The sequence below is a fragment of the Pan paniscus genome, chromosome 4 (genome assembly GCF_029289425.2).
Source record: "Pan paniscus chromosome 4, NHGRI_mPanPan1-v2.0_pri, whole genome shotgun sequence".
In the NCBI taxonomy this organism is placed as follows: Eukaryota; Metazoa; Chordata; class Mammalia; order Primates; family Hominidae; genus Pan; species Pan paniscus.
This window is the reverse complement of record NC_073253.2, coordinates 84,333,180-84,405,268: the sequence shown is the minus strand read 5'-3', so window position 1 is coordinate 84,405,268 and position 72,089 is coordinate 84,333,180. Positions and strand designations below refer to the sequence as shown.

Genomic DNA, 72,089 nt, shown 5'->3' with positions numbered 1-72,089 from the left:
AGCATCCACTCGGAATCCAGCACAATGGTGACTGAGCCCTTTGTGCTCTCTGCTTCCAAGAGTCACATTTCTGTCCTGTGAATCTCGTCTAGAATTCTTGGACTCCTTCCTCTTGGTGAGTTTTTTGTTTGTTTGTTTGTTTGTTTGTTTTTACTATATTCTGGATCTAATTTGGTTATAAGCCACCTTTAATGAAAGACCCTGCATCCCTTTTGGGGCTATAAGTCTTTTCTGGCAAGCCCTTTCTGATAAGCATTCTTTTAGCGAGTACTCTGGTTTCTACAGAATTTATATTTAGTCTGTGAGGACTTCGTATCATTTCTTGCATAATCATTTTTTGGTTCTTGTGATCACAACAAATATTTAGTTTGATCTGCATGCTTGGCTTAAAAGTTTAGGGAACAGTCTGATTTTGGTTTCATTTAGGTTTCATTACATGTCTATAAAAAAATCTGGATCTTTTATAATTTTTACTCTTTTTGTTTCCGAACATCTTCTGGAACAAGAATAAACATTTTAAATGATGAGTATGCTATGGCTAATAAAAGTCAATAGAAAAACAGTGACCATCTAAAACACTGGATCAAATTCCTGATATTTCCTAACAGAATTTATTTATTTATTTTTTGTTCTTGGGATACTAATGAAAAATAGAATAGGATTCTGAAATTCTGAAGACATTCAACAATAAACTTCCTTCAGGGATTCCAGCCACTATATTATGACCCATTCTTATGTACAGTCTTTAAGTGATTTATCAATTACTCAGAAAAAGTGAGTTCAATGATCATTTTTTGAACTCTCTAAGAAAACTGCAACTACCTATCATATTAAAATGTTGAGCCTTGTAAGTTGTTTGTCTCTCTGTTTTTTTTTTCTTTGCCAACTTTCAATTCACTGACTTTTCTGCAATTATCAAGATAAACTCACTGCTTTTAACATTCTAGTCAAGATTTTTAAAATAGTCTTAAAGGAGTTTCAAATTAATGGCTTTACAAATTATAACAGCTCCATGACAATGAGCAACATAGCCTTCAAAAACTGAGTCATTTCTTTTAATGTAAATTTGGGCTTACCTACCTAACAATCACTTACGGTGATGCAACAGTTAAATTTATATAAAACAATCTAAAAAGAGTAACAAGCTAGATAACTGTTTATAGAAAAGTTAAACTCTCAGATTAAATGGGACAAAATCTGGACTCAGAGTAATAATATATATCTGTCTAGTGTATAAATTGCTTTGTTTGCCATGCAGGGGCCAGAAAAAGCAAATTTAAAAAAAATGGCTAAAATGCTTCCCCACGCATACTAGTCAACCAAACGAGACAAATAAAGGAAAGCTTAGTTACTAACTCAAAGCTGCTTGAAACATTTATTTTCCTTATACAGTTCACCAAGACCTAACTAAAATCTAAACATTTAAAAATTTAATGCTGAACTCATTCGAAAATGAAAAAAGGGTAAAAAAAAAAAAAGATTTTGTTTAAAAAAAACAAACAAACTGATATACCCAAAAATTTGGTCCACAGCCTTCATAAAATTATCTGTTGGGACAAACAAATTTGATCTATGTGAATAGGTCCTAGTTTATCAAAACATAATTTGGATCTAGGTGTCCTTTTATAAACTAGTTAGTTTGCATTTCTACAGTTTACTGTCTCATGACAAAAATTCTAAAATGAAATCCATAAGATCTTTCTGTGTATGTGTGTGTGTGTGTCTGTGTGTGTGCATACTTACATGTGTTTTCCTATGTAGGCATATTATACTATACACTGTGTCTATATGATGAAATCTGAAGTAGTTGGCCAGAAATCCCTTACAGGATTCTATTCTCATTGGTGTAGATAAAAGAGCTTTCATAAAATTTTAAAAAAATTATAGTAATTAACCCAAATGTCTTTTAGTTCTCATGACTTAAATAAATGCTTAATATGGAAGCTAATTTTAAATGTATTGTAAAAATAAAAATGTCTTCAGAATTGGCAGCATACATTTTTGCCTGGGTTTACTGTTCAGTAGAATTCTATTTGTCTCTGCTAGATGTTTTAAGGTCATAGAACTCTAAATACAGCCTAAAAGAATGATCTTTGTTCGTTCAAATATTTGATACGTAATACTAATTTGATATTGTTGGTTTCATAAAAACAATTGTATTTTCAGAATTATTGACAAAGTATCATGTATTTACTTTAAGGTTTTTATTCAGGTGAAGAGTCACAGGATATAAAAATGATTAACAGGGAAATAACTTGCAGTGATAACTAGCTTTGTCTAATATCTCAGTTTTCATATGTGGTTAAGGTATAATTATAAAAAATAAATATATTGGGTAAATATAAATGGAATAAACATTTATAAATAAACATCATGTAATTAAAAATCTTAAAATTACGTTATATGAAATTAAGTAGTAGATATTTATAAAATGCATGGGTCATTTCTAGATAAGTTAAAATACTTAAAATGAATTACTGAAAATAATTATAAGTTTGTTCTTGGTTTCTTAAATTTTAAGAACCAGTAAGTAGAAGACAGAGATATGAATAAATAAGTATACATACAGAGATGTATTTTTAGTACAAAAAGTTAAAAAGAGAAGAGAATAATTTTTCAAAAATATAAGAAAAACTACTTTTATTGTTCTAAAGTCATGAATGGTTATTTAGGAAAGAGGAAATATAAGACAAAACTAAAGGTCAAAGCATGTTGTGGAAGGTTCTTAGTAAGTTGTGGAAGATTTTTGAAGCATAAATATATGGAAGAAATTTTGTGCATTATCAAGTTGGCTATAATTAGAAGGGAATTATTTCTGTCTTTCTAAATACTGAGCATTAATATTAAGCATGCACTAATACAAAGCTAACATTTTATTGCCCTTTGTTAGAATAACAAGGTTGTTTTGAAGTATTGATCTACTCTTAGTAAAATTTGAAAGAGGTTTTTATTCAATTTGAAAACCTGTTGATTTAAAATTTCAACCATCTTCTCCATTGTAGCTTATTTCTTTTTTCCTGTTTTATAGTATCCATTTAAATTCCCTAATTCTGACCAGCCGTGTTTGCTCACACTTGTAATCCCAGCATATTGGGAGTCTGAGGTGGGTGGAACATTTGAGGTCAGGAGTTTGAGACCAGCCTGGCCAACATGGTGAAACACCGCCTCTACTAAAAACACCCCCCAAAAATGAGCTGGGTGAGGTCGTGGTATGTAGTCCTAACTACTCGGGAGACTGAGGCAGGAGAATTGCTTAAACCAGGGAGGTGGAGGTTCCAGTGAACCAAGATGGTGACACTGCACTCCAGCCTGGGTGACAGAGTGAGACTGCATCTTAAAAATAAATTAATTAATTAAATAAATAAATAATAAAATAAAATAAATCCCCTAATTCTAGGTTAAATTATCTTTTTTATGTAGTGTGGCAATTCTGTTTCTCAAGGTAGAGGTTTCCTCTTGAAGCTTTTCAGATCTGCATCTTAGAAGTTCAACTTTTGCTGTATCTCACTGCATGTCATTTGCAGTCATATATCATTGCTTTCTGCTTTTTCTCTTTCTCCCCTAGAAAAGGTACATTATATTGCTTGACTAAGGTGATAACTTTCTCTGTTAACTTTTTCATCAGCTCTTGTAACATTTTTCTTCTGGTTCTAATTCTACTGTTATGGCTTGACACTGTATGTTCTATCTTGAAGGTTTAGAAAAACAATGTTTTTCTCCAATATAACTCAGTTCTGTACACATAGCTTTCACTGATGTGTCCGAATTGTTTCATGTAACCAGGATATTTTCCATGCTTTCTGTCCATAGTAAGAGCCATGTATTCCCCTGCTCAAGGCACTAGTAAATTTGTTTACATTCCTCTATAATATGGTGTGCAATCATAAAGTTGAACACACACTTCCTTTTTCTGGTTAAATTCAAGTACCTTTTCATCAGGATTAGGTTATCTAAATGAGTTTCCTCTAAGGAGAATCAATCATACTGCAATTAGGTTTTGGTTTGATTTTTAAAAAACGTTTTTTGGCAACTGGCCTGGGAAATACAGATTTTGTAATTCCCTGTGCTTGATCTTGTCTTTATTCAGGTCTTTATTTTATTACTTAAGAAAGCTGAGCTTTGAAAAAGTTAAGATTGTTGTTGTTGTTGTTGTTCATCCATGTAACTTTCTGTATTTACTTCTTATTCTGGTTAAGTGAATGACTCTTATTTTACAATAACTTGTTTGATCAAGTGTTTCTAAATGTTTGGTATCTTTGTTTGGTTGCCCAGTATCAAAATTTTAAGACTTTTTTTTTAACCTCAAGTTAACTTTGGGATATGTTAAAAGGCCCCAGTACTTCTCAAATGTTTACAAAAAAGAGATATTGAACTATATCGGATTTATCTGAAATATTGAGTTACATGTAAAGACTTGTCAAATGATAAAAGATGCTAGATCTTCTTTGAATTACATTTATGGATACATTATTGATATTAATATTCCAAAAATGTATAAAATATTTAAAAAATCTAATATGTCATGATAATTTGGGTTATGTGGCATCACACAAAATTAACCACATTTCCTTGTCAGATTTCAGTTTTTGTTATTTATAGTTATTGTTTTGAATTATCTAAATGATTCTGCCATTAAATTCATGGAAAACTCTATAATAGTACTCTTGAATACAGATTTCTAAAAACTTTACAACCAATAGACTAAAGAAAAATGTTCCAGAATATTAATGAAGAAATTGATGAACTTGTGAAACTGCAAATCCATATCAACCAAAACAAAAATTAACTACATCAGTGTTGTGGGAAGTCAGGGACCCCCTAACAGAGGGACCGGCTGATGCCATGGCAGAAGAACATAAATTGTGAAGATTTCATGGACATTTACTAGTTCCCCAAATTAATACTTTTATAATTTCTTACACCTGTCTTTACTGCAATCTCTGAACATAAATTGTGAAGATTTCATGGACATTTATCACTTCCCCAATCAATACTCTTGTGATTTCCTATGCCCGTCTTTAATCTCTTAATCCTGTCATCTTCGTAAGCTGAGGATATATGTCGCCTCAGGACCCTATGATGGTTGTGTTAACTGCACAAATTGTTTGTAGAGCATGTGTGTTTGAACAATACGAAATCTGGGCACCTTAAGAACAGGATAACAGCAATTTTCAGGGAACAAGGGAGATAACCTTAAAGTCTGGCTGCCTTAAAGTCTGTCCTGCCTGTGGGCAGGGCAGGACAGAGCCATATTTCTCTTATTACCAAAAATGGGTAAGAGAAATATCGCTGAATTCTTTCCCCAGCAAGGAATATTAATAATTAACAGCCCTGGGAAAAGAATGCATTCCCAGGCCTCTAAAATGGCCACCCTGGGAGTGTCTGCATTATGAAACATGCCCTAGTATCTTGCAGGGCTCCCAGGCTTGCTAGGATTAGGAAATTCCAGACTGGTGAATTCTAGTCAGACTGGTTCTCTGCTCTTGAACCCTGACAATGCGTGCACAGCAGGACAGGGAAGTTCATTAGTGATTCTAGTTTTGCCCTGACCTTCTGCCTTGTGATCTTTTGTCGCCCTTGAAGCATGTCATCTCTGTGACCCAAACCCTATTCATACACACCCTCCCCTTTGAAAATTGCTGATAAAAACTTGCTGGTTTTACAGCTCAGGGGGCATTACGGAACCTGCCAACATGTGAGGTCTCGCCCGGACACCCAGCTTTAAAATTTCTCTCTTTTGTACTCTTTCCCTTTATTTCTCAGACCGGCCGACACTTAGGGAAATAGAAAAGAACCTATGTGAAATAACGTTGAATTATCGGGGGCGGATTCCCCTGATACATCAGATTAAATCACTGCTAAAGATAATGTTTTTGTGACTTTTATTTGAAACATACCTGTTCTTTAATCTTTTGTTTTCCAGATTTAAAGAAACTTTCTCTTTCAAATTATGTGGAGTTTACAGTATATCTTTATGAACAAAAATGGGAGCATTTACTTGTTCTCCCTACTTGATCCTTGCAAAATGTAGAAACTATTCATGAGTATTCTTATTTTCTATGGCAATATTGTTATTTGCAGAAGTTCAATCACAATACGCTCTCTTTATAACAGGATACAAATGGAAACATTGGTTATATCACCAAGACTTTGATTAGAACGTTGTATTTGGGAATATGCATAGACTGCCTAGCTTCAAGGGTTCTGAGCCTCACAGTGAGTGAATAGAAAATTGTGACCTCTTGGAAGTCCCAGGAACCTCAAGATATTAGGTACTGCAGATGAAATTCTAAAATCTTTCTTGATTTGGCTTTTTAGTCTTAAAAAATGTTTAAATCTGAGATTACAATGTGTTCAAATCACTATTCTTTCAGGCCAAATTTGATAACCCTAAAATTTTACAAACAAATTTGTTAGATTATCTTAGGTAAATAATGGGCAAGATTATAGAGAGAAAAAGTTGTCTTTCTAAAGAAAAAACTATATCTATTATTAGATTCTAGCTCTGTTCATTGTTTTTGAGGTCTTATTATCTACCTATAGAATGGACTACACCCTGAAGTCTTCTAGATTTCTTCAATCCAACTATTTATCATGTAATGACTAAGAACAGGGACTGTTCTGGTTCTCAAAGCCCTGTAAGCTGAAACTAAATATATTTTAAGGAACAAGTCTCATGTCTTATGCATGGGTCACACAACTATTTCACCAAACTACCTGATACCATAACCAGAGATATTTAAACTATACACCAGGATGAGAAGTTGATAGCTTCATGCTGTGCATGGCTCTTTCTGTGACATTGGAGCAGGACTCCACATTATAATGAGACTCTTACTTTCCTTAAGGCTACCTTTTTCAATTGTCTGGATAATGGTAGAGTTGAAATTTCACAATTAGTATCTTCTGCTGGTAACCTGACAGAACCTGACCTAAAAGATCCTTTAGTCTACCACCTAGAAGGTAACTTTGAAAACACCCATAATACAACTGTCACTTACTATCTGCTTTAATTCAACCCAGTCATGGGATACTAGATTTAAAATTTGCTCAATATTATGATGTAGTTTAGATTTTTGTTTTCTCCAAATCTCATGTTAAAATATTATCCCCAGTGTGGGAGGTGGGGCCTGGTAGAGGTGTTTTGGTCATGGAGGTGGATCCTTTATAAATGGCTTGCTGCTGTCTTCCTGATTGAGAGGAAATTCTCGCAAGATCTGGTTATTTAAAAGTTTGTGGAACCTGCCCCCTCTCTCTCATGCTCCTGGTTTCACAATGTGATGTGCCTGCTCTCACTTCACCTTCTACCTTGAGTAAAAGTTCACTGAGTCCTCCTCAGAAACAAAGCAGATGTCAGAACCATGCTTGTTCAGTCTGCAAAACCGTGAGCCAATTAAACCCGCTTTCTTTATAAATTACCTAGCCTTAGGTACATCTTTACAGCAAAACAAAAATGGCCTAAAAATTATCTATTAACTAACTAACTAAATAAATATCTGGCCAGACTCGGTGGCTCATGTCTGTAATTCCAGCACTTTTGGAGGCCAATGCTGGAGGATCCCTCTAGCCTAGGAGTTTGAAACCAGCCCTGTCTCTATTATTATTATTTTTTTAAATTAGCTGGGCATAGTGGCATGTCTGTGGTCTCAGCAACTCAGGAGGCTGAACTGGGAGAACTGCTTGATCCCAGGAGGTTGAGGCTGCAGTGAGAGCTGTGATTACACCACTGTATTTTCAGCCTTGGAGTACAGACTTGTCTCAAAAAAAAAAAAAAAGTCTGTGCTATTGCTAATATTTCATGCTGTACCTAAATAAATTCCTCATGGAAAGTTGAGACCCATATACACAAAATAAGAAAGTAGGGCACATGGTTAAAATAGATGCCACCTAATTGCTTATTCTCATTTGATTTATTGAATTTGTTGCCTTTAAGCGTAGGTTCATAGCTCAAACCCATTAGGCAAAGTGGAACTATGTTCTCATTATCAATTTCACTTCATATTTTTTCTTTTTAATTTTAAATGTTGTAACTGTTATTTGTTAAATGTATGCATAAACTACAACTCCTAACTGAATAATGCTGGCCCAGCATTTTAAGGTAATAGACAAACAAAATTGAAGTTAACACTGAACTTTAAGTAGACTTAGCCTGAGAGCCACTATTTCTGAATCTCCCTTGTAACTCAAATGTGGCAAAAAAGGTTTTGACACAGGCTGCTAGTTGCCAACTGCATCCTCCAGTGTGGGGCTAGAGCAACAACCTGGGACAGGTTCATCCCAGTACCAAGGGACATCAAACATAACTACAGAATGACTGATCAGTGGTGCTTTCAGAGAAAGACCCTGACCAAAACTGTGAAATATGAATGTTGTCAGAATAAAAATGGAATCATTAGTGCTAAAAAATGCTGATAAATAAAGCCAGATAAGGCCATGAAGGGAAGGTTCCCATGCACAAATATCTGGTAACAAGAACTATCACAAAAGACGACAACAAATTCAACTTTTCACAAAAGCCACCATAAACTTAACTAAAAATATACTTACGTGAGGACATTTTCCTAGCAACTTTCTGTCCAATCTCAGACTGTTGCCAATTTGTTATTGATCCTTGTAGCCAAGGATAATTATCTCAAGAAAATAATTATCCTCATTTTTCCTTTAAAAACCTTTGTTGTCCTTTGCCTCCCTGTATATGCACAGTTTATCATGGCATGTATATTCCCATTGCAATGTCAATTCCCAAATAAATATCATTTTCTTTTAGAGTCTCCCTCTTTGTTTTATAGGTCGACACATGCATACATAATACATATTTGATTCACTATATTGACACATTCAATGGAAAAAAACCAATTACATGAGAAGTTGCTGAATAAGTAATTTGAGAAAATTATTTATTTTATAAATATTTATAAAGCAAACAAAACAGCAAAATATGAAAAAGACAAGATAAGCATGCTACTATATGCTACTATATATTAAAATAAAAAAGCATTTATAAAAAATGCTGAAAATGGCCAGGCTTGGTGGCTCATGCCTATAATCCTAGAAATTTGGGAGGCCATGGTGGGTGGATCACCTGAGGTCAGGAGTTCAAGATCAGCCTGGCCAACATGGTGAAACCACGTCTCTACTCAAAATACAAAAAAATTAGCCGGATGTGGTGCCACACGCCTATAATCTCAGCTACTCGGGAGACTGAGACAGGAGAGTCACTTGAAACCAGGAGGCGGAGGCTGCAGTGAGTCAAGATGGCGCCATTGCACTCCAGCCTGAGCAAGACAGAGCGAGACACCCTCTCAAAACAAAATAAAAAAAAAATGGTGAAAATGTCAAAGATATCACTATTACTAAATCAATTCATTTTATTACCTACTTTAGTCAGCGAAACAGGAAGCCGAAAATTCCCCAAACAGGTCTTCCTTTTCAGTTTTTACTGCGTACAGTCAAGCCTTCAACAACAGTTAGAGAAATTATTTTGTTACTTCCCTGTGGAAACCAATCCAGTTTTGTTCTCAATTTTCTTAGAGAAAGACCCAAACATGCTACAATGGCCTACAAGTAATTACATGTTCTGGCTCTCTTTTTCTCCTGGATATATTTACTCTCTGTTCCAACTACACTGACCCTGTAGCTTAAGGCACATGCCCATTTTAAGATATTTGCAGTGGAGTTGCTTTGGCCTGGACACAGAACCTCTAAAGTGGCACTTCACCGGGTGCGGTGGGTCACGCCTGTAATCCTAGCACTTTGGGAGGCCGAGGCAGGTAGATCACAAGGTCAAGAGTTCGAGACCAGCCTGAACAACAAGGTGAAACCCCTTCTTTGCTAAAATTACAAAAATTAGGCCGGGCGCGGTGGCTCACGCCTGTAATCCCAGCACTTTGGGAGGCCGAGGCGGGCGGATCACGAGGTCAGGAGATCGAGACCATCCTGGCTAACACGGTGAAACCCCGTCTCTACTAAAAATACAAAAAATTAGCCGGGCGTGGTAGCGGGCGCCTGTAGTCCCAGCTACTCGGGAGGCTGAGGCAGGAGAATGGCGTGAACCCGGGAGGCGGAGCTTGCAGTGAGCCGAGATCGCGCCACTGCACTCCAGCCTGGGCGACAGAGCGAGACTCCGTCTCAAAAAAAAAAAAAAAAAAAAAAAAAAAAATTACAAAAATTAGCCGGGCATGGTGGCGTGTGTCTGTAATCCCACCTACTTGGGAGGCTGAGGCCGAAGAATCGCTTGAACCCGGGAGGCAGAGGTTTCAGTGAGCTGAGATCACATCACTGCACTTCAGCCTGGGCAACAGAGTGAGACTCCATCTCAAAAAAAAAAAAAAAAATGCACCTCTACTCATTTCAGTAATTGCTAGGTATCAATCTGCAGTGAGGTCTACCCCTGCAGCCCTTGTAATTTGTAACTCCCTCTCCATCATCTCCCACACTCTGATACCCTCCACCTCACTTTACTTATGCTTTCCCCAAAGTACTTATTACATAACATTCGAAGTAATTTACCTAGTTATTATGTGTATTGCTAAGGTGACCATTCAATATGTTAACTGAACCAGTAAAATTTGAGGAATGAAAGAGGTTGCTATGCACAGTATCTCATGACAAGAGGCATACATTGGAGTTATCACAGGCAAGCGGGGCTATGGTTATTCACTCTATGGCTTATACTTTTTTCCAATGACATAGGTTCCATGAAGGCAAAGATCTGTTTAATGATGTAATTCAGGTGGCTAGAATAGTACCTGCTAAAATAATATTTGTCCAGTAAAGAAATAGCTGTTAATCTTTTTATAGCCATAAAAAATCATCTTTCTTCCCCCAAATACTTTGTGATTATAAAACTAATCAGATATTCTTGATCTGTTAACTAGGTAGCAGATGGAATTCCTAAAAATTCTATTCATGTAACATGAATTCCCTGTTGTTCAGCAAGCAAGAATTATTTCTAAGGTGTACATGTACATTAAGATGGCTTTGTATAGGATTCTCTTGAATGTAAAGTTTTATATTTTGACACAATGCCAGAGGTGTTTTTGTTTTTTTCAAATGTAATATATTTTCTTCAAATATTAAACTTTGTTTCCCTCTCTTTTGAAAATTAGGTGGAATTTTGCAAAATGAAATGAAGCAGGTGTCAGCAACTAAAACACACACAGGCTGGCAGGGCTGGCAGATGCAAAACAATTAGACCAACAAAAGCATTTGGAGCCTTTACATTCTTGCCAGTCTGATGCCTTAGCACAATCTGCAAAGTGCTGTGAGGATTGTCCTTATGTTTATTCATCGAATAAGAAATATTTGCAAATTTCCTTTTCCCCTTTGGATATAAAGTTCTGTAAAATATGATAAAGTAAAAGGAACATTTGAATGGCAGAATCTGCATACCTATTTTCATTACAGGCAATAGGAGTATTTGTGATTTTTTATCATTCAAGCACTGTACAAACATATATTTCAAAATTTACTAATAGATATTTTGCAAGAAAATAGCCAATAGAAAACTTGAGTAATTAGTTTTATTTTTAAACGTAATTATTTAAAATAACTATTATTTTAATGACTTAAATCTGACTTCAGAACCATGGGAGAAAAAATTCAACACAATTTTATAAAATTCACATAGCTAAATTGAACCACCATTGGATATTAGTTTTTTTAAATAATAAACATTGGTTCTTTATACTCTTAAATAGAATTTTTTATAGTGAACTTCCCTTTTAAGAAACCAGGTTAGTTATTGTATGAATAATTTTGGCAATATACATTTCTTTCCAGTTACTGTGCAAATGTAGGCTGTTTAGGACACATGAGATAGTAATTGTACCTGCAGATTATATTCATCTGTCTTCTGTTTCTGAAATTCTGATTCTTGTTGCCTGAAGCTCATGAAACAAATTCTGTTATTACCTCCATTCTAGATTAGACAATAAATACACACATCCGTATATGTTACACATTGCATACCATGTCTTGTGTATATATAAATATATCAAATATGCACAGATATCAAGATATACACACGCAACACACAGATGAACACATACTAGATATATAAATTTCAATTGCCAATGTTGGTTTAAAAATGAGCAGTCAACTACAGTAAATCTTCTTCATCACTATTTAGAATAAGGGCCACGTGATGCTTCTTCTAGTTGTATAAAGGCAGCTAGTACAATCCTAACAATATTGCTCTACAGTTGCACGCATGAGTCTGAGAATCCACTCACAAGAGGACATTTCTAAATTAATTTGTTAGCTGACAGCCTGAACTAAAATAGTTGCTAACATTGTTACTGGAAAGTAGTTGAAGTCACTCAGGAATCACATGTACAAAAAACTGAAGACTTTTTTTTTTTTGTAGACAGATAACACAAACATTTCTGGACATGCTATCCTCATGTCACCCTCAGATGTTAAAAGGAGATTGCACACTTGTCTAGTGATATCTATGTCTTTGTAAACTCATAGAAAATCACCCTGCACAGATTTATATTCACCACAACTTTGTCCCAAATAATGAAAAACCAGTCACAAGCAAACAAAAAGTTTTCAGTAAAACTGGAATTGTAACATCCACGCCACCAGAGAAGTCAGTTGAGTGTAATACAGGAAGGCTTTGTTTTGTTGCCAGGCAGATTAGAGATTAAATCTTGTTATCGCTAGGGGCTAGCTAGGTCAGCTTACTTATCCTCTCTAAGCCTTGGTGCTGCCGCCTCTAAAAGTGGAATAATTCATGGTTTATCTGCATGTGCTGAATATTAAATGATATAAAGTATTTAAAGTTGTTCTCAGCTTATCCCACACTCAGTGTACGCCGTATGTTACCATGATCTTCTAAGGTTAAATATTATGATTTTGTCTTTTCTATTTAAGTGATCTGAATTTTATTTTATTTGAGATATTCTAGAAGTATTTTAATCTTTGTTTGGGTGGTTACTGGAAAAATCACATATATAAGACATAAGTCACTAAACTTTTCCCCCTTAGTGTCATTAATAATAGAAACAAAGAGGGGTGGAATGCAGCTAGGATTTTAATATTAGTGATACTTTTTGCAAATCATTGTGTTTACAACTACTGCTATGAGCACTTAATCTTCCCCAGTCAATTTAGCCTCATCTGAGTAGTCACTTTTTTCTGTTCTTCACAGATATATATTTACCATCAAGCACTTTGTTAGTTACTGTTATAAGCCATTAATATCACTAAAATAAAAAGAGATGAGAAAATACACTTAGTGGGTGACATCCATTGTTTTATCTAATGATAACATTCACCTAATCTTAGTTTTCTTATTTATTTCAAGCATATTTTAAACACTTTCAAGTGCACGCATTTTTAGTTGTGTCCTAAGGTAATTTTGTTAAGACCCTGACTACTCTCTTTGATATATGACAAATATCTACTTACAGGGATGGCAAGTTTTCATCTATTTCTTAAAATTCACTTATCAGGCAATTTTCAAACTTTTCTAAAAGGAAGCTCCAAGCAATTAATTAATTTGCTTGTTTGATTATACTTTTCATTGCATTGCTCCCAGCTAAGAATTTTCTCTTTGGAGTTGCAAAAACAATTTGGCCATATTCATTCACAATTTGCATTGTTGGCTTCAAAATATTCCTCTGAGTGATATTTCCATTTAGTTAATGCTCAGGATTTTCTCTCATAAGAAACAACAGAATGCAGACTCTTTTGAAACTTCAGAGAAATAAAATCCATATTTTAAGTGAGCAGCCACATAAATTCCACTCTTTTTACTTTGGTTAATGAATAAATTGCAGTTGTGATAGTCTACTTGGAAGCAGGAGTATATTCTTTCAACTCCTACTTCTAGTTACTATGAATTTTTTCCTATTTTTCCTGATTACAATATCATGCATTAACTATCCTTTAATGTCTGATTCTTATCCTACTTTTTAAAAATAAAATTTTAATGTATTGCTTTCTAAATGGAAAAAATATCTGAAAATGAAAAAATTCGTTAAGATACACATGTATAAATATATTTGCTTCATTATGGAACTCACTGAAAGGGTATTTTAAATAGAATGTATTTCCTTTATTTGTAATAAGTATGTTGGACGCTCACCAAACCACCAAGTATGATGAGATAGGGTTATGCTGTAAACTTTGAGAACACATTTTTAAAACACTTCCAAATTTCTCTACTCTAGGTGACCAGCACTGATTCTGTCTTGTTCTAGTTTCAGTAGAATAAAGTTCTTACACCACAGTGCTCATAATTTCATGTTAAAGATAAGACTTTTGAAAAGTATTATTCAATGGCTATATAATTATTTGGGGATTGACAAAGAGGCTTAAGATTGACCAACATGGGAATCTTGATTGATTGACTAGTTTTCTTGTGGCAAAATCTTTAAGGAGCAAAATATTCAAAATATTTGTTTGCTTTGTTTAAATTGTTAGGAGATAAGCAGTCACATACTCATGTCTTGCCGGTAAAGCTATGCTCTAGCACACAGGCCATTGGTATTATGTCTTATATTGACAGTCTAACCAAAGTGGAGATGGGAATCATAGAAATAGTTGTCTTCTTTGAAGTCTAATGATATTAAATAGACTTTTATAATTGTAACTGATAAATTACAAATATTCCAACATATTTAAATAGAATTATTACACTGATGATCACCTATCATCTGCAATCCATTGAAATTGTGAAACAGTTATGATAAAGATATTCCAGAGTATAACATCCTCAAACTTAACGTAGTTAACAAAAAAGTACAATTTTTCAACATTTCTTGGTTCTGTAGATGTAAGTTTCATCTCAAGAATTACACCATCACTTTATCTTTTCATAATGGACATGACTTCTTTATGAATTTCATTTAGCAGTAGAAAGAAGAGTCCATGGAGACTCATTCTCCCTTACTCTTATGTCTGTAACAGATGTTTTGTATGATTCCAAAAATTAATGTCCCCTATATATACTTGACAAAGATGAAATGTAAAAGTTAGGGAAAAAAGGAATAATTTTAGGTGCTTTGTCTTACAAAGGCATATAATCACCAAGTCTTACACAATAATTAAGCATATAAAGAATGCCATACTAATTTGAGTCTTTATTCATTTATTACAAAATATTTAGAGCAGACCTACTATGTTATTGGTTCTCTGATAAGCATATGAGAAGATAAAATGGACACATCTCTTTTTTCAAGAAACATACTTTATTCATGTTTTAAACTGACATTGCAAATGGAAATAGTAATTGTGTTTGGATCATAGATACTAAGAGTTTACACCCAATCATTGATATTTTAGACTCAGAACTATGTCACTTTCAATATATCTAGGATGTCATAGCAACATTTAATTTAAATATCTACCCAATTCAAGTATCCCTACTGCCTAAAGGTTGCAAACTGGCAAATCATCTGCTCTATACTGCCTAAGTTGAAATTGTGTTTGGATATGAAAATATTGGTCCACAGGAAGTATCTGGGTTTGTGTGTGTGTGTGTGTGTGTGTGGTAATTACATTTGTTTTCAAATACGTGTTACCACATAACTTTTCAGAATTTTAAATTTGTGGTTGGCATGTAATAGTTGTGCGTATTTAGAGTACAAAAAATACATTATGATACAGATACACATTGTGTATGATCAAGTCAGAATGATTAGCATATCTATAACCTTAAATATTCATGATTTCTTTGTGATGGAAATATTCAAAAATCTGTTTTCTAGCTATTCAGAAATATACAATGTATTATTGTTATCTCTATCCATTCTATATGGAATAGAACATCAGCACTTATTTCTCCTAGTTATAACTTTGGACCCTTTGACCCATCTCATTACTCATTATTTGTTTGTTCAGTGTTTTTATTTGTTTATGAATCAATGTTGGCAACTTGTATGTGTCTGAAAATGTATCCACTTCTTCTAAGTTTTCCAGTGTGTCGATGTATAGTTGTTCATATGTCTCTGATGATCTTTTGGATTTCTGTGGTGTCAGTTGTAATATCTCCTATTTTTGTCTGTTTCTATTTGTATTCTCTCTTTTTTTCTTAGTCTTAAAAGTAATATTGTTTATTCTTTCAAAACACCAAGTCTTTGTTTTACTGATTCCTTGCATTGGATTTTAGTCTCAATTTTATTTACTTCTGTTATGATCTGTATTATTTCTTCTACTAGTTTTGGGTTGGTTTGTGTCATCTCTAATTTCTTTAAGCAGTAGTGTGTCATTCTCATTGAAGAGATCTTTACTAAAGAATTTCTAAAGAAAGAGGTTCTTATTTTTCTATTTGTTTGTGTCAGCTCTAATTTCTTTGACTAGTAGTGTGTTGTTCTCCTTGAAGAGATTTTTTCACCTCCCTAGTTAGCTGTGTTCCTAGTATTTTATTCTTTTTGTGTAGCTTGTGAATGAGAGTTCATTTGTGATTTTCAGCTTCACTGTTGGTGTATAGGTATGGTAGCAATTTTTGCAAATTGATTTTGTATCCTGAGACTTTGTAACAGCCCAAACTTTACCTTGGCCCCTTTTAGTCATGGCTGGAGTGAATGGGACTCAGGGAACCAAGTCTCTAGATTTCAAACAGCAGAAGGACCCTGGGCTCAGCCTATGAAACCATTTCTTCCTCCTAAACCTCCAGGTCTGTGATGAGATGGGCTTCTGCAAAGGTCTCTGACATGACATGGAGACATTTTTCCCATTGTCCTATGCCAGATTTTATGCTCTGTTTCCATTTTAAAACTGAATGCCTTTAACAGCACCCGAGTCTCCCTTTGAATGCTTTGTTGCTTAGAAATTCTTTTCAGTCAGGTACCCTAAATCATCTCTCTCAAGTTCAAAGTTCCACAAATCTCTAGGGCAGGGGCAAAATGCCACCAGTCTCTTTGCTAAAACATAGCAAGTGTCACCTTTACTACAGTTCCCAAGTTCCTCATCTCCTTCTCAGACTACCTCAGCCTGAATTTCATTGTCCATATCATTATCAGCATTTTGGTCAAAGCCATTCAAGAAGTCTCTAGGGAGTTCCAAACTTTATCACAATTTCCTGTCTTCTTCTGAGCCCTCCAAACTGTTCTAATCTCTGTCTGTTTCCAAATTCCCAAGTTGCTTCCATATTTTTGGGTATCTTTTCAGCAGTGCCCCACTATACTGGTACCAATTTACTGTATTTGTTTGTTTTCATGCTGCTGATAAAGATATACCCGAGACTGGACAATTTACTAAAGAAAGAGGTTTAATGGACTTACAGTTCCACACAGCTGGGGAGGCCTTACAATCATGGTGGAAGGTAAAGGGCACGTCTCACATGGAGGCAAACAAGAGAAGAGAACTTGTTCAGGGAATCTTCCCTTTTTAAAACCATCAGATCTCTTGAGACTCATTTACTGTCACAAGAATGGCACAGGAAATACCTGCCCCAGTGATTCAGTTACCTCCCACTGGGTCCCTGCCACAACATGAGAGAATTCAAGATGAGATTTGGGTAGGGACATGACCAAACCATATCAATTATCCATGTTCGTCCCTTTGTAACTCTCTTTTTTTCTCTTAAACAAAAACAAAAACAACAACAAAGAAACAGTATACATGAGCAGAATGTGAAGGCTTGTTACATAGGTATATGTATGCCATGGTGGTTTGGTGCACCTATCATCCTCAGCAAACTAACACAGGAACAGACAATTAAACACCGCATGTTCTCACTTAAAAGAGGCAGTTGAACATTGAGAACACATAGACACAGAGAGGGGACTAGCACATACCAGGGCCTGTTGAGGGGTGGAAGTGAGGGGAGGGAACCTTTGTAACACTCTTACACAGCCAAATAATGGCCACCTATTAACTACATCACAGATTTTAATAGTTTGCTACTGACCACCCCTTCTCATGGTTTTTGACATTCGGGCCCAGTGTCTACAACCATTAATTACCATACTTATTTTGTGTTTTCTTCATGGAAAAATAAAAAAGAAAGAAACAATTTTACTGTATCCATGACTCCGTGAAAACTGAACAATGTAAAAAGATTGATCTTCTTCACAATTCTTGAAAACATGAATCTTACATCTGGCTTGATTCATTCATTTGTATTATATACTAACCTCTGTAGACGTTTGAGTATTTTTTCTCTGTTCTACAACATTCCCAAAGGTGATTATACAATAATTGTTTTATTACCTCCTGCGTTGGAAAGCTTTCTTGTCAGGCAGCCATGCCATCAAGGAACAGCTGCGACTGTTAAAGTTATCTTACTCTTTTCATTTTAAATATTTTCTTATTATCTTAGAAATCTGATTTCTGTGACTTACATTTAAGAATGATCTGCTTGTTGCAGCAAAAAGGTTGAAGAGCATGTTCATGATCACAAACACATGATCAAAATTATTTCTCTCTCAGTCTAATCATATGTGTGCACTAGAGTAATACATCATCATAGAATGTAAACTAAACTAAACCTTCAGAAAGATATCTAAATATCTCCCTGTCACCTCCATTCACATTCATGACGTGTACTTCCAATAGATTAGAAAAGCATGGCCTTCACTTACAAAATAAAAATATTTAGATCTACATAAACCATGAGTTTAAAAATGGTAGAAATATGCTTTATTAAGTGTCAATGGAACACATTAGAAAACATTATAAAGGCTAATAAAATACAATTAATTATATTTACATATAAAATTATGTTTAGGCATAAGTATCCTAAGGTTAAATACCTATCCTCATGTTTTACCTATTTTTAATTAGTTTGGTTAGCATCTAATCATTGAATTAAGATTTTTTATATGTTCTGAATACAATTCTTCTATTGCTATATGATGTGTAAATATTTTCTCCCAATCTGTAGCTTATTTTTTAGTTTTAATAATCATGTCTTTTAAAGTGGAGAGTTTTTAGCTTTGATAAGGTCAAATTGATATTTTTTTCTTTTACAGATCATGTTTCGGTGGTTTATCTAAGAAATCTTTGCCTAACCCATAGTCGTGAACATTTTCTCATATGTATTCTTTTAGACATTTTATAGTTTTTGTTCTTATATTTAGATTTCTGAATCATTTTGAGTTAATTTTATGTATGGAACAAATTGTCTAAATTATTTCTTTTGCACATGCATACCTAATTGTCCCAGCAACAGTTTGGAAATATTGTCCTTCCCCTATTTGTATTCACACCTGTGATTAATTAATATGACTATAAATGTAAAGGTTATCTTTGAATGCTCAATTTTGTTTGATTTATCTCTATACCTGTTCTTGCTCCAGAGCTACACTATTTTGATCACTGTGACTTTATAAGTTATTTTCAAGTCTATACAAATTTTAAGTTCAACTTGTCAACACCTACAATCATATCTGTTGGAATTTTGACATGGAATGTGTTGAATTTATAACCAATTTGTTGAGAATTGCTCTCTTGACAATATAGATACTTTCATCCCATGCATATGAAATATAAGTTTTCTGCTTATTTCAATTTTCTATAATTCCTCTCAGCAATGTTTCATAGTCTTCGAGGTGTACGTTTTGCACTTATTTTGTTAAATTACTATTTTGATGTTAGTATAAATACATTTGAAAATTTTATCTTCTCACTTAAAAGATTGAAAATTGAAAAGCAACCAGAGAGGAAGAATACCAATGTGTTTACAACATTCTGAGTTCAATATCTATGCCATATTTTTCAATTAAAATAGATCAATTTTTAATAGTTGATGTAAGCTAGGACAGTAAACCATTAATACGCATTTAAGTATTTGGTATAGATATCCTTCTGTTCGATGTCATCAATGATTCATTATGCATTTCTTCTCCTCTGAGAGTTAAATAAGAATACCAAGTTACAAAATTGTAAATAAGTATGAATTATCAATAGTTGCTCAGTAAGTAGAACACACAAAATGGAACACCACACTTGTTATTTAATAATACTATGTGATAACTTATTGTGCTAATTGTAATGTGCTTTTTAATATCTTATATTTTCTAAAATTATATGAAAGATATAATACATAGAAAAGTAACATTTAGACAAATTTAACCTTTTGAATGTATTGTTTTATTTGTATACTTTTTTAAAACCTCAGTATAAGGTGAATCAATTTTGGTTTCATTTTTCTGATGTGAAAATATCCTATGTTATTTACTGGTTATAATTCTAATCTCCTTTGTGTGCATTATTTATTTTGATTATTTACTTTATTATGATTGACTTGCAAAAATTAATATTTGTTTTAACAATGTGCATAATTATATTTCATAAAAGTTTTATTGTTAAAATTACATATTTAAGAAAGTTGATTATCTAGTCTGAAAAAGCAGGAGTATGTCAAGTTGTTAAATTAAAATTTAAAATGAGTAATATATTATTTTATATGGATAATTAGGCCCTTTGGGACATTTACTCAAAAGTAGGTCATAATTTTATTATACTGTACATTCTGATATATATATATACACACACACACATATACACACATTTAAGCATAAATATAAAATAGTTCATATTCCTCTAATTATGCTTTTAAAAATTATTTACATTAAATTTTCATTAGAAATTATAAAACGACACTAGGATTTTTTGGCTCTTCTGTTCTTAGCCCATGTTTCTCAAGCCAAATATATTTAGAGTATATATGTTTTATTTTTATAACACACTCTGAATGATCAATAACTATGAGCTAATAATTGTAATTAACATGAATATAAGTTGATTTTGACAAGCATTAATGTCCAATGTTATTCATATTACCCCTTAATGTCAGTTAAAGCAATTAACTAAAAGTTAAACTGTATTTATTTGCTTGCCATGGCACAAACGGAGAAGCAAAAACACCGCTTAGATCATCTCATTCAAGAAAGCCTCTGTCCACCTGAAAAGCGCATATTAGCTCAAAGTCTCCAGTGCTCAGAACTTTGAGAATCTTCCTATGCCTTCCAGCAGCATCCATGCAGGTATCAAGGAGGCCCCCAGCCAATGGCTGACCAAGATGATATTAAAAGGATTTGCCTATTTCCACTCCAAACAGGAGCTGCTTTAAGGAACAATATTTGCTCTGAAGACTGTCCATTGGACTGGCTCAGAATTTTTGGGGCCAGGGTCATGGTCTCATTGTTGGCGTTGCCCAATTCTACCTATTTTTCTTTCATTTTTTTCACAAGTGTTACTACCCAATATAATTTTGCAATTGTGTTTTTCCTCAGACTTTTTGGAGTATAATCGACAAATAAAAATTGTGTATACTCAGGGTCTATAGTGTGATGAGGTGATATCTACATACATTGTAGTGATGTGTAATGATTACCACAATCAAATTGACCAACTCATCTGTCATCAAACATAGATATCTTGCCTGTGTGTGTGCATTTATGTGTGTATGGTGAGGATACTTAAGATCTTCTCTGTTAGCAAATTTCAAGTAAAGAATGCAGTATTATTAACTAAGTAACCACGCACTACATTAGATCTCCTGTACTTATTCATCTTATAACTCAAAGTTTGTAACCTTTGATCATCTCCCCATTTCTTCCAAACCCGAACTCCTGGTAACCATCAATCCACTCTCTGATTCTGTGATTTAGACTATTAAACTCCATATATTAGAGACATAATACAGTATTTGTCTTTCTGTGGCTGGCTTATTTCACTTAGCATAATGTTCTTTACATTCATACAGGCAGGATTTTCTTTCTTTTTTTTTTTTAATGGGTGAAGAATGTTTCATTTCACACACACACACACAAACACACACACAATGACATATCATATATATATAGTGTGTTTGCACATAAATATACATAATTTTATTTATATATTATATATATTTTTTATCCATTCATCTGTTGCGGACACACAGGTTTCTGTATCTTGACTATTGGGAATAATGCTACAATGAATATGGGGTGCAGATATCTCTTTGAGATACTAATTTTATTTCTTTTGGATATATACCTAGAAGTGGGATTCCCGAATCATATAGTAGCTCCATTTTTAGAACTACTAAATTCTCATGCTAGTTTAATCTTTTGAGGGACTTGCAAACTGTTTTCCATAATGGCTGTTCCAATTTACGTTCCCACCAACAATGTATGAAGCTTCTCTTTCCTCCACATCCTTGCCAACACTTGTGAGCTCTTCTTGTTTATTACAGCCATCCTAACAATTGTGAGGTAATATCTCATTGTAGTTTTGTTACATTTCTCTGATAATGAGTAATATTGAGTACCTTTTTGTATACCTGTTGGTCACATGTATGTCTTCTTAAAGAAAATGTCTCTTCAATTTCTTTGCCCATTTTTAATTGGTTTGTTTCAGTTTTGTCATTGTTTGTTTTTCTCTTGAGTTGCATGAGTTCCTCATATATTCTGAGTATTAACTCATAATCAGATTTATGGTTTGCAAATATTTTCCCCCATCCCACAGGCTATCATTTTATTTTGTTGGTTGTTTCTTTTGCTCTGCAGAAGATTTTTATCTGATATAGTTCCATTTTTCTACTTTTGCTTTTGTTGCCTATGCTTTTGATGTGATATCCAAAAAATCACTGTCAAGAACAAAATTAAGGAGCTTTTCTTTCCCACTTTTTATTTGGGGGTTTTATGATTTTAGATCTTATATTTAAGTCTTTAATCCATTTTGAGGTGATTTTTGTATATGCAGTTGGACAAATGTCCAATTTTATATTTTTGCATATGGACATCAGTTTTTGCCAATATAATTTATTAAAGAGACTATCCTTTCCCCTAATATATTCTTGGTGTCATTGTCAAAGACTGGTTGACTCTATATGCATGAGTTTATTTCTGTATTCTCAATTATGTTCCACATGGTTCTATGTCTGTTTTTATGCTAGAACTGACTGTTTTGATTACTATAACTTTGAAATATCATTTGGCATTAGAAAGTGTGGTGCTTCTACCTTTGTTCCTGTTTCTCAAGATTTATTTGGATGTTTGAGTTTTTTTTTTATTCCATGTGAATTTTAGAATTTTTTTTTTTCTATGTCTGTAAAAAATCTTTTTGGAATTTAATAAAGATGCATTCAACCCATGAACATGAGATTGTTCCATTTATTTGTGTCTTATTCAATTTTGAACCCTGTAGACTTCACCAAAATTATTAGAACTAACATAGAAATGCAGTAAAGTAGCAGGATATAATATTAACTCAGAAATTTTTTTTGGTTCTATACACTAACAAAAAAATCTGGAAAAGAAAGAAAAAAGTCAATTCTATATACAATAGCATAAAAATGGTAAAATATTAAGTAATAAATATAACCAAGGTGGTGAAAGATCTGTACACTGAAGACAGTGAGACACTGGTAAAATAAATTGATGATACATTGTCTATTCTAATTCCATCTCAGTGCCTGCCTTCTGGAAAACCGAAACTTCATTATTTGAATCAGAAGAAAATCAGAAGGAAAATAATGATAGAAGGTTTTCAGGAAGCAATTTCCATCTGACGTTTCCTAGAACAGATGACAAAGGAGTGCAAACAGGGGAGATTATCAGGGGGCTAAACAACAAACAGGAAATATACCACCTTCAGTGCTTTTCTGGCTGGGGCATATGACACTTTGAGGCTTAAACTGATGCTTTGCCACTCAAGAACAATACAAACAATTGTAAATGAGAACCCAATGAGTAAGGATTTCAGAGATAGCCATTAGCTTAAATTTCATTCGCAGCCACACGTAAAGACACAGAAAATAAATAATCTGAAATCTTAAGTAGGGTAGTAAAATCACCTTTATCTTTTTACTTTTTATACTTTAGACCTAAATTGATAGATGGTTTTGCCAGTTTTAAATATGTAACAATAATAATTTTAATTCATTTTAACATGCAACATAATTAATCTTAAAATATCATATTCATCATTTACCATAGTCTAGAAGGCTTTCCTTAGTAAATAACACATCAGAACTTCAGGAGAAATCTTTTTTCAACCCCCTTGCATCTCCTTTGTAGTTCTGAGAAGCTCTGAAATGCAACACCCTCTACCCCAAAACAATAAGAATTATTTGTGGAAAAAAGATCTGTTGCTCATGTATAAAACAACTGTCTAAAAATGGATGGGGGGAGCAAAACAGCCATTATTACATGATTATTCTAGGAAATACAAAAACCAAAAGAAACAAATATAGTTCATGTTGAGTTGTAGGAACTAAAAGTAATAGTAGTACTGATAAGATAGCAGTACTGATAAGATAGCAGTACTGATAAAAAAGAAATGAGGTGCATTAAAAACATATGAATAAATGTGGAATTAACTGAGTGGGCTTAATGTTCTCAAGATGTGAAATAGTGCTATACACAATGTGGTTACCATAGAATTTCCTTGATATATTGTGGCAGCAATTTAATAAATGGCTGGTAGTAAGATATTCAGTAAAGTTAAAATAAAAACAGAATAACACAACAAAGGAGTAAGCCTGGAAATATTTTAAAATACGAGATAAAGTCAGAAAAAGAGTCAAGTTTATCTTACTTCATAAAGTTATTTTTAAAGCTCACTACTAATATTTAACCATAGAGGACGCATTTTAGGCTATGCTTTATGCTAAGTACCTTTATATACATTATTTCAATAGCCTTATAATTTAGTCACTATTTTTATTCCATTTTGTATATAAGTTCACGATGGCAAAAAGACATTAAATCAATTAACCTTTAGTCATATGGCTTCTAAACTAAATGCAAAATTCCAACCTACACAGTAATTCTCCAGGGATAGTATTTCTAGACATTGGTATTTAAATAAATAAAACAGGTATATCTACAGGAAAATATAGTATTGCTTAATCTACAATAAGCTGTCTCATATGTATTAATCTACATGTATTATATGATTTACAAAGGTAAATAAAAGGACAAGCCGGGCTGGGAGAAAATTTGCATATCTCATATTTAGTAAATAACTTGTGTTGAAAAAGTGAAAAAACTCTCAAATTTGTCAATGCAAACACACACACACAAAAGCATTAAAAATGTGAGCCAAAGTTTGAGCAGATACTTCACCAAAGAAGAAAGATGATAGCAAGTAAGTACATGAAAAGTACACAAAATTCTTAGTGATTAGGGAGGTGTAACTTAAAACCACAAGTAATACAGGCAAACCTTATTTTAATGCACTTTATCTTGCTTTGCAGATATTACATTTTTTCCAAATTGAAGATTTCTGACAACCCTGTATTGAGCAAGTCTATTTGCATCATTTTTACAATAGCATGTGCTCACTTCGTGTTTTCTGTGTCACATTTTGGTAATTTTAATAATATTTCAAATGTTTTCATTATTGCTGTATTCGTTATGGTGATCGGTGATCAGCAGTCTTTGATGTTACTATTGTAATTATTTTGTGGTCCCATAACTACAGCCATATAAGACACCAAACATAAACAACACAGAGCTATGATGGAGTTGTACAAGGAAATTTATCTTTTTTTCCTTTTTTTTTTTTTTTTTTTGAGACAGTCTCGCTCTGTCACCTGGCTGGAGTAAGGTGGAGCTATCTCAGCTCACTGCAACCTCCACTTCCTGAGTTCAAGCGATTATTCTGCCTCAGGCTCCCAAGTAGCTGAGATTACAGGCGCCTGCCATCATATCTGGCTAATTTTTGTATTTTTAGTAGAGGCAGGGTTTCACCATGTTGGCCAGGCTGGTCTCAAACTCCTGACCTAAAATGATCCACCCACCTCGGACTCCCAAACTGCTGGGTTTACAGGCATGAGCCCAGCTGATTAATCTTATTTTCATGCCTGCTAACCCAACCTCCATTGTGAAGCCCATGAATCAAGGAGTAATTTTGATTTTAAATTCTTATTATTTAATAAATACATCTTCCAAGGCTATGGCTACCAGAGAATACTGATTCTTCTGAAGGATCTGGGCCATGTCCTTTGAAATATTTTGGGAAAGGATTCAACGTTCTTAATGTCAGTAAGGATATTTGTGATTCATTAGACAAGGTCAAATTATCAACATTAACAGTAGTTTTGAAGAAGTTGTTTCCAGTCCTCACGGATTCCTTTGAGGTATTCAAGACTTCCGTGTAGGAAGTAGCTGCAGATGTGGTGAACATAGCAAGAGAATTAAAATTAGAAGAGGAGCCTGAAGATAGGACCGAACTGCTGTCATCTCATGATTAAATTTGAATAGATAAAGAGTTGCTTTTGATAGGTAAGCCAAGAAAGTGTTTTTGAGATGATGTTTGCTTCTGATGAAGATGCTGTGTCTCTCTGACCTTCAGCAACCACCACTCTGATCATTCAGCAGCTGTCACACTGAGGAAAGACTCTCCACCAACAAAAAGATTACAACTTGCTGAAGACTCAAATGATTGCTGTCATTTTCAAGTAGTAAAGTATTTTTAATTAAGGTATGTGCATTGGTTGTTTTAGACATAATATTATTGCACACTTAATAAAATACAATGCAATGTAAACGGCTTTTTTGTTTTGTTTCTTGTTTTTTATTTTTTTATTTTTTATTTTATTTTATTTCATTATACTTTAAGTTCTAGGGTACATGTGCACAACATGCAGGTTTGTTATGTATGTATACATGTGCCATGTTGGTGTGCTGCACTCATTAACTTGTCATTTGCATTAGGTATATCTCCTAATGCTCTCCCTCCCCACATCCCCACCCCACCACAGGCCCCGGTGTGTGATGTTCCCCTTTCTGTGTCCAAGTGTTCTCATTGTTCAATTCCCACCTGTAAGTGAGAACATGCGGTGTTTGGTTTCTTGTCCTTGCGATAGTTTGCTCATAATGATGGTTTCCAGCTTCATCTACATCCCTACAAAGGACATGAACTCATCCTTTTTTATGGCTGCATAGAATTCCATGGTGTATATGTGCCACATTTTTTTTAATCCAGTCTATCATTGATGGACATCTGGCTTGGTTCCAAGTCTTTGTTATTGCTCAAGGATCTAGAACTAGAAATACCATTTGACCCAGCCATCCCATTACGGGGTATATACCCAAAGGATTATAAATCATGCTGCTATAAAGACACGTGCACACATATGTAAACAGCTTTTTATGTGTACTGGGAAACCAAAAAAAAACTTGTGTGCCTTGCTGTATTGTCATTTTCATTTTATTGTGGTGGTTTGGAATCGAACCCTCGATATATATGAATAATGCCTGCAACTGTATTCTGACTTTATTTTTTTCACCTTTATATTCCTGTATAATATCCTTGATATTCCCATATACTGTCAGTAATAACAATAATTATGCATAATAAATCTGACATAACTGTAATATTTGGGTTTTTTTTTTCAAAACAGTATAATGTCACAACAATCACAGATACAGAAAACTCTGCTAAATTTTATTAATAAGGATTTTGTAAAAAGTTAATCAAAGTAACAAATAAGAAAAGTGGCTATCAGTCTACTCATTTTTATGGCAGAAAATGGTCTCAAACTGTTGACATTTCAATATCTCAGATTCCAAGTGATTCTGGAAGCTCCAAACCAAAACACTGCATTATTTACATTCATAGTTTGCTTGCTTTTGAGGAAAATGACATCTGTGCAATTTTTTCATTCCAAAACACATTAATTTGTACATAGGCTGAATTTAGAGCTGGAAAATCTAATGCAGAATACTACTCCTATACTGTCAAGTCAAATGAAACATACTAAAATTAAAAATATGAATTTTCTAGTAGACATAATCTACATGAATGAGGACAGATCAATGCTTTATACTATGCATATATGTCAATTTTATACTCAAATTCCTTAAAATATTATTTTAATTTTTAAATGATAGTTTAAAATGACATTATTCTTTTATGGTTAGCATATTATTCTTTTTAGGTTGGCATGAAATTCTGCGTTTTTTTTTTTGTTTTTTTTTTTTTGAGAGGGAGTCTTGCTCTGTCACCCAGGCCGAAGTGCAGTGGAGCAATCTCGGCTCACTGCAATCTCTGCCTCCCAGGTTCAAGCGTTCTCTTGCCTTGGTTTCCCGAGTAGCTGGGATTACAGGAACCTGACACCACGCCTGGCTAATTTTTATAGTTTTAGTAGAGATGGGGTTTTGCCATGCTGGCCAGGCTGGTCTCAAACTCCTAGCCTCAGGTGATCCACCTGCCTCGACCTCCCAAAGTGTTGGGATTACAGGCATGAGCCACTGTGCCTGGCCTCTGTGAGATTTTGTTGTTGCAGTTTTTGTTTTTGTTTTGTGACGGAGTCTCACTCTGTCACCCAGGCTGGAGTGCTGTGTCGCGATCTTGGCTCACTGCAAGCTCCACCTCCCAGACTCAAGTGATTCTCCTGCCTCAACCTCCAGAGTAGCTGGGACTACAGGCGCGTGCCACCGCGCCCGGTTAATGTTTTGTATTTTTAATAGAAACTGGCTTCACCGTATTAGCCAGGATGGTCTCAATCTCCTGACCTCGTGATCCGCCCGCCTTGGCCTCCCAAAGTGCTGGGATTCAGGACGTGAGCCACGGCGCCCGGCCTTCTGTGAGTTTTAATGCATGCAGAGATTCATGTGTCCATCACCATAAACCCAGATACAGAAAAATTTCTTCACCCCAAATACTCATTCATCTTAACTCTTCACAGTCAAACTCTCCCTTCACTGCTGACCCCTGGCAACACTGATTGTTCTCCATTTCTATAGAGTTGTCATTTCTGGAAATTCATAAAAATTGAATTATACCATATTCAACATTTTGAGTTTGCCTTCTTCAATTTAGCATTATGTAATCTGCTAAGTTACACAAAACTGTTAGTGATTAGGGAGGTGTAACTTAAAACCACAAGTCATACAAGCACACCTTACTTTAATGCACTTTGCTTTATTGTGCTTTGCAGATACTACCTTTTTTACAGATTGAAGGTTTCTGACAGCCCTGCATTGGCCAAGTCTATCAGCACCATTTTCCCATAAATATGCCCTCTTCCAAGTCATTGTCTGTGCCCATATTTTGTTTCTTTTTTGTTACTGAATGGTATTCCAATGAATGTATGTACTACAGTTGCTTATTTATTCTTTTTTCGAAAGACATTTATCTTATCTCCAGTTTGGAGAAGGAAATAATGTTTCTATGAACATTCAAATACAGGTTTTTGTGTGACATAATTTTGTTTTAGTCTCAGTGGAATTTCTGGTCACATTGTAAGTACATGCTTGACTTTATAAACAACTGATGAACTGATTTCCATGTTGGGTATACCATTTTCTATTCTCACCAAAAAGTATGGCAAACAGTTGTTCTACATTCTTGTCAGCTTTTGGTAACATTTTGTATTACTAGGGTTGTTTCATTTTGTTTTGTTTTGTTTTAGCCATTCTAATAGGTATATATTAGTTATCATAGGTTATACCTCAGAGATATCACAAGTGAAAAAGACAGGTGGTGCATGCTTCTGTGAAAAAAATAAAATATCCCTGAAGGGTCATATGTAATAGCTAATATTTTCATATGCTTATAAATGTTAATATTTTAAATGGTACCAATGAAAAACAAGTTATATATCTAAATGAAATATTTAAATTAGATATGCACTTTTAAATGAGTTTAGGGCATACTTTATTTTAATAATTGAAACAAATATTTCAATTTGTTGGAAATTAAAAGTTCTTACATTATTTCTTTTTATAAATGGAGCACTGATCATTCTCTGCATATTTTGAATAAACTATTTTAAGTCATTTTTTCTCCAGTGTTTTCCTCTCATTACCAAATCAAAGGAGAAATACAAAAAAATTTATCAAATATATGTATGGATAAAATTCACATTTAGATTTCTTTTCATAAAATATCATATAATTAAATATATTTATTTTGATAATAATGAGACAGTTTTGGCAAAGTGCTTCAACATGTAGATTTTTTTTGCATTAATTATTCTTTTCCTAATAAGGCAAGTATTTTTAGAGAAGGGATATAGAATAGTGGTTAACTATGTTAACAGCTTAGCTCTGCTATGTCATAAACATGTGACTATAAATGAATTATTTAACCACTCAGTCTTAGGTTTTTCATCTCTGAAATGGAGATAATAATTGTATATGTCTCATGAAGTTTTATGAGAAGTGGATATGTGGTATAGAGCAATATGTGATAAAAATCATTTATTGGTATTAAAATCCAGTTGTGTTACATATTCACCAAATGTTTAAAATTGATGAATATATAAGAATGCCAGAAAGTGACCATATCAGTCCTGTATCCTATCAATTTGCAGGCAGCTTGATTTTTCTTCAGCAATTATACTACTTAGTTTAAAATGCGTAATAAAATTTGGAAACCATTGCTTTCCATGTTTGCTCTCTATCTTTGGTTATGAATTTAACGCTTTCAAATGTTCCAGAGTAGACGCCTTAAAGGAGAGAAAAATAGAAGCATTAGCATCAGACATTCAGCTCTAAAATCTGCTTTCTGGAAACACTTGATGTTCTTTTCCATGGTATTTAGGTTATGTTTGCTTAATAAATAAAACTACCAGTCACTTCAGTCAACAACCTAGTTATTAGGCAACCCAGAAGGGGAAAAATAACAAATTGTATTCATCCTTTCAAAATTTTGCTTTGCCATGATAAGTAGGTATTATGAATTCGAGAGACATATTTAATCTCTGAGAACTATTATTTTACATATTTATAATAAATTGCTATTTAAAATAGTATTTGATATAAAAGGATAATTTTTGTGTTACTTTTAAAAGTAGTTTTACATTTCACCCCGTTATGTTTTCATCAATTAATGACTTGTAGAATATTCTTATTTATAACATTGGCTTTACAATATCAGTGAATTCTTCTGGGGCTCAGTAAAACTAACGATAAAGAGAGCGTAGTCTGGAGCTTTCAGTTAATTTCAAGGTCTTCTATTCACATCCTAAATAAAAGAACTTTGGAAATTTACTGAAATTCTCTAAGATCCTGTAAGAGAATTATAGAGATGGTGACTTTCTCTTATTATAGAATAAGGTGAGAATGTCTCTTCTTTATGTCATCCTATGACTCTCCGCTTTTTTAAAATAGTTTCTACTTCAATCAAGAAAGCTGTTAGATTATTATTTTTTGTATCGTGGATATTTTTTCCTTTCATTGCTGAAGTTGCCTAGTCAGAAGTCACAGGGAGAATCTGTTGCATTCCTGTAATAACTACAATCTATCTCCATGTTTCTTTTCCTACTGATCAAGTAATTATCATAAATTTTTTCAGAGGCAGCATTTATTTTGTGCTTATTCTTAACTCCTTAGCCTTAAGAAATTTGTCTAAAGTTTTGCTATAACTCCAGAGTGTTTTTTCCTGCCCCTAAACTAGGAGTTTACTTGGGCTCCAATTCTTTCTAGCTTCTTCTACAGAAACCCTCTCTTAATGGAGAACTATATCAGCTCCTTCATGGTTCTCTCAGGTAAATTGGAAGGCTTTCTGGAAACTATTTATTTTATAAATCAAATATGCACTGGCCTGGGCTTAATGAATCCTTCCTGAAAACTCAATCTTTAAAGCCAAATCCTGCTTTTCAGTATCTGAACCTGATTAAGCTGAGTGCATCTCAACACGGATCTGTGAGTTCTATTACCATGATTTGAGATCAGGAACATATAACATGGCTTTGTCTTCCAAATGCTGAGTGCAGGATTCTAGTCTACTCTTGGGATGCCCTACCTTCTAGGATAGTTGCAATAAGGATAGCAGTAAAGGCAGATAGACGCCCCGGTCCCAGACCAGCTAATGCTGGACACTGAGAGTAACAGCTTGCTGTATTTCCAACTCTTGGTTTGTTCCAGATAGTAATGCTGATGAGTAAGAAAATAAAACACAATATTTGTATGAAATTATGTGATTAGTTATCTACATTAACTTTCCCAGAGTTAATGGGAGAAACTGCAGGCCAGATATACCCAGAAATGCTTTAGCACACAGGTTCATATTATTTATCCTTTTAAAACACTTATGAAAGAAGTCATTGTCTGTCACACATGTCCCACTATCTTTCTCCATAGACTTTCAACCAGGAAGGAGCTAGTTTGTCCATTCATGAATTTACATTATTCTCGGGCTGAGAGATGAAATTCTTCCAGGCACTTTGTAACTCCGGTGCTTAACAGACACAAGTGAAAGACTTCCCTGGATTAAACAATAAATCCTCAATGCAGAAACTATAGATTCTCACCTGCTAAATTTAATTAAACATGATCTAATAATAGTTCACTAATCAAAAATCAGATTATTATGCCTAAGAATTAATATAACGAATAAACAGGAATGTGTTTGTGCTCAAAGCTGTCAAAGCCTTTATTTTCAAAAATAGGATATAAAATTACCATGGATAAACCAAGTAAATATATAACAAATTTTGTTGACAACTTGAGAAAATAGAACCACTTACAATGACCAAGAAGTAGAAAAAAGTATATAATTCTGGATATGAAAAATTAACTCAGAAACAAACATCAATTAATGGATAAAGCACCAGATTAGTCACAAAGGAATAAAAATTCTGTTAATTGACAATATATTTTAAAAGATTATCGACAATACACTTTGAAGAAAATAAAAAACTTTAAATATGAAAGAATAGTCAGACGAAAAGGATTAGGAATTGAAAAGGCTTGAAACGGAAAGTGAATCAGTGTGTGAATTTTCCAGACTGAATAAAAGATACGAAACTAGAGCTAAAAGAACATAAATAGAAAATAAATAAAAATAAAATGAATAAAAAATCAACTAGAAAATAAATAAAAATCAACTATTTTGTGTACAAATCTAAGCTGAAACATTATCAAAATGAAGGCAAAAATACTACATTAAAATCAATCAGGGAAAAAAGGAAGATTAACCACCACCACAACAAAAAACAATGTGATGGCCAGGAAGTTTTTAAAAGCGATAATATAAAGGAAAAGTAGGATAATAACTGTAAAGAGCTGAGAATAAATAACTGTCTACTTAGATTATCTGCTCCTGAAATTATTTGTCAATCATGAGGGTAAAAAATACACTGCAAATAATCAAAACCACTTTATTTTTGTCAAGATAATATTAAAGAAAGATAATTTAATGAACGCACTACAGGAAGTGCCTAAATTTATATACTGACTGAATAATACAAGTATACAAATGATGATGAGGAGGGAGGAAGAATAACAATGATATTTATAATTGTGAGGTTAAAAAGTGTAGTAAGTAATACTACAATGATGTATAACAAAAACGTAAACTAGTTGGAGGTGATCAGACTTAAGTATTTGTAGTGTCTTTTAATTGGAGGGGATTAACAGTAGTGATTTTGAAGTATTTAAATTTTAAAATATCAAGCACGATATTTACTCAAGGAATATTAGCTTAGTGTACCAATAAATCATTTTAAATCACCATGTTAATTCATGTGATCACCTCTGAAGGTGAAGAAAATGTATTTGAAAAAATTTAGTACACATTTGAAATCCAAAAAATAAAATCAGAATAACAAATTATTAGAATTAACAGGAGGGATTTCTACAAATTTTATTGAAATAAAATAAATACTCCCAAAATAGATTTCACTTGTGCATACATCTAACATAAAATTAGCATAGTTTGGCCGGGTGCGGTGGCTCACACCTGTAATCCCAGCACTCTGGGAGGCCGAGGCAGACGGATCATAAGCTCAAGAGATGGAGACCATCCTGACTAACATGGTGAAACTCCATCTCTACTAAAAATACAAAAAAAAAATTAGCTGGGCGTGGCAGCAGGTGCCTGTAGTCCCAGCTGCTGGGGAGGCTGAGGCAGGAGAATGGCATGAACGTAGGAGGCGGAGTTTGCTGTGAGCCGAGATCGCTCCACTGAACTCCAGCATGGGTGACAGAGCAAAACTCCATCTCAAAAAAAAAAATTAGCATAGTTTAAATGATGATATAATAATGGCCAATAGTTGCACAAATACAACAAAAGTTCAATGTACTAAAGAATATTTTTAACAAGGTACATTAAGAAACTCTTTTAACAACAATATAGCATTTTATAAAAATACATAATAAACAAGCTAAATTAATGAGAGATACATCATGCTCATGTACAGGAAAGCATGTGAATTATTCCAAAATTGGACTACAGACTGGAAAAACTTTTAGTGAAAATCTCAATATGCCTTTTTGGAATTTGACAAAATAAAGTCAGCATATATGTGAATGATCAAATAATAAGAATTGTCAAGATGTATAACAATCATCTTTCAGTAGTTTAAACTTAAATATGAAAAGCAAAGTTATAAACACTTCAAAACATATTACCCTATTTTTATATCTATAGGTAAACAAGTGTTTTAAAAGTAAACATAAAAAGCAACAATCCTAAAAGAAATGACTTACTATTATTACGGCAATCTTAAAAATAACATTCTTGATTTATGGAAGAACATTATATACAAAGGAATTAAAGCAGTCATAAATGGGAGTAATTGCTATTTCCATGGATTTCAGATTCAAAATTTCTGAAATGCTTAGACATATCTTTTTGCCTAAGCAGGCTATTGTCACCAGTTTACATGCCACAGTTTTCTTAAAATAATCTGGAGGGAAGTTTTCCAGAACAAAATTATGATGTTACATTGGAATCCTTCAAGTGTACATCAGTTCCTTTTCATTCAAGTTCTCTCAACTTATCTCAAAAATTGGACAGGACCTAAGATTTAGATTAATGGCTCAATTCTGGTATGTGTTTCAAAACTAAAGTTATTTGGTAGGATTCATTCTTACATGAATCAAATAAATAATGTAACTTTCTTATTTCCTTCTTTTCAAAATCCCCATAATTGATCATTCATTGCCAGTGAAAATTATGTATACTTGTCTTTTCTGCAGATGTGATTATTATCTCCACCCTATTTTTCATCAGGGTGATGACATTATGTTTATTCTGGCTTTGGAGCATCTATAGGTAGGGCATATCTCTGGGACAAAATGTTGTTTTTAAAATCACAATGTTAGGCATCAAATGGATTGCTGATGTGCTGTAATGTCAACACACTCAGTTCTTTTAGTCAGACAGACATGGTCTGAGCTAACTCAAGTCCACTGGCCAGTCTCCTTTGGACACAATCCACTTTCTTGTCTTACCTTGACATGCTATACCCATTTTACAAATAATATTTTCTACATGTGCCATGAAATCAGAAAAACTGAGAAGCACCGTGTTGGGTCATCCTGTATTTCTACTATCCACTGGTATTGCTGAGATCAGAAAAAACACTGTAATTGTAATGCTGCCCCAAGAATTTCTAAGACAGCAGAATTAAGCAAAACAAAACCAAAAAATTCTGGCATTCTATAGCTGAATCTATTCTTTACCATAAGTGGGGGAAGAAAGATTCTTCAAGGACATACTTAAAAGTGGCTTTATGAGACATACATAGTGATATGGTTTGGAACTGTGCCCCCACCCAAGTCTCATGTTCAATTGTAATCCCCAGTGTTGGAGGTTGACCTAGTGGGAGGCGATTGGATCATCGGGGCGGTTCCTGATTGTTCAGCACCATTCCCCAGCGCTGTTCTTGTGATAGAGTTCTCATGAGATCTGGTTGTTTAAAAGTGTGTAGCCGTATGTTTATTGCAGCACTACTCACAATAGCAAAGACTTGGAACCAACCCAAATGTCCAAAAATGATAGACTGGATTCAGAAAATGTGGCACATATACACCATGGAATACTATGCAGCCATAAAAAACGATGAGTTCATGTCGTTTGTAGGGACATGGATGAAGCTGGAAACCATCATTCTGAGTAAACTATTGCAAAGACAAAAAACTGAACACTGCATGTTCTCACTCATAGGTGGGAATTGAACAATGAGAACACTTGGACACAGGAAGGGGAACATCACATACTGGGGCCTGTTGTGGGGTAGGGGTAGGGGTGAGGGATAGCATTAGGAGATATACCTAATGTAAATGATGAGTTAATGGGTGCAGCACACCAACATGGCACATGTATACATACATAACAAACCTACACGTTGTGCACATGTACCCTAGAACTTAAAGTATAATATATATATATATATATAATAAAAATTAAAAAATAAAAATAAAAGTGTGTGGCACCTCTCTCCCACCTCTCTTCTTCCTGCTTTGGCCATATTGAAGTGCTGGCTCCTCCTTCACCTCCCACCATGATTGTAAGCTTCCTGAGGCCTCCTCAGCCATGTTTCCTGTCCAGCCTGTAGAAACATGAGCCAAATAAACCTCTTTTCTTTATAAATTACCTAGTCTCAAGTATTTCTTTAAAGCAGTATGAGAACAAACTAATATACATAGTTACTAAAAACTGGCATTTAACTTTTAATATCCTTTATCTTAAATTGACAAACTATTTCTAACATTTAGATGCCCTTTGAGGTGGACCAGTGTTAGATTAAGGCCCACATAAATCGAATGGCAATCTGGTGATATCATATTTTTGTGCTTACCCCAAACAAAATTATTCCATCTAGCATTTTGAATTTTGGCTTACTACAAAATTGTTTCCCACCTTCCTTGCTCAAATATCCTTTTAAATCATTACTAATAACACTCTTCAGGTTGTGACTCTGATTGCTACACAAAATCTTCATTGAACTCCAAGAGCAGGTTGATTCCAGGTGTCCATGGGCATTTGGTCAATAGCAGAAGACTTCGTTTTCTTTTCATTAAAGTAGTGACTCCCTATGTGAATAAAAACATTTTTTTGCACTTTGGTCTGAGAGAAGTTTTTAGGTCTTTAACATGTGCCAAATATTCTGGTTTTTACTTTTTGAGTTATTTTCTTTTTAATTGTTCTCTTAACTTTCTCAAAAGAGCAACACTGATGGTTTGAATTCAACCATAAGTCAGTAAGTAACCTGTGCAAACATTCTATGAATTAAAATGTTGGCAGTCAGTCCTGCGACTACAAAACTAAAATACTGTCCTATCAAGATCACATAAATATGCTAAAGTTAATTCTGCACCTGGGGTGCGGCAATTCTAGATGTGAGATCTTTTGTGTAATTATTTGTTCATGCAATTAGAGTGACCGTCTTACTCATTCCTCAAGGATCTTAACACACATCTTCTTTGTATCACCCTTCTATCTTTTGTGATTGTGAAATCTGGTACTTTCATTCCATACTGATTGACATAAAACTGCAATATAGCACCAGTATATATAAGGTTATTATTTATATCGATTCTCACATTTTATTTTTTCTCATTTTCTATTTATTTTCATACTTCATTTTATCTCTACTTTTTTATCTAAATAGCTCCACTTTTTTGGAAAATGCTCTTTCTGTGGGTCTCCTAGAGAGTACTTTCTCATATTTATTCCATGTCCTTGTGCCAAATAAGTGCTGTAGAAGAAAAGAAGGGGCGTGTTCTCCATGTTCATGATCTGACATAGTTAGGTTTTGCCTCCATGAAGCTAAAAGCCTAACAAGCTAATGTAGATTTTCTAGTCATCTTGATATTACTGGTTCCTAACAAGTACTCTACAATTCTTCCACAATCATTAATCAAGCTCTTACTTATAATGAAGTTTTCCTCTTTTGTATTTTCTAACAACAAAATGGCATTTAAAATTCAAAAAACCTTCAACATGAAATTTGTCATCAAACTCCTGAAGATACCTTATCCAAAAACAGTCTGTGCTTTCTTGCTACCCAGTTACAAAATGACACATTTATCTTCCTGGTTATACAAAAACTTGAAATCAATTTTGATTTTGCCTTACACCCTTGCACTTCACCATCACCAACTAATATATCTTATAATTTTGACTGAATAGTTGTAGAATTTCTTCTGTTTTAAATTGTCCAAACTCTCTTAAGCCTAGCTATATGGTTACTTTATTTTAGGCATATTCATTAAGGAAAATATAATGTGTATTATGAATAACAATAAAATAGTGCTATTTAGAATAATCCTTTGTTTTCATTGCTCTGATTCTAAGACAAGGTATTTTCACTCTGTGTATACCCTTAAAATTTCCCTTGCAGTGTATTAAACTGTGAGAAATATACTGATGATAGTCTCCTTGGAATGAGAGCAGCAACAGCTGTTATTTGATATGATCATATATGAAAAGTGACTGCCTTTGAGTTATGTCTCAATGTGTGATGGAAAGGAAGAGGACATTTTCACATCCTTACACCATAAATAAGACTCAGTCTTCTCTAAGAAAAATTTATTGTTCATCATCAAGTCAGAGTGAGACAAAGACGAAGGGACATTTTATTTTAATGTGACTTTTCTTTTTCTTAAAAGTAAATCAGAAAACTGAAGTTCTTTACAGGACACAGTATCTGAAAATTATTTAGGTATCATATTTTTATTACTTGATCTCAATGACCAGTACAATATTAACTGTGATATGGTGCATATTTTAATTCAAATTAGATAAATAGCTAAGTTGAGACTTTTACCTCACTTTTCATTCAAAAAAATAGCATATGTTTTCCATTTTATTGCCTTAAGGAGATACAAAGGCAATTCTAAAACACAACCAATATTATTCTTTGGTACAGCACTACTGCCAATTCTCTTGTTCCTGTTCTCAGTGTGTTTTGCCTAGAATATCCATAAAACTCTTCTTTTATTTCTTTTTCATAGCTCTCCCATAGGGTCTGATAATATGTCACTTTCCAAGCAAACAAACAAAGAGAAGCAATGGCAACAAATTTGTCAGTGTCTTTTTTCACACCTCAATTGTAGTTTCCTGATATTTAATTTTCTGCTTGAACTAACCTCACTCAACATTCTCAGTTTTATCTTTTTTCTTTTTAAATGTTTTTAGTTAACGAATGAAAAATATGTATGTTTATGTTGTACAATGCAATTTTTCAATATTATGTGTACATTGCAAAAGGTTAAGTCAAGGTAATTAACATATCCATTACCTCACATACTTATTACTTTTGTAAGGTAAGAAAATTTCAAATCTACTCACTTGGTGTACAGACACTGTTACTCATAGCAGTCACCATATTGTAAGTAGATCTCCCAAATGTAACTGTCTAACTTAACGTCATATCTAGCTGAAATTTTGAATCCCTTGACCAACATTTCCCCAGACCACCCCAGTCCTGGCAACCACCATTCTACTCTCTGATTTATAAGTTCAATTTTGTTAGATTCCACATATAAGTGAGATCATACAATATTTGTATTTCTATGCCTGCTTTAATTCATTTAACATAATGTCCTCTAGTTTCATCATGTTGTTGCAAATGACAGGATTTCCTTCCTTTCAAAATATGCTTTATCTTTTTCTAATTCCTTTAATGAAGTCCAGGACCTATGCAAAATAAACTGCTTCTTATGTTTTTGGGCTTTCCATGTCTCCATTGATTCTATACACATGTTTCTTAGTCTTCATTCATCTCCCTTCACCATAATCTGCTTAAACTTTAAAGCTTATCTCAATTAATCCAAAATATTTTTTGATCTTTCACAACCTATGACAAAATGATTTCTTCTCTAAATAATACATGACTCTGTTTAACTGCTGACTATTTTATGACCCATAGTTTTCTACCTGTGGTATATTTTTGTCCATATTTTATTAACTACTTTGTATTTCAAAATCTTGCAAAATATGTTTTATCTAAATATCATTTATAGGTCTCATACTGAACATAATAGATACCAAATAAAATTTTTATAATTTTCATGGTTCTAGCAAGTATCAGAATTAAATTGGAAGGTTAATTACCTAAGATCCAAAAATCTTTGTTTTCTTTTTTCAAAATTGAAGAAAATAATTAAAAATCAAATGAAACGAACATCTGACAATATCTCTCTGAAACAAAAATAGAATGGAATAAAGACTCATGAGCAACAAAAAGAGTAATTAATAGTAATTACATGCTGTTAAAACTCATTATAAATAAATACTATGGCCCCTTGTTAAATATGAGACAAAGTGACCATAATTTTATTTGAATACAACAGAAATATGCACATATGCCCTCATATATAGCCCCATCTTCAATCTAATATAGTACAATGGAAGCATCAAGATTTATTATGATCAAATTGACTTTGTATCACACGTTAAATTTCAGGCAATAAGACACAGAAAAATGATGGGTTATTTCCACCGTGATGAGAACATAAAAAATAGATTTAATCATAAAATATGGTTGACAAATAATGAGGTTAGTTTTCCTAGTTACTTTTTTGACCCCTCAAAAGAGACCACTTTGAGTTGTTCATGTCATACATTAGACATTTGTTGAGAAGTCTTAAGTGTCAGCCAGTGGAAATCAGGACAGAAATCATCTGTGAAATGTTACTGACTTGTAGGTACATAAGTTCTCTCTGGTTTTGTTAGACTGTGAACATTAAATTGTTTTAAAAATAACATTATCCTGGTTCTCTATACCTGGCAATACATTTTACAAAAATAAAAGTTTGAAACAGAGCCAAAGGGGGTATAGCCATGAAATACAATTTGCTGTATGGTTCTGGGGTTAGATCACTCAACTTTGGTTTAGGTCTCCCTTCTGCCTTTTTCTTTTGCGGAATCTTTTCTTCCCTCTTATGGAAACACGGTACCAACACAATCAAAACATTTTTAAATTATGTATGTCAGAACTTCCTGTAGTCAATAGGCAGATGTGACTCTGTTGGCCTACATTAGTCATAAGTTGTCAGTTTGAGGATGTGTTAGTGAAACATCTGCTTTCACTTTAATCCCTTCAACAGCTAATTTTCTGGCTGATGGAACTCAGCACGAGTACCCACACTGAACAAGCTTGTGGTACTTATGGAGAGTAAGCCCTATTCATCACTGCCAATAAGGCGTTGCCACTCTGCCCCCAGCATCTTCATTATCTTGTACTCTCTTATTTTAATCACTGCATTAATACTGCTGAGTTTTCCTGAATATGAAGTAATAATCATCATGTATTTCAGAGATGCGTCTTGTATGTACACATGGAGCTTTCAGGCAGTGCTGAAGGCCTTTGAACATCACCTTCAGAAAGTGTAAATTCTAATCTGACCTTGAGTTTTCAGTAATACTAAGAGGCAATACAAATCCTTCCCATTTCCCCCTTTATATTAGCAATACCTATCATTTGTAACAGCTTAGCAGAAAAGCAATGCAGAATACACCCAATGTGTAATTATCATATGTGTATTTTCCATAAAGTTATGGTTTTTTAATCTCTTCAATTGCCCACTTCCAAATCTTATTATGCATATACTTATCATGCTTATTTGATTAAAACCAAAACAGATAACTATAAAAAACTTCTCTACTCACAGAAGTTTATGCGAACTAATAAAAGTTTGTGTGAACTAATAAAACTTGTTGTGAACTAATAAAACTTTATTTCATGTGTTCTGATTGCTGTGAAATCTATGATTTAATAAAAATATTTTTTAATGTATTTTATAAGGTGGTTTATCCAATAAATCAGAACATTCATTTATTTTAATCAAATGTAATCTGGCTATTTATTTCTTATCCGTAACTATATACAGATTTGTTGGGTGAGGGCATGAGTTCTTATATTCTCAGAACAAATCCCCCACAAATTCATGCATTCCTGCATTCAAAAAATATTTCTGAGAACCTTGTCTGCTATGAATATTACAACCTGCCTTCTCATTGCTTGTATTTGCTTGGTATCCTTTTCCTATCCTTTTAGGCTTTATGTTTATGTCTATTTTACATAAGTCCTTGTACAGAATAAACTTAGATTTTGATTAGTGAACAAATCCAGAAGCAGAATATTTAAGCCGATTTATAATATTGACATGACTGATATGCTTAGTTTCATTTTTTTCATGAGATTTTAAGTTATTTTATGTAGTATTAAGTGTATCTCTGTATAACGTGTTTTCTTTGTTCTATTTTGCTAATTCTGGTATTTATAATTATAAAGATTTTGTTTTAGTTCAAATGGTTACTTATACTAATATATTTCATAATGTCCTTAGTCTCCTTTTCAATATTTAGGTGACTGCATTTTATTTTATTAGCTTTGTATAGTATCTTTGACTCTCACCCGTGACTTTTGCAAACACCAATGAGCTTATTTTACTTTCACTTTTTTGTTCCTTTCTGTCATATTATTTATTTCCACTTTTATAGAATTTATACAATTTAAATATTATTAGTTAATTTTGTTCCCTCCTTTGAATCTTATTACTGTAATTAAATATATTGGATGATGACCATTTTCTTCATTGAAATTTCACAAATCTGGATTTCTCAGAAAGAACTTATGCCTGCATTCTTGAATGTTTAATCATTCTCCTATCCTTTATAGTTGAATGATTGCTTATCTGAATTTTAAAATTTTGCTTATCTTTTTTCTTTGTGTTTTTCAAAATATTATTTCACTGTTGTCTTATATTGCATGTTGTCAAGAAAGCTGGTGTTGACCTGTTTCTACTTTTATATATATATATATATATATATATATATATATATATATATATATATATTTGCAAATGCCTTAGCCTCTTTGCCTGGAGGTTTTGTCATTGCTGTTTTTCATGTGACTTTTAGGTCTAATAATTTTATCAGGTTATATCCTAAAATAGTCAGTCATAGTAAAATTTTCTTAGTTACTGCTGAAACATTCAATTTGTGTTGAAACTATCAATAGTAGTTTTAAATGTTACTTCTATCTGCTTATTTTATTTAGTCTTTCTTCATATCTTTATATAAATAATAGATTAGGATATTCAAAATATTGTATTTATTTTTAATATTTTTATCGCAATATTTTATTTTAATTCACATCCCCTTTTTGTTTTTATGTTTATTTGTTTGTTTGCTTTTTTCCCTCACAGTGAGACATGATTTTTCTGGGCATCTTGTAAATCTGTCTTTCTTTTGGCTTGGTTTGATGAGTTTGTTTAGTGAATGTTCCCAATTATGTTCTCATGTCTTACTTTTTTAAAAAATGTATTGTGAGTTTTAAAATTCCCTGATTCATTTTGTGCTTTTAAAGTTGCAATTGCTAGTTTAAAAATATGTAGTTTATGTTGGAGTTCTATTTTACAGTTTTGTTCCTGCTAGCTTAATATTTTCATCATGTGTACATTTTATCTATGCTGCGTGATAATAGCTTTTTATACATGGCTTTTTTGTGTTAACTGTTTTGAATTTTCATTGAGAGACAGTAACAATTGTTTCTTTGGATGTTGTAATATGTTTTATTAGCTTACTGAGATTCTTACTGCAAGATCAACTCTACTGTTAGTAAAAGAAAATGTGTTTCTTTCAATAAATACTTCCGTAGAAAAAAACTATTGTTTTCAGAATTGTTATTTTATTATTATTTTTTACTGTAGGGCTCTAAGGTCGTGTTGTTTCTTTTCTTCTAGATAAAGTCAACACGATATGTCTCTCCCTTCCGAGTTCCTGTCCCCCACACTGCGGTCCCAAGGATGCCAATTCTAACTCCATGAACAATCGAGAGCCTAATTCAATTACACAGTAGCCAGGGCTTGTATTTGCAAAGCCTGGCTCCTGTTCTGGTTGTTTTTCTTTCAGAAACAGACTCTTCTCAAAGGGATGATATCCATGCCTGTTACCACTAGAACTCTACCACACTTTTCTTTTTTCCTGCCTCACTCTGTGCTCTGTTATGGGCTCTTGAGCTTCCTCCTCTGGTTTCAGCAGTTTATCATCCCATTTATGTGTAAGTTAAATTTTTCAGAGTTCTCTTCCCTCTTAGGCCTTCTGTAGAAGTGAATGATAAGTGGTTTTACTTACCCTCCTCATTGAACTCTATAGTTTTAAAAGATGTAAATTGAGATTTGACTTATGTCATCACCATCCTAGGAAAAGATCTATTCACCATTGTTAGTTGTTTCAATGTGGTCAGAGTTCTAACAATTTTATTGAGTTAATTTATGTAACTGAAAAATATATACAAGTTGAAAAGCATAGGATGTATATTGTTTCAATCCTCATGTTATTCTCTTTTTAATGTCCTGACATACATAAGTATTTCATGATTATATATAAAATATGTCTACTTCAGGTATGACACTATATTTGGTATTAGCTTCATATCGTGTAATGTTTAAACTATTCCTCAACAAGTAAGAGATTACACACTGTTCTGAATAGCCACTGATTTTCTTTTTTATACTCAAAACTTAAATTTCTGTGCTGGAGTCCTTTCTTCTTGCCTTCATTAAGTGCAAACAAAATTGATATTTTCGGTGCCATTTCATAAAAATAGTTTTTTTTCTTTTATAATAATTTTCACAGGAAGAATTATGTTTAGTAATAGCTATTTGTTCAAAAAAATAAATAAAATGGTGATATACTAGTGTACTCAGCTGAATTCTAACAATTTTTCTTGCTTTGTCTATGAGAAATAAGGAATACAGGTATACCACAGAAATATAGTTGGTTAAGTATCACAGTAAAGAAAGTCAAACATTTTTTTTGGTTGCTTGGTACATATAAAAGTTACATTTACACTATGGTTTTCTTAATATGCATATTAATAATTTACTTTATACTGTAGCAATAGCATTTTATCAAAAAATCAACGTACATAATTTTAAAATACTTTATTGTTAAAGCATGATCATGTGAGTCTTCAGCAAGCCATGAAGTTTAGAATAATATAGAACAATAAAGAATTTCTAACAATGACATACAGTATTATCTGCATTCAAAGAAATATAAACAAGTACAGAAATTAATTCATCAATTTTATATTACAGTTATGCAACTTGCACTAATTAATATTTAAGGCTACAAAAGGCAATATCACTTCTCATAAATTTCTGGCAATTGTAAATTTAATACCCCAAATTGTGAATATTCTCATCTTTTTTTGAGATTCTACATGTAAACAAATATCCTGCAAGTTAATATATTTAAAATGTAGTTCTAGCATTTTCTAAAATCATCAGTCGATGTGGTTTGACTGTGTCCCCACCCAAATCTCATCTTGAGTTGTAGTTCCCATAATCCCCACGTGTCATGGGAGGGACTCGGTGAGAGGTAATTGAATTATAGGGGTAGGTCTTTCCCATGCTGTTTTCATGAATAAGTCTCATGAGATCTGGTGATTGTATAAAAGGGAGTTCCCCTGCCCATGCTCTCTCTTGTCTGCCAATGTGTAAGATGTGACTTTTCTCTTCATTTGCCTTCTGCCATGATTGTGAGGTCTCCCAAACCATGTGTAACTGTGAGTCAATTAAACCTCTTTCCTTTATAAATTACCAGTCTCAGGTATGTCTTTATTAGCAGTGTGAAAATGAACTAATACATCAATATTTGTGTCGTTGGGTGAGTCAGAATTGGAATACATATCAAAGAACCTGTAGCTCAGAATTCTTTTTACCAAACAATCTGCTTCACACATCACAGCAGTGATATATGAATGCTACATTTCCTTTTTTAATCATAAAAATAATGTCCCATAATAAAACCTAGAAGAGTACTCTGAGAATACATTCATATTTATGTATATATCGATATATCTACACCATGGAGAAAATTAAAAGTTAGACAATTACAATTTTTTTTGCCATGTTTAGAAGTTGTGGAAAATAAGATTGTCTTTCATTCACTATGAATCAGAGTGCCTTTGATTTTTTTTCCAGCACAAAAAGTGGAAATTGAATTAGGTAAGTACATTTATACATTGAAGGTTTGGAACTACATGTGGAAATGTATTAAGTTTATTAACAATGTTTGAGAAAATAATAATGATGGAAAGAAGAGTTGGTTCTAAATGAGAAGAACCCAGTGATATAACTAACTCTGCCTAGTCATTTGAGTAAATTTAACCAAGTCTCTTATTGTCTTTGAATTATATTTTCTGAAGTGTAAAATCAATATTTCTTTCAATGCAAATGAAAGATTTACTGAGCATCTTCTCTAAATGAAGTACTTCAATGTGTTATAAAGATGAGTCAAAGATGGTCTCTGTATATTAGCTCCTAAGATGTTTATTTCTTCACAGCATGCTGAGATCTGTTCACTCAAAAGTCTGCTAGTGCCAAACTCAAAATTTTATAAATCTAATGTTTCTTGTGTTTTAATGGTTTCAGGAATGTTTCCCCAGCAAAGAAATAAAATATTTTTTCTATATTAATTTTTATAAACATGTAATATCCTAGTCTATTTGGGCTGCTACAACAAAATACCACAAAAAAGGTTGGTTTATAAACAACAAATAAACAGATTTTTAGGCACTTTGTCCTCACAAAGTTATGCCCATCGACCAGCTGTTGCTGCTCTTCAGAGGTCTCTGACCCAGAGACAATCTTTCAGGCTACTGGGGAACATCACTGAGATTTGTAAGTCCCCTCTCCAATACCCCTTTCCTCGAGAGTTCACTGGCCCTTCTCCTCTTCTAGACATTCCCCGAAGTGAGGATTTGGAGAACGTGCAAACCAATGTATCCCCCAGTAAAGTCGTGTGTGCTGCTGCCTCCTTCTGTTCTTGGCTTTTTCCTTGTTCAGCTCTGAAATCCCTCAGACCTCCTGCTACTAACAGAGCCTTTATTAATGTCACTAGGGTTGACCAGATTACTATTTATAAACTGCTTTATTGAGAGATGTTGATATAAAAAAGCTGTACGTAGTTTGGAGATAAGTGAAACCCGGGAAACACTGCCCACAGTGCTAAACTTACAGAAGCATAACAGAAAGATGGGTTCCGGAGGCTGGTGGTGGGATGGGGGGCGGGGGGTGAGTAGTGGGGAGCTGTTGGTCAGAAGGTGCAAAGTTTCAGTTATAGAAGATGAATGAAACATTATATTTAAGTTGTCTTCAAACTAGATATATATTTTTTCTTCAAAATAGCATTCAGTGAGTGTTGGCTTTCTGATTATCACTGCAATATATACGGCCAGTAAACAAAGTTTAGAAATTCCAAAATATAAGAATAAAAATATCTATTACTACATTTTTCAGATTAAGTCACAGTGCTGTTCATGAGAGACATAAAATAACTGACGTTTTAAAAATCTCGCTTTGACGCATCTAGCAAATGCTTTTCCAAATACATCATAGCAATTCAGTCGGGTACAAAGAAACAGACACTCATGTTCCAGATCTTTGCCAGTATTGACCATTGTAAATGTAAACAAAAAGGGGAGATTTTTAGTTTTATAGTTGAAAATGGAATATCATTTTATTACACATTTTATTACTATCTAGTGAAACATTGGAACATTTTTTTAGACCCTTAAGAAATTGACATTATTGCATACCTATTTTTCAGTCATTATCTTAGCATTATCTATATAAATATAATATAAATATGTATCCGATATTATGAACCTTTATTTTTAATTTTTAAATTTATATATATTAAATATTCTTATATCTGAAACTATTTTTCCTTGTAGTTTTTCATTTTTTCATTGTTTCAGAAATGACTTCCCAAAAAGAGATAAAATATTTTTTTCTCTATTATTTTTTCTAAACATTAAATATTTTAGCCCATTTGGGCTGATGTAACAAAATATCAGAAATGATTGGCTAATAAACAACGAATATTTGTTTTTTACAGTTCTGGAGCCTGGGAAGTCCAAGATCAAGCCACCCACAGATTCAGTGTCTGGTCACAGCCCTCTTCCTTATGGGTAGCACATTGTCCCTGTGTCCTCATGTGATGGAAGAGGCAAAGCAGCTGTCTTGGGCCTCTTTTATAAGGACACTAATTTTATTCATGAGGGCTCTGTCCTAATGAGTTAATCACCTCCCAAAACTCTCATCTCCTAATGCAATCACTTTAGGAGTTAGGATTTCAACATATAAATTTTGAGGGGGACACCAGCATTCAGACTACAGCATTGAATACCTTTATTCTCCAAGAGTTTGTATGCTGGTCACATTTCCATTGTTATGATAAAATATGCATACCATAGCATTTACTATCTTCACCATTTTTAAGTGTGTAATTCAGTGGCATTAAATACATTCACATTATTGTGCAACCATCACGTCACCACCGTATATCTCCAAAACTTTCTCAGCTTCCAAACTGAAACTCTTTGCTTATTAAGAAATAACACCCCATTTCCTCTTTCCCTCAGCCTCTGGCATCCTCCACTCTACTATTTATATCTATGAATTGGGTGTGTCATATCAGTTGTATTAGTGAAATTGTGCATGGACAGAGACCTCTTTAATTTCACCCCAGTCAACTTTACCTACTTACTGAGAATGATCATCAGGCCCCTTTCTGGTTATCATTTAATGTCTCCCAGCTCAGTGTTAATATCTAACACTTCTAAGAAACTTGATTATTTAAAAGTGCTGTGGGAAATGATTTCAATTAATTACCAAATTTAACCAATCTGGTAGAGATCTAAGGTGGTAGCTCAGGCCACAAACCTAATTTTATGATATTACTACAACATTAAGTGTTTGGACGACAGTCTCTTACCTGTTCAAGGAATAGACCTATGTTTTTCCAACCTTGCAGTACAAAAAGCCTGTAGCCAAAGAGTCAGGTTGTCTCACTTTATGTATGTAATAATATGGGGAATATGGAATAATATATATGATATATTATGTATAATATTATTTGTAATTATATATAATAATTACCATAAAACACTGTTTCTAGTAAAATATACATAGAAATTCAAATAAAGTTTATATTTAAGTTCCTTTCTAACAATGACTCTATTAATTTTATAACTGTTTAAGTCTTCTTTTCATTCTTAGAGTATAGACATGTAATTGTTACCGTGGGAATCAGTTAACTTGTCTTTCATATTTCATTTCCTAAGTGCTAAATGGAGTTTCCCTGGCAAAAGCTGTATTTTGCTGTCAATATCTGACTCCCAGTTACATTTGCAGCACAAAGCATTTGAATTGACTGTTACAGTGTAAGATTTCTTGCAGCCTTATCTTTTATACGCTTCCTATCTTGTTGTGGAAAAGCAAAGAAGGAAGCCTTCTGGGTCAAATGCTTATGTTCTGTTGAAGATTAAAGAATATATATTCACTACTTATGTGACATTATAATATCTTTATTCTAATCATTAATAATATTGAACTTAACTATCCATAATGTAAAAGTAAATGCATTACCATAGAAATATGTGCTTCTTATGAAATTATGGAGCATTTTTTCTAGTTTATTATATATTTAAATACATTATAGTTTTAAAAGCAAAATGTTATAACATGCCCAGAGTGGTATAAGAATAGAATAACGTTTCAATAGAAATTTCCTCTCTTTGAACTTCAATTTATAGACGATACATAAAGCTAGAAATATGTTGAAACTTTCTAATAAAATCAATGAATTTTCTCTTTTAATCAGAATTATTCAACAAAACAATTCAAAATAACTAACATGTTATACAAATATAATAGATTACACAGTGGATTTTTAAACTTGTACAAATAGTTTATAACAGCTTTGCACATTGGCAGTATTATAGCTAGAGGTTTATTCAAGAAGTGATTATTGTTAATTGAAAACTTTCCTGATACCTCACCATGATGACTTGTAATATAATCAACATTGGCAATTTTTGATATTATCCACAAAAACTAAAAAAAAAGTTTATAACAACAAATGCCCGTTAATATATAAAGCATAAAGTAATGTTTGTATGCCTTGAAACGAGTATAATTGATTAAACAAGTATAATAGTGACAAAATTTTTAACTTTTACTCAAAAGCTGAGATTTCTGAGCCTTAATACAAATAGATAAATAATAAGTAAAAAAGAAGACTTGTTGCTAAATTATAATTCTTTTTTTTTTTTTTTGGAGGGATCTCACTCTGTTGTCCAGGCTGGAGTACAGTGGCGTGATCTCAGCTCACTGTAAACTCTGCCTCCTGGCTTCAAGTGATTCTCACACCTCAGTCTCCCAAGTAGCTGGGACTGCAGGCATCTGCCACCACACCGAGCTAATTTTTGTAGTTTTAGTAGAGACAGGGTTTCACCATGTTGGCCAGGCTGGTCTTGAGCTCCTGACCTCAAGTGATCCACCCGCCTCAGCCTCCCAAAATGCTAGGATTACAGGCGTGAGCTTCCACGCCCAGCCTAAACTATTATTCTTAGAAAACTAATTTTAATATGTGGACAATACTGGAAGAAATACAGTAAATGCAAATTAACTTATAAAATTGATAGATGGATTTTAACTAAGAGGAATAAATGTCTAACAGAATGGCACTAAAGCCAATTACAATAGAGTTAACTTATTTAATAAATAAGATGCATACATTTGAGATTTCTTATGAAGATATAGCAACTACTTTTCAGAAAACATTTTATTCAATTTGATAAGAAAATTTGTGCAGCAAGTTTTAATAAAGGATAGAAGAAATATTTTAATTCATAGAGTAGAGAGTCACAGCAGTTAAAATTATTTTATGAAGAAAATATAAAATAGCATTTTTTATTTGAACCCTAACTTAAGAATAAGGAATGTTAGGCATCATTTAAATTTTTATGAAAATAATAAAATGCCCTACTTTCACCATTTTAACTAAAGAAAGAAAAAAATGGTTCAGGGGAAAACAGTTATAGAGATGTAGATTTTGACTCAGACTGAAAAATGAGAGACCATCAAATCAGTAAAGAAAATAATTTAGAAATAGACATATAAAGTCACATTCAATATGACCATGCTGAAAAGAAAAGAGAATATGTTTATTTTGTTTTTGAAACAAGGAGCAATTTATACAAAGAAACATGGCAGGTAATAGTTGGTCTATGGAAATTTCACCAGAGGCAGTAGGAGTGCACGGGCCAGATCAGACCAAGTGTCAGCGCTAGTTAGTTCTTAACAGAAAAAAGTACATGGAAGCAATAAAAATAGAGTGAATGTTAATCTAAGACTGCACATAATGACTACTAGACTAATTTATTCACAAAGGATCACACAAGCAGTGAAATTCAGAGATAAAGCAGAATGCCTGCCAGACACCAAGCTGTTATTAGAAGTGGCAGACATGCAGTGTGTGATTAAAGAAGCAGTAATAGTTGAAATAACTTACTGTGCAAATTTCAGTTACCTGCACTTTCTTCCAGTCTATTAGTAACTGTTTCTAGCAGAACAAAGTCTTAGAATAGGGGACCTGTATAATTCACTGGTTCTTTACAGCCAGCAAACCAAAGATATGAGAGAGGCTCTTGACACAAACAAATGTACCATTTCATAAACTGACATCTCTATATTGCACATTTTTTCCATTTATACTTTTGAAAACTTTTACGTCTGTGTCAGTTAAAATGATTATCAACCTTGGTAACATATTTTTCCTCGTTTCAAAATGTACATAAATCTAGTTTCATATGGCCCACAGAACTGATGTCTATGACCAATAATTTCAATTATCTCGAAAAGTAAATGAAAAATGAAATTGATCCAATGGCCAAACCCAAAACCTCAAAGTAAATCACATATTTCAGAACCTCGAGGTTCAATTTTGTGCCATAAACATTTATAATTTGGGGTGAATAAATAACTGTAACCTATAAAACATATTATTTATTGTGATGGTTAATTCTTTTTTTTTTTTTTTTTTTTTGAGATGGAGCTTCACTCTGTCGCCCAGGCTGGAGTGTAGTGACACGATCTCGGCTCACCATGAGCTCCACCTCCCAGGTTCAAGCGATTCTCCTGCCTCAGCCCCCTGAGTAGCTGGGACTACAGGGCCCGCCACTACACCAGGCTAATTTTTTTGTATTTTTTTAGTAGACACTGGGTTTCACCGTGTTAACTAGATGGTCTCGATCTCCTGACCTCGTGATCCATCCACCTTGGCCTCCCAAAGTGCTGGGATTACAGACGTGAGCCACCGATAGTTAATTTCATGTGTTAATTTGGTTGGGCCACAGGATGCCTAGATAGCTGGCATTATTTCTAGTTGTGTCTGTGAAGATGTTTGCAAAAGAGTCTGATATTTGAATTCTACTTAGGAAAGCAGAGACTTCTCCCAAATGTGGATGAGTGTGATGGTTAATATTGAGTGTCAACTTGATTGGATTGAAGGATGCAAAGAATTGTTCCTGGGGTGTGTTTGTGAGGGTGTTGACAAAGGAGATTAACATTCGAGTCAGTGTACAGGCAGAATCACCCTCAACCTGGGTGGGCGCCATCTAATCAGCTGCCAACTTGGCTAGAATAAAGCAGGTAGAAGAAAGTGGAGTGGGGAGACTTGCTGGGTTTTCTGGCCTTCATCTTTTGCCTGTGCTGGATGCTTTCTGCCCCTGAACATCAGACTCCAAGTTCTTCAGCTTTTGGACTCTTGGACTTACATCAGTGATTTTCCAGGGGCTCTAGGGCCTTCAGCTGCAGACTGAAGGCTGCACTGTTGGCCTCCCCACTTTTGAGGTTTTGGGGCTCGGACTGGCTTCCTTGCTCCTCAGCTTGCAGAAGGCCTATTGTAGGATTTTGGCTTCTGATAGTGTGATTCTATTCTCCTAATAAACTCCCCTTCATATATACATATATCTTATTAGTTCTGTCCCTTTAGAGAATCCTGACTAATACAATGTGTATCATCCAATTTTCTGAGGGCCTGAACGGAACAAAAGAAGGTGAAGAAAGGCTGAATTTTATTTCTGCCTGACTGCTGGTACATCAGTCTTTTGCTCTCCTTCTGCACTCCTGAAAGGGCCTGCAGATCGAGACTGGAATCTACACCATTGGTTCTCCAGCTCTTAAGTCTTCAAATTACACTATTGGGTTTTCTGGGTCTCCAGCTTACAGACAGCAGATCATGGGAATTCTCAGTGTCAAAATTGTGTGAATCAATATCTTTATAGTAAATGTCTCATACCTATATCCTATTGGTTCTGTTTCCCTGTAAAACTCTGACTAATCTATTTGTTAAAGTAACCTTAAATCATACTAGAGATTTAGGTAACTCAAAGTAATATAGAGAGCCATGACCATTCAGTGGGGAAAGGACAGTATTTTTAGCAGATGTATTAGGCAAACTAGACATACTCATGAAAAAGAGAATGAAGCTGGATCCTTACTTTACACAGTATACGAAATTTAACTGAAAATGGAAACGAAACTCTTAACGATAACGCAAGGGAAAATTTTCATAAAGTTAAATTTGACAACCATTTCTAAGATATAAAGCAAAATTTTTAGCAAAATTTAAACTTTTGTGCATCTAGGAACACTATGGGCAGAGTGAAAATGCAACCCATGAAATGGGAGAAAATATTTGAAAATTATTATTGGATGAAAACTTAATATCCAGAGTATATAAAGATCCCCTATATTGCAATAAAAATAGCAAAATGAATTTAAAAATGAGCAAAAAAACTGAATTGATATTTCTCCAAATAAGATCTAAAAATGGCAAATAAACACATATAAAACTGCACTATCTCACTGATCATTGACGAAATTCAAACCAATTGCTCCACAGGACACCACTTCACATTCATTTGAATAGCTGTTATAAACAAAATAAAATGAAAGAGATCATATGTGTTGGTGAGGATATGAAGAAATTGGAACGTTTGTGCATGGTTGGTGAAAATGTAAAATGGTACAGCTACTAGAGAAAATGGTATGGTAGTTTATTAAAAATTGAAACTTAGAGTTGTCATATAATCCATTTATTTCATATTGGAGTATATGCCCAAGGACTTGAACAGATATGTCTGTATGCATATCCATGTTTCATGTATACCAACATTTATAGCAGCATTATTTAAAGTAGCCAGAAGGTGAAAGCAACTTGAGTGTTCAGCAGTGGGTAAATGGGTAGACAAAATGTATTATATACATACAGTGAAATAGTTTTTCAGCAAGAAAAATGAAGGAAACTTTAACATATATTATAACATGAATGAATCTTGAGCCCTTATGGTAAGTGAAATAAACCAGCCATAAAAGATCAACTTGCATAACTCCACTTATATGAGTTACCTCAAGTGGTGAAATTTATAGAGCCAAAACAAAATTGGCAACCAGGGGCTTGGGGAGGAAGAAATGAAGAGTGATTTTTTAATGGGTCCAGATTTCAGCCTGAGAGATGCAAAAAAAAGTCCTAAAGATGAATAGTGGTAATGGCTGTACAAGGATGTGGATACAGTTATTACCACTAACTACAGTCATAAAAAAGATTAAAATAATAAATTTTATGTTATGCATATTTTACCACAATAAAAAATAAAAAAATCATAAGGCATTGATTATAGAATTGTGTTGATGAACTTATCTTGTATAAATAAGTACCATTTTTACAAGAAGGCATAAAAGAGGAAAAAGACGGAAGTGTTGTATATTAGTAAAATTATGTTGGTATTAATAAGAACTAGATTCCTTTATTGTAATGTACAAAGTGAAATGTCCAGGCCAACAACAACAAATACACACGCACACAAAACCAACCAGAAAAAAAAAAAAAAAAAAAAAACACAACACCACCACCACCACCAACAAAAACTTCAAAAGTAAATTAAAACAAGAAAAAGGAAAACAAAATTCCATGGTAGAAAAAATATATTTTGCAGAAGGTATAAATTGAAAAGGGCATAATAAATATAGAAGAAAATAATAATTGTAAATCTGATCAGTAATTACCTTAAACGTAAATAAACATTCCGATTTTTAGTGGGAGATACTTGAAGAATGGATAAAAGTTCTATGATCAATCTGTAGGTTGTCTACCATAGACACATTTTAGGTCTTCACATACAAATCAGTTGAAAGAAAAAGAACAGGAAAAGATGTACAATGTAAACAGTAAAAATAAGAGCTAAGATTGCTATACTAATAGTTGACAATATAGACTTTAAGTATAAGTGAGTTACTAGAGAAAGAGAACAGTTTACAACAATAAAAGCAGTAATCCATTAAGAAGACGTGTCAATAATAAAACTTTACATATATAATAAAACAGCCTCACAATACATGGAAACAAGAACTAACAGACCTAAGACAAGGGATAGGCAAATCATCATTGATGTCATTAATATTCAGTGTCAAACATGGATAAAACTACTACACAAAACATCAACAAGAAAATAGAACACTTAAACAAAACTATAAACCCATTATGTACCACTGTCAAACATTTAATGAATAATTAAAACAACTCCTACAAAAACTCTTTCAAAAAAATTAGAAGAAAAGAAATTGCCCTCCAATCTATGAGAACAGAATTACCCTAATTGCAAAACCAGACAGTGGCAGCATATAAAGAAGAAATTATCGAAAATTATATCTAACAAACAAAGGAACAAAAATGATTATAAAAATATTTGCAAAAAATGCAAATCTATGACAAAAATAAGCATACATCATGACCAATGAGTTTATTTCAGGAAGGCAAAATTTAACATTCAAAAATTAATCACCAAAATATTCCATATTAAAAGAATAAAAGAAAAAAGTATGTAAATCTCATGATAAACAAGCAAGACATTTCAAAAAAGTTAAACACTCTTACTAAACGCATGAAAAAACAGGAGTTGGAGAGAACACCTCAAAACTAAAAATGAGTATCTGTGAAAAATATTCACCTGTTACCATATTTAATCGTAAAAAATAGAATACCATGGAAAGACAATAATTTCCACTCTCAGAACTTCCATTCAACAATGTACTAAAGGTCCTTTTTGTTGCATTTAAATAAGAAAAAAAAGTAAAAGGCATCCTGATCAGATACTGGAAAGTAAAACTATTAGCAGTTAAAATGATCACGTATATACAAAATATAAGGAATCCGCTAATAGTATTATAATTAATAGTGAGTTCAGGAAGTTTTCAGAATATAAGATCAATGTACAAAAAAACAACTGTAGCTCTATACATCAGCAAATATACAATCTGAAAATGAAATTAAGAAATGATTTTATTTACAAGAGCATCAGCAAAAATAGGAATAAAGTTAACAAAAGAATTGCAAGACTCATACAGTGAACTACAAAACGTTGTTGAAGAAAATTAAAGAAGAACTAAACAAATGGGAAAACACCCATATCATGGAATAAAAGACTTCTTGAAAACTACTGAGAGTAGATTTTGTGTTCTCATCACAATAATTATAACTTTGTGAATTAATGTATATGTTAATTAGCTAAATTTAGCCATTCACAATGTGTATGTGTATATATTTTTAAACATCATATTGAACACAAGAAATGCATACAATTTTATCTGTCAGTTAAAAAAGCAAAATAAAAGTAAAAAGGAAAGACTACAGTTAAATGGGCAATACTGCTGAAACTTCCTACATATTCAACATAACGGTTATGAAATCTCAACTGGCTTTTTCTTTTTTTAGAAATTGGCAAGCTAATCATAAAATTTATATATATATGTGTGCGTGTGTGTGTGTGAGCAAAGAACTCAGAATAGGTAAAAACATTTTTTAAAATGTAAGAGGATTCATAATTTTTGATTTCCAAATTTATTAGAAATCCAAAATATTCATGACAGTGTTACATTGACATAAGTAGAGACATATAGATTGAGAATATTTTTTTAAATTCATAAATAAACTTTAAATTTATGACCGATAATTTTCAACAAGGTTGCCATGACATGTCAATGTGTAAAAAGCAGTCTTTACAACAAATTGCACTGGGAAAACTGCGTATCAATGGGTAAAAGAATGTGTGGGTCCTCAGCACTTCATATCAGAAAGAACTCAAAATAGATTAAGACCTACATACATAACCTAAAATTATAAACCAATTATAAGACAACATAGAATTAAATCTTCCTGGTGGGTCTTGGGTAAGGCAATCATTCTTCAATGTGAAAAAAACCATGAGTGACAAAAGATAAAGTAGATAAATTGAATTTCCTTGAAATTAAAAATGTTTCTACTTCAAAGTACGCTATCAAGACAGTGAAAAGACAACCTCCAAAATGAAAGAAAAGATTAGCAAATTGGAGTTCTAATGGGTGACTTATAAGTCAGTATTATATAAAAGACTTTTACAATTCAGCAATAAGGTAAATAACACAAATAAAACTGACAATTTAAATAAACAATTTTCTAAAGAAGGTAAACAAATTAACAATAAGTACAAAAAAGGATACTCAGACTCATTAGTCACCTGAATAATGCAAGCCAAATAAGAATAAGGTTTACTTATTTATTATTTCTTTACCTCCAGCAAATGGCTAAAATGAAATGGCAAACAATGATAAGTATCAGCAAAGATGTAGAAAAATGAGCTGAGTGAAGACAAACTCTCATTCATTGACGGTGTATGAAATGGTACAACCTCTTTGGAAACAGTTTTTCAGTTCCTCACATTGTCTATGTGTAATAGAGTTACCATAGCTCAGCCAGTTTGACTCCTAGTTATATAACCAAAAGAACTAACAATGTGTGTTCACAAAAAATTACACATTAATGATCATGGTGGCATTACTCACAATAGCCAAAAAATGTTAAAAATCCGCATGTCCATTGACTGATTAATGCATAAACAGAACGTGGCATATCCAAACAGTGAAATATTATTTGGCTATAAAGAGGAATTGAGTAACAACGCAGGTTAAATATGAATGAACCTTGAAAATATCATGTTACATGAAGTAAAACAGTTATAAAAGACCTATATGATTTCATTTATGTGTATTGTCTAGAAAAGGACACTGCAGTTCAGATTCTCCCTCTTCCCAGTTCTTTTTGTCTCACCTTTCACCCTTCAAATCTTCCCTCCTGCATGCAAAGTCTCAGAGTCATTCCCAGGTTACCCAACTGTCTCATTGATTCACTTTTTCAGAATAAATAAATAGGAAGTACGCTCATAATTTATACAGCAAAATAGTCTGCTACCTTTGTCTGTTATTTAATCTCAGAGATAAGACAATACGGTAAAGTACAGCACTGTATGGTGCATGATAGTAACACTACAATGATATTATATAAAAGTAGTTTTAGTGCATACAAAATTGGAAATATTCTAGTTCATGACTCAGTTAACAAACATTAGAGGTAAAAAAATAAAGAGAAGAAAAAGTCGAAGGAAGAAATATTGAATGCAAAGGAAAGAAATGGAAGATGAGAGAGAGGCAATGTGGGAAAGAAGAAAGCAAAGAAACAGGAAAGGAAAGGAAGGAGGAAAGAAGGAAGAAAAGAGGATGGGAGGGAAGGTAGGAAGGAAAATAGGTAAATGCAAAATACTCAAAGACTTTGTTTTGGTTTGATTTAGTTTGGTGTTTGGCTCAGGTTAAAATTTTTCTCTATTTGTTAATTAGGCACCAGCAGAAAGACAATGAATTATATCCCCAGGTATCTGAAGAAATCATTAAGGAAATAATGCAAAAATAAGAATGTCACAATAGCTAAAAGACAGATTAATGTGCTGCAAGTCAACAAATCCACAAGATTTGGGTTATTATTTCTATAAGCCAAAAACTGTTGTAACATCATTTTTTCAATATGTTAGTGTCTAATTTCTTTAGGCTGAAAAACATAATTCAAACAAATATTTATCTCTTGAGAGGATTATAGGAGTGTGAAGTGAGCTTAGAAGAATTTACCTCGAATATTAAGAAATCAGTTATTTTGTGTTATGTTCACATTTCATTAAATTATTTCTTTGTAATAAGAAAGTGAATTAAAGAAAAAAAAGGATAGAAAAGGAAATAATAAGTACCTGGAAATTTTGGAAGGATAGTCAATTACCTCAAATTTTAATTGTGTCATGTAAAACTTATTAGGGGAGCATAGGCTTTCTAAACAGAAGTTAACACTTTTCTAATGATTTAATATTCAATGAAATAAACAGTCCTAAAATTTGTCCTGTGACTGTGAGTACTTTTTATAAAAGCAGTGTTGCCTCCTTCTGGGATAGTCCAATATATGAGCTTAAGATTTGTTCTTTTGAGTTTTGTACTTTGACCTAGACACATGGTACATGTTTTACCAATATTATAAATTTAGTGCTCACACATTGCTAAGAGATCATTTCTACCTTGCATTATCAATATGAAATCTGAGGCTCAGAGAGTTTTTGTTGGGAACGGTTCTTGATTACCATGCCTTTAATCTCATTATTACACTGGTTCTTGAAAGGACATTTGTGCCTGATAACCCCCACTATGGAAAAAGACAAATAAAACAAAAAACACATGAAACTATAATCAGTTGTTCATGTGGCAATCTGTGGATATTTAAAGAAAATGTCTAGATCTCCTCCCCCCAGGAAAATCTTTGTACTCTGTGCTGTAAACCAGCCTACTTGCCAGCCAATATCGTACAGTTTTTTGTTGTCATTTGTTTTGTTTTGTTTTTGAGGCGGAGTTTTGCTCTGTCACTCGGGCTGGAATGCAGTGGCACAATCTTGGCTCACTGCACCCTCCAGCTCCCAGGTTCAAGTGATTCTCCTGCCTCAGCCTCTTAAGTAGCTGGGATTACAGGTGCGCACCACCACACCCAGCTAATTATTATTATTATTATTATTATTATTATTATTCTGTATTTTTAGTAGAGAGGGGATTTTGCCATGTTGGCTAGGCTGATCTCAAACTTCTGGCCTCAACTGAACCACTTGCATTGGCCTTCCCATATTCCGGGTGTCATACAGTTTGAAGTTCTCATACTGTTCATGTCCCTGAGTGCCCTTCTTGTCCTCGTACACACACTTTCAAGTTTGTTAGTGTAACTCTTTGAGCATAGTATAAATATGGACATAGTATATTTGTTGTGACTGAAATATCATAGACTATAGATAAAATGCTTTGAGTATATGCAAATCCTGCAACACAGAACCTGAGAAAAATGTGGGCACAGAAAGGAATCTGTACTTGAATTACAATCTAAGCTTAAAATGATTGCATTATTATATGTCAGATAAAAATAAGGTATTGTTTTACTAAACTAATTTAAATGTTTAATTATGTCAGAAGTTGAAAATCATATACCCTGCTTCCTCACAAAAGTGCTATAAGATACATCTGCTCATGTGCCTCTGGCAGCTGTGGCTGTGTATTTGCACTGCCACTGTAGGAATCTGATATTGTAATCTGAGTAAGGTACACGTTGAGCTTCTGGGAGCCCACCAGAACTGCCTCCCTGCAATATATTCTCTATAATTGGCGAATGTGTTGTGTCAGGAGCAGCTGAATTATTCAATTATTCCTTATCAGCTCTCTCTAAAAGGCTGATCTTGCACCTGATGACATTACTGACAGTTTAGGAAAAAGATCGGTGAGGTCAAGCAGGTGCCTTGCTCCTGATAATATGAAGCCTACGTGTCCTTCAGCCTGTACTTTGGTATTCTGGCTTAGAAATTCTGAATAGTGTTAATCTTCAAAGTCCAACATATCTGCAATATAGTGTAGCTCGTTTCATTACTCAAGGATGAGCACTTTATGTTTCCAAATGACAGCAAACTTTTATTGAGCTTAGTCTTAAGACTGTTTTAAGTGCTTTCAATGGAATTCTTTCTATAATGTTTTCATATCTTTATGAGGTAATGTGGTGGCCACAAGAGTGCACCTCATAAACTCCCAACTACAGAGAGCATAGTTGATTCAGGGCCTAGCTGCTACAATTTGAAAAACATGTCGGAAATTATGTTATGTCTTCGCTTGTTTAGGGTGTTCCTGGTACTGATTGAGCCCAGCCAGGATACTACTGCAGACCCATTAGTGCGAGACTTCAGACACCTCTGACAGCTGTCTTTGGCTTGAAGACTCACCAATGGCCTTGTGGCAAGTTTCCACTTTGCACAGATGTTAATATACGTGCCTAATCTATTTCAATTATTTCTTCTCTCACTGCCATCATTCAATTGTTTAGATGACTGTCCCTGAAAACTTACAGTTTCTAACTTCCTTGCATGTTTAAATCATGTCGGTATCTGCTTCTTTGATTAATCAAACCAGTACAAGCATACAGTACTATTAGTCCAAATTTTATGTCATAGTGGAAATTAGGATAAATAATCTGTCCAAGATCATTGATTTAGGAAGTTACAGATCTGGGTTTGCATTAAATCTTCTAAAGTAGAATCCTCTTAAGCCTGATCAACTTAGTCATTGCAACAGTAAGTTCTAGAAAACAGTACATGTTAGTTAAACCTCAGAATCTCAACGTAGATTGAAAGCTTTTGCATCTCCTACACAGAGTTAGGGCTTTCAGTGATCACATGTCGACAGGAAGACTTCATGTGTGTAAAAGGAGTCTGTAATTTTAATGTATTGAATACAGGGCATATATAGTCATTTAGGCTTATTTAAGATAGGTGTGTCTTTAGATATTTATTTATTTAAACATCCCTTTAAAAATATTTGAATTGCAACTCTATTTAGTAAATATATCATTTAGACAAATTTATAGTTTACTAATTTACAAGATATTTAAAATTTCTACTCATCATTAAAGTTTTCTTTTAAAATAAAATAATAACATCTGTTCCATTACTTTTTAAAATATTTATTTTTAATTAATTAATTAATATTTTGAGACTGGGTCTCCCTGTTACTCAACCTGGAGTGCAGTGGTGGGATCACAGCTCACTGCTACCTTGACCACCAGGGGTCACACTATCCACCCACCTCAGCCACTCAAGTAGCTGGAACCACAGCTATGTGCACCATGCCTGGCTAATTTTTTAATTTTTAATTTTTTTTGTAGAGAGTGGTGTCACTATGTTGTCCAGGCTGATCTCAAACTCCTGAGCTCAAGTGATTCTTTAACCTCAGCCACCTAAAATGCTGGAATTACAGGCGCAAGACACTCAGACCACCTGTTCTGTTCTTTTTTGTTACCGAATTAAAAGAAAGACAAACTTATTAGGGTGCTCACCCAATGCATATTCAAAATTTCCAAATGGTTGTAATGTAAAAGGTATTTTTCCTTCAAGATAGTCAACTTCAAAAAAAAGAAGTAACTTTTATTATGAGTTTATGCTAATGAGAGCACGTTCGGAGAGCCACAGAACTACGGTAATGTCAGTGATTTAAGAGGAACCGTAGAAGAGGTATTGTGTTTTAACTAAATATTCTTTAGATCAGTTATGCTCATAACCCGTCAGATCCCTCACCAAAAATTTTTATGGGTATTATGCTATAGGGACTTTTGGTATACATTACTTCTTCTGACTAGCACTCCCCTAAATAACTGGAGAAATACTGCTCTGAACTAGAGTGTAAATTTTAAATGAGAAAAAATGCTCATTGAAAAGAAACATTTACAACGTTTAAATGAGAATATATGTTCGTTGAAAAGAAACATTTAACTTTTATTTATCAATATTGTCAATTTCGTATATTAATTATAGTGATCTGTAAAATCAATACTTTTTTAAAAAAATAAATAAAATGGTATTCAGACTAAGGGATTCAGGATCTGGGAACTACATTAAATATTTAGTGGATGAGTGAGGATTACAGCAAGGATAATTGGAGACATTAGTCATTTCGCTGGCAAGATCTGATTGAAACATGAAAATAAATAATGTTTTCCTTTCTTTTACCTTCAATGTTTAATCACTTTAACAAATTTTGTAATTACCTGAAGCTTAATACTAGAAAACAAAAACAAATATAAGAACAAAAATAAAGTGTAGGGAGGAAACCTGAAAGCTATTCACACAAAGCTAGACCATTAGTAGGCTGAATAAATAACTCACAGTAAACTTTTATCAAACATCTTCTCGTGCATTGACAATAACTGTGGAATCTTTGACAAGGTAGTGCTCTTTTGAAAAAAATGTTCTAAAATTTATTTACTGTTGATTGCCATTTTATTGCTTTAATGTATTTTTGTCTTTCTTCACGGGTGAATGACCTGAGTTACTTGGAGAGCAATAGTGTTCGCATTTGTACTCCTCAGCACTTAAAAACTATAAGCATATCTGAGTCCATTAGCAAGCTTCGATTTATGGCTTCTGAGACTATATTATTTTCAACAAATGATGTTGGATAAAAATCTATGAATTTACATAATGGAATCTATAAATGTAATGGATTAACTACATTAATGTATTTGTTGTAGTAATTTGATTTTTCCTTTTAGATGAAAAAATGTTTTAAATTTTCCTTTAAAAGATATTATTAATCATATTGACTTTGTGGCTAAACATCCTGTCAGATCAATTTACCATTGAAGATAAATATGTCTTATATTTGAGACTCAAAGGTAAAAAAGCCGTAAGTATTTCTAAAAGATTGCTTTGAATATAAACAGATATGTAGTGTATAAAATACATCAATGGGAAGTAAAAAAAAGGCATACTACATCATCTGTAACAACTGAAACAAAAAGTAATATAATAATAAATCCAAAATGAAAATATAATATGTATACACAGTCTTATAAGAGCATTACTGGCCTTATATTTTTTACATTTGGGAACAAAAACATAACTTCAAAGGTAAAAGGCAATGTTTTTAATAAATGAGGTTGAAAAATAAAAATTTATTGGCTTTATTGCTGTCTAGTTTTGCAATAGCCTATCTGTTTCATAATATCATTTCCTTTGAAACTATATTAATTTTAGTTATCTGAATTCTAGGAAACATTTTCTCTGATAAATAGTTATAGATATCTGAATGTTATTAGGAAACTATATATATACACACATATATATGACTTTGAGTTTGTAAATGGCTAATTAAACACATAAGATTACTTCTTTATTGGTCAACATTGAAAAATTATGAAATAATATAAAAATAAAATTAAAATACAGCAATGCAGAAAAGAAAAGTGAGGCAGCAACATATCCAAATATTTAGGAGGTTCTGCATGGCATACAAAGAATAAAAGTTTTACAATAAAATTCAACAGAGCTGAGAAAAACATAAGCACATTCAGATGAAAATGAGAATCTCAAAAATTGCCAGTTTTTTCCTAGTGTGGCTCCAAATATGGAGGTATTGGAAGTTAGGGAGTGTGGACTATACAGGTAATTAATTACAGAACAGAAGAACAGCTTTAGTGGACCAATGCTCTCAGAAAAAGTGTTTTCTGATTTAAATACATGAAAAGCTCTTTCAGATAAAATTTATAACAAAATGATGTTGAGACTAAAGAATATAATAGTTTCCAAGGTAACTTAAACCACCAATGGAGAGAAGAAACTTAAAATTCCAAATGTACACTAAAAATACAGACAAATATAAATAAATAATATGTATTTATTTTCTATTACTTCAAAATTAATTACCACAAATGTAGTGGCTTCAAATAATATCTGCTTGTTATATCACATTTCTGCAAGGTAGAAGTCAAAATGGCTCTGCTCAGCCTAGGGTCTCATGAGGTAAAATCAGTATGTCACCAGCCTGGCCGATTCTCAAGTCTCTGGAGGACAGTCCACATCCATTCATTCTGGTTTATGGCAGAATCCATTTTGCTAATCCAGAAATTAGCAGAATGAAATACATACATACATACATACATACATATATACATACATACATACATGTTAATAATCAGACTGTTTATGTAAAAGAGTAAATAAGTAAATAGAATCAAAGAGAAATTACAGATAAATAAAACAATCTCATCTGTAAATAGCCAAAACTTTTATAAATTAAATATACTTGTGACATACACACACACACACACACACACACACACAGAGAGACTCAATGAAACATAAAAGCAGCTGAAATCCAAATATGTTGAGATCAGAGAACAAGTCAATAGATTATTTTATAATTAATGATAAACTAAAAATGGAAAGTAAATAGTATTTAAAATAGCTGGAAGTTCCCACTAATCCAACAGAGATTTCAGAATGTGAGAAATATAATGTAATTGAAGAAGTGTGAGAATAAATTGAAAAGATACACAGCAAATAGAAAAGTAATAAAATCCCATTGATGAAGGAATACTCAAACCTTTAGGCTGAAAAATTCACGTGGTGACAATAAAATAAAATAACTAATACTATTTATATTTTGAGAAAATATTTTCTCTCAGAATAAAACCAATCTTATAAACTTTTGCAATGAAGCACACAAAAAGCAGTCAACACTGGTTGTCTAAAAGGTCAATAGAATAAGGTCAGCAAAAGAGTCTCATTTGTAATAAAAGATGATAATAGGAAAAAAGTCAGCATTTTTAATGTTTTAGAAATATTCTAAATTTAGAAAAAAACACTTAGAAAAATGTTTTTATTTAGAATTTTTAACAATAAAAGTGTTTTCAATTATTGAAAAATTTAGAAAGTTTAGGGCTCAATATATCTCTGGAAAATAAGACATTTGATCATTTATCCCAACAAATAATAAACTAAAATATAAAAAGAAGTAAGGCATTTGACATAGAACACAATTTGAATAATATAAAACTGTATAGGATATAAACTTTTATATTTATTAATAAGATTTCTTCTTAAGGTGGTAGTTGAGACAAGGTTCTTTGAAAATGTAATAGTATTATATATACAATTTATATATACGTAGTATATATACAATGTATATATACACATTATATATACATACTTATATATATACATTATATATACATACACATGCATCATACATACAGACATATATACATTATACGTACATATATACATTATATGCACATATATGCATTATATATACATATATACATTATATATGTTATACATTATATATACATGTATATATTATATATATTATACGTTATATATACATATATACATACATCTATACACACACATATATGTATATATAATTTTTGAGATGGAGTCTCACTCTGTCTCCCCAGGCTGGAGGGCAGTACCATCATTGCAGCTCACTGCAACCTCCACCTCCCAGGTTAAAATGATTCTCTTGCCTCAGCCTCCTGAGTAGCTGGGACTACAGGCACACTCCACCACACTCCGCTAATTTTTGTATTTTTAGTAGAGATGGGTTCTCACCATGTTGGCCAGGCTGGTCTTGAACTCCTGACCTCAGGTGAGCCACCCTTCTCAACCTCCCCCAGTACTGGGATTACAGGCATGAGCCACCATGCCCGGCCATAATAACATATGAAGTGATACTCATATACATTCAAAATTATATCTACTTCAGCAAAACACAGGAAGCAGTGATACAGTCAAGAGAAAGCCATTAAATTATGCCTAATAATAATTTCTCATGGGTCTGGGTTTTAATTATTGCCTAACTGTAGACATCAATAGCTTAAAATTTTGCTTACTTAAAAAATGTGGCTGGGCATGGTGGCTCACACCTGTAATCCCAACACTTTGGGAGGCCAATCACGAGGTCGAGAGATCAAGACCATCTTGGCCAACATGGTGAAACTCCGTCTCTACCAAAAATGCAAAAATTAGCTGGGTGAGGTGGTGCATGCCTGTAATCCCAGAAACTCAGGAGACTGAGGCACGAGAATCGCTTGAACCCAGGAGGTGGAGGTTGCAGTGAGACGAGATCACGCCACTGCACTCTAGCCTGGCCACAGAGCAAGACTCTGTCTAAAAAAGAAAAAACAAGCTTAATATTAAAATAATTAAGGGAATGAATTCAGAGAATCAATTAAGTAATTGAGGGCATAATATTGGCCTCCAACTTGAGCAGAACCTAGCCAGTTCTTTATGTGGAAGGTGCCTGAAAACCACCCTGTGTGACGCAATAAGAAGAACATTAAGCTATTGATCAAGCAGACTGTGGAAAGGTGAAGGCAGAAGTCATTTGTCATCCTTGGCATTGTGTTAATGGAAGTTTTGTCTACATGAAGAGGACAGGCATTGTTCTACCAGAGTAAGGGAAGAACTGGATACCTGAGAGCTAGTCCTGGAACGTGTCCTTTGGTTTCTAGGTCTCAAAGAAGAGTAAATGTTATTCATGAATGCCTTAAACTGGAAGTACGTAAACGGCATGTGTGAGTGTGTGTGTTTTCCCAGACCACGCAGCATGAAAGCTATTGTTTCTGCTTTTAAAAACGTAGTAGAAATCGGTATCTATAGAGACCTAACTGCCTGCTATGCTTACAAATATTCATATATTTTGAACCCATGATTTCTAAATTGGTATGGTAATTTATAGAATTATAAATGCTAACCAATGTCTTATCATGGTAAAAGGCCACCTTCAGCAAATGTATATACTGAAGAGGATAGCTAAAAGTTGGTGGAATAACACAGATAATCGCATTGTGCAAAAGCATTATTCCTTACTACCCTTTAAATTGAGAAGAAGAAACATACCTGGCTTTTACATTTTCTGGTTAAATAAAATATCATATTTTGGGCTATCTCCAAGATAGCTAACAAATGTGAGGATTATAATAATTGGAGAGTCATGTAAGATCTGGCTGCCATAAATGTCACTGAACAGCTTTTACAACATTATGATAAAATTATATGGCTATACTGTCTAGAGAGACAGTGGTCACCAAATGTGGGGTTTAAAATAGAGAGTAGAGTTTGGCAAGTGGTGGAATGGGAAGCCCCAAATTCTTCTTTCTCCATGGACACACTGACTCAACAACAATACATGGACTAATTTACTTTGTGAGAAATCTAAAAACCAATTAGGAGAGGCCTCTCCACCTCAAGGAAAAAAACAGCTGCATTCAAGTTGGTAGGAAAATTTGTCACACATACTCATCATCGTTCCTCCTCATGGCTCAGCACAGCAAAACAGGGAGAAAACTCCCAGCTCCTGGCTTCCCCCTTTGAAGGGAATTAGGAGACTGAAACGTCCATTCAATGTATAGACATTTCAGGGGACCACCTAAAGGATTGGTTTTTGTCTTGCCTGAATCTAAGCATTAATGAAAAAGGACACGATGTTGCAGATCACTGAGAACAAAGGGGTGGTTTGGACTAGTCCAGCACTCACTTGCTATATAGTCCATTTCCCAAGCTCAGCTCAGAATGAGCAAGAGAAAACCCCAACCCTCAGCATCTCCCTGCAGAGGGAAAGAGTTGGAGACTGTGATCAATACTCTGGGTTTCAGAGGAATGCCTGAAGGTCTGGTTTATGTCTCACCTGTCTTGGAGAACTGATAAGACCTGCATACTTTAGAGTCCTGGAGGCCACTAAAAACAAAAGAGAAAAGCTTGCCTCTGCTCCAGGCAACCAACACATGGTATGGTCAGCAGATTATGGTACAGCTCAGTGGCTTATGTCTTAGGAGTCAAAAAGAAGAGTGGAACAGTGGTCCACGTTCTGGCTCTTCAGGAGGCTTCCCAAGGGACTGATTTCTGCCTCATGTGATGCAGAACCCTGATGAGATACTGCATAATCTAGAAGTCTGGAAGGACCTGAGGACATAATAAAACTGGAAAGCTTGAGGCAGCTCGATAGAACCTGCACTACCACAAACAGACACCAGAAAGGACAAGAGATTATTAAACCCTTGAAAAAAGAAACTGACAAACCCCTCTAACTGGGAATTTATATGCACAATTTAGAAAAGACACATCTGAAGAAAATGTTTGAGTATGTACCAAAATCTCCAGCCCAGCTGACTAGTGAAGGTGTTTCCATGGATAAAACCCATCCATAAAAACAAGATAAATGGCTACTTTTTCAAATATGAAGTTCCCAACACAAAGTTACAAGGCACACAAAAAGAAGCAAAGAAACATAGTCCTATCAAATAAACAAAACAAATCTCCAGAAAGTGATCCTAAAGAAACAGAGGTGTATGAATTACCTGATAGTTCATTAAAATAGTCATAATAAAGATCATCAACAAGCCAAGGAAAACAATAGATGGATTGAGATTTCACGTGCTAATCTTGTGGTTGGAGACAATTCGTGGTGTTCTATGTGGACTAAACCTTACTAGCTTGAATATAAAAATAATAATAATGGAAGGTAGCATGTTATTTTGTATACATTTTTTGAAAGAAACATTGAAATTTGGATAAATTAAGCAGCCCTTCTTATCTTCATTTCGACAAAGTGTTGCTGTAAACCATGTATAACAGCTTGCAGGAGCATAGGCTACTTTGTACAAACATTAGAAGTACTGAAAAATAGGCCAGGCACGGTGGCTCACGCCTGTATTCCCAGCCCTTTGGGAGGCTGAGGCAGGCAGATCGCCTGAACTCAGGCATTGGAAACCAGAGTGGGCAACACGGTGAAACCCTGTCTCTACTAAAATACAAAATATTAGCCGGGCATGGCGGTGTGCGCCTGTAGTCCCAGCTACTCAGGAGGCTGAGGCAGGAGAATTGCTTGAACCTGGGAAGGGGAGGTTGCAGTGAGCTGAGATCAAGCCACTGCACTCCAGCCTAGGTGACAGAGTGAGACTCGGTCTCCGAAAAAAAAAAAAGTACTGAAAAATGCCCTGAGGCAGTGTACCTTCTTCATTAAAACTCGAATTAAAAATGTCAAAATTAACTTATAACTCCTTTAAAATTATATACTTTTTACTTGCTATCCCAAACTACTATGTGAATTAAGAGGTCAAATATATGTGTGTGGCCTGATTATTATTATTTTTTATCAGCATGATAGGATATATTTTCCACAACAAATTTATTACAGCTGGTGTAACAGTGAAAATATAAATGACACTACATTTCTGGAATTACATAAGAAGATTACATTAAGGAATATAATAAAAATCTTTATCAGTATTAATGGAAATAGCAATATTCAGACGTAATAGCAAGGTCTCTGATCATCCATGAAATAGCAAATTGTTTTTGTGCTTCTAATTAAATTTCATTCACATATTCTTATAAGTAACAGTACTTACTTTCTAACTCGCCTTCAAAAGAAAGAAACTCTGAGAATATTTAACATATGGACCTGATCAATTAATCAAAGCATACTTTTGTGCCAACTTCCCATAGTTATTCACTACATGGCGCTTCAGGTCCCCCAGTATTGATCATGTTATAAGATTGTTGTAAGAATTTGTGAGTTTTTTGTAAAGTGTGTAGTGAGCTTCAGAGTTGCTCCAAACTCAAACGTTATTACTATAATGTATTTTATATGTTAAAAATTGTCCTTATACATTATTATCTGTGATGTATGGAAAATTTGTAAAAATGCATAAGATTGAGAGTGTTGGTAACCATTAAATATAAAGTGATCAATGAAGTACATAAATACACAATCATGGAAATAATAAAAATATATAAGAAATATAAAGCATATGCTTATTTTTATATTCTGATAAGATGGAATGTTTATAAATTGAAAACATGTTTTAAACTATGCTGTACATGTATGAGGAGTTTAAAATATAGACACAGTTCTTCATCTTTGACAGAGTAAGCCAATAGTAGAGCATTGTTTCTAATGAGAAATGGACAAATATACCATACATACATTTTTTCCAGCAGAAATTGTGCAAAAGGATTAAAAGCAGTGATTGTCGACCTTATTCATTACCAAGAATATTTTCATCTTATGAAATAAGTACAAAATTAAAGTATTTATTTATTATTTTTGTAGAGACAGGGTCTATGTTGCCCAGGATGGTTTTGAACTCCTGGCTTTGAGTGATCTTCTTGCCTTGTCCACCCAAAGTGCTGGGATTACAGTCATGAGCCACAACGCCTGGCCTTTATAGTCATGTTTTAAAAGCGTATTTACTACTTTGCGATGTTACCATATACTGTTAAGTAGAAAAACAGGCTACACAACTAAACTCAAATTTTATGAGGAAATACATTTGCATTCATACCCTTTATATCTCCTGTAGCCAAAGACATTCTTCTTGGCTGAGGAGGCCTGCTATGTCTCTTTCTGAAGCAGAGCCTGCCTAGAATGCATCATATACCACTGTTCTCTATCTATCCGACTCATTTGCTTTGTCTGTGACTTTCGCTGCTCTAGGTGTGCAGATCCCAATAAAGCGTTGCCACATTGTATCTCCTATCTCTTTCTCTACCTCTCACTCTCTTTCGTTCTCTCTGTTGTGCACACACACACACACACACACACACACAGAGAAAATGATTGGAAAAAAATTTACTAAAGACATGAGTATTTGACCCTAGGCTTTATTTTCTTATTATTTAAAAAAATAGTTGTGAACATTTTGAATATATTATTTCTATGTAGAGGACTATATTACATTTTAATGTAATATATTGTAATACTTGTCAAATTTAAAGAACTAGAAGGCTTAAAATAGGCTACATATCTAAAATAATCAGAAAAGGGGAGACACACAAAAACACAGAAACTATCAAATGAACTCCAAATCACACTGTTTTTGACCCTAAAGAAAAGCTCAAGTGGTAATGCTTTCTTGAGAGTTGCAAACCTAGAGCAGTGACTGTCTTAGACAAAGGATATGAGTCAGGGATGGATAGGGAGCAGTGGTACGTGTTGCATTCCAGGTAACCACTGCTTCAGAAAGAGACGTAGCAGTACTCTTCAGCCAAGCTGGTTGTCTTTGGTCAAAAGCAGAGAAACAAGGTGTGCCCCTTTTCTTTGGAGAGCAGAATGAAGAAGATACTTTTTAAAGTTTCTTTCTATCTCCTACCTCTATTGGTCAGTATGATCATCAGGGAGTTGATGTTTCTGCAATTTTGTGTCATATCACTTTCCCTTTATAGCTGCTGGGAAGTTACACCCTGGTCCTTGCACGTGGTGCATCATCAGATTCTGCAAATCATTGGAGTATCCAGACTTGGAGCGATGACCCTACATAAAGGAAGCAGGTAGACCCGAAATTAAAGGTCACCTAATGGGGAAAGAGTCAGAATAAATTAAGACAAGGTAATTTAAGGCAGTGCTTATATGACTCTAATACACACAAAAATCAAATATTTCAGCTAAAACATGAAGCTACAAAGAAAGAGAGAGCTTCTTGGCCATAATGCTATAATTTTTTTTTTTTTTTTTTTTTTTTTTGAGACAGAGTCTCGCTCTGTCGCCCAGGCTGGAGTGCAGTGGCGCGATCTCGGCTCACTGCAAGTTCAGCCTCCCGGGTTCACGCTATTCTCCTGCTTCAGCCTCCCGAGTAGCAGGGACTACAGGCGCCCGCCACCATGCCCGGCTAATTTTTTCTATTTCAGTAGAGACGGGGTTTACCGTGTTAGCCAGGATGGTCTCGATCTCCTGACCTCGTGATCCGCCCGCCTCGTCCTTCCAAAGTTCTGGGATTACAGGCGTGAGCCACCGCGCCAGGCCCATAAAACTATAATCTTTAACCATAATACAAGAGTAGAGAATGAACATTGAAAAAATGTCTCAAACTGGATTAAAAACACTGCATTATATTTTTCTTGCATAGCTATAAAGTAAAACCTGAGACTGGGTAATTTATAAAGAAAA

At 33.6% G+C, this 72,089-nt stretch overlaps 1 non-coding gene across 1 annotated transcript; it reads left to right on the top strand.

Moving 5' to 3' along the window:
* The first annotated feature begins 49,349 nt into the window (after positions 1-49,349).
* LOC112440026 (U4 spliceosomal RNA) lies at positions 49,350-49,487 on the top strand. The gene has a single exon (XR_003028230.2). It is a non-coding gene; the product is annotated as a U4 spliceosomal RNA (small nuclear RNA).
* Positions 49,488-72,089: the final 22,602 nt, after the last annotated feature.